Source organism: Amblyraja radiata, chromosome 37 (assembly GCF_010909765.2).
Source record: "Amblyraja radiata isolate CabotCenter1 chromosome 37, sAmbRad1.1.pri, whole genome shotgun sequence".
NCBI classification, from domain to species: Eukaryota; Metazoa; Chordata; class Chondrichthyes; order Rajiformes; family Rajidae; genus Amblyraja; species Amblyraja radiata.
In genome coordinates, this window is record NC_045992.1 from 13,924,699 (window position 1) to 13,996,787 (window position 72,089).

Genomic DNA, 72,089 nt, shown 5'->3' on the forward strand with positions numbered 1-72,089 from the left:
CAGAACAGAGCAGTGTGTCTATATACCATAGACCATATATATATATATATATACACACATAGATAAACAGTTAAAGTGCAATAGAGTTTGTTTGATGTTGTGTTTAATAGCCTGATGTGCTATGGGGAAGAAACTGTTCCTGAACCTGGATGGACCAGATTTCAGGCTCCTGTACCTTCTACCTGATGGCAGCGGAGAGATGAGTGTGTGGCCGGGATGGTGTGGGTCCTTGATGATGTTGGCAGCCTTTTTGAGGCAGCGACTGTGATAGATGACCTGCTCCTACTCCTATTTTCTTGTATCCTTACCCTCTCCCCCTTACCCCCACCCTCCCTTCACCCCCCCCCCCCCCCCCCACCAAAGAACAGTCGTTCTTCAGCCCCTTTCCCAAACGCAGAGTTCCAGCTTCACCTCCTGCCCTGTGATCTCTAGTGAACAATGCTGTTCTCAACCGACACCTTGCCAACCCCTGATGCACCATTCTAACTTCATCACGGATCCAGTTGCGGGTTGCTCCCTGCTCCTACCTCCTAAATATACGGACTCTAAAGTCCATCCTCTTCCAGTCAGTCTCTGGCCAACCTTGTGACCACACACTGAGAGGGGAAGATCAGATGACACGTTTTTGAATGCAAACATTTTGCAAAACCTAGACACTTGCACAACAAATGTTGATAGAGTGGAATAATGACCCAACACTTGCCGCACCACTATTTTTCCACGTGCTTCTATGTAAATGACCTTGCACCAAAGTGCTTGGCAAATCTAAAATAACTTCATCTTTCCTTTCTTCTTATAAGGAACCTTGAACTATTTTTGAGTAGCAACTAAAAATATAATAAATAATTGCAAAAACCATCTGTAAGCTTCACTTATGGTCATAATATTGTACATTTAAGTATGTAAACTGCTTTGCATCAAGTCTGACATTCCAGTGAACAGCAATCATCACAGCCCCTGTTTACTCTTGAGGCAGTTTCAAACGCAGTGTTATGCACAAAAAAATCATCTCGTGGAGTAAAGTTTCTATTTACTTAATAAAAGGGTTGAGCTTGGCAGAACATGGGGTCTGTGCCAAGTAAAGAATGTGCTTTGATTCAAAGTAAAGAAATTAAATTTCTGCATCTGGAAATTCTTTTTTTGTTTGCGATTGTATTTTTGTGATTTTGCCAGGTGCAAGATACGAATAAATTGTTTCCAAAGCTCCAGCACATTTTACTGATAATACTGAAAGGTCTAGAACCACTGACATAAACAAAATCAGTGTTTGGTGAGCCACTGCGCAGTTATCCTATCTCTTCCGCTCATGATTTTGTACACCTCTATAAGATTACCCCTCGTCCTCCTGTACTGCAAGGAATAAAGTCCTAGCCTGCTCAACCTCTCTCCTCGAATTGCTAGCAACATTTTCATACATCATTTCAAAAAGGTCAAAGGTCAAAAACTTTATTTGCCATTTGTGCTTACACACATAGGAACTCTTGTGCGGCTATTCAGAGAGTCAAGTCAAGTCAAATTAAAAATTAAAATTAAAAATTAAAAATTAAAAAGACACACAGAAGACACATAATCCATAAAAAACACATACCACTCCAGAAATAAAAAAAGAAAATGCCTAAAACCCTATACAAAGGGGAAAGTGAGAGCATTGTAACTTGCACAAACCCTATATCAGGACATCAGTTCATTTTGTTTTGTTTTGGCCAAGAGTCTCACTGTTGCAGGGAGGAAGCTCTTAAAAAAGCGTGTTCTATTTGTGGCGATACTGTCCGCTCGTCTGTGCCTGAGGTTGTATTTCTGCTCCCTTTCCAGCTTAACAACACCTTTCCTATGACAGGGTGACCAAAACTGAACACAATATTCTAAATGTGGCCTCACCAATATGTCTTGTGCAAATGTAACCTGACCTCCCAGCTTCTACACTCAATACTTAATGTATGTGGCGCATTGGTAGAGTTGCTGCCTTACGGTGCTTACAGCGTCGGAGACCCGGGTTCGATCCCGACTACGGGTGCTGTCTGTACAGAGTTTGTACGTTCTCCCCGTGACCTGCGTGGGTTTTCTCCGAGATCTTCGGTTTCCTCCCACACTCCAAAGACACACAGGTTTGTAGGTTAATTGACTCGGTATGAATGTAAAATTGTCCCTAGTGTGTGTAGGGTAGTGTTAATGTGCGGGGATCGCTGGTTGGTGCGGTCTTGGTGGGCCGAAGGGCCTGTTTCCGCGCTGCTTCTAAATTAAACTAAAGTAAACTACTCTGATTGATGAAGGCCAATGTGCCATAAGCCTCATTGACCACCCTATCTATTGACCACCACCTTGAAGGAACTATGTGCCTATACTCCCAGATCCCTCTGCTCCACAACGCTCCCAGTGACCTGCCATTTAAGTAAGTAAGTAAGTTAATTGGCCAAGAATTCACATACAAGGAATTTGCCTTGGTGCTCCGCCCACAGTAACAACATGACATACAGTGACAGTTACGAATGACCGAGAAAACACTAAACATTAATAATAATAAAACATTAATGATAAAACACCATTGACCAACAAAATACCAGATCAAAGGGAGGCTACAGATTTTTGGCTGTTGAGTAGAGCAACTACTCGTGGATAAAAACTGTTTTTATGTCTGGCTGTGGCAGCTTTGACAATCCGGAGTCGCCTTCCAGAGGGAAGTGATTCAAAGAGTTTGTGGCCAGGGTGAGAGGGGTCAGAGATGATCTTGCCCGCTCGCTTCCTGGCCCTTGCAGTGTACAGTTCATCAATGGAGGGAAGGTTGCAGCCAATAACCTTTTCAGCTGATCGGACGATTCGCTGCAGCCTCCGGATGTCGTGCTTGGTGACCGAGCCGAATCAGACCATGATGGAGAAGGTGAGGACAGACTCTACGATGGCCGTGTAGAATTGGACCATCATTGTCTGTGGCAGATTGTGCTTCCTCAGCTGCCGCAGGAAGTACATCCTCTGTTGGGCCTTTTTGACTGTGGAGTCGATGGTAGCCCCCCACTTAAGGTCCTTGGAGATGATGGTTCCTAGGAACTTACTCCACAGATGTGACTGTGGCGTTGTTGATGGTGAGTGGGGTGAGGGGGAGCTCTCCTAAAGTCTACAATCAATTCCACTGTGTAGATCTTGCCTGAATTAGACTTTCCAAAATACAACACCTCTCTCTTCTCTGTGTTAAACTCCATCAACCATTCCTCAGCCCAACTGCCCAAGTGACCAAGATCCTGCAGCAGATTTTTGACAACCCTCTTCGCTGTCTACAATACCACCCACTTTAGTGTCATGTGCAAAGTTCTTGTCCAAATCGTTCAAACAGGTGACAAGCAGCAATGGGCCCAGCCCTGAACCCTGAGGCACACCGCTAGTCACAGGTAACACATAATTGTTCACACCAGCCACACCACTGACACGAAACATGCACGGATATACAATCTAACGCCCCACACCCCATGGGAGGAAGTAGTGATTACGGTCAAAGCTGACGTAAGTTTCTCATTCAATGATGTTTCCAGGACGGTTTGGGCATCCTCCAACAAATTGGCTGGATTGTGGAGGTGCCTGCGGTTCCATGGCACATAAAACCACTGCCATCGGTCACAACAACAGAACTCGTGGTCTCAGCACTGCCACTTTTCCTGGTAGCCTCACCAAGTGAAGGAGCAATCCCAAATTGGCCCACGTGATCATCTGTGTTCTCTGTCACTAAAGGTCAGGGACTTTCCATTGTCTCATTTCAGCCACTCTAAAGGCCATTGTATAAAAGCATCCTGACCAGCTAAAGGGAACTGATCCAATTGAATTGAATTGAAATGAATTGAAAATTACAGCTTGGAATCAGGTGCTGTGGCCCACCGAGTCCACGTCAACCATCAATCACCAGTTCTATGTTATCACACAAAGGTAATATGTTGAAATTTAAATTATATATTTGGAAACTTCTTTTATCTTTTACTTTTGCATTTTGTGTGTATTTTTTCAGAAATATACTTTATACATAATATGGATTTTGGGGCGTGACTCTCTCTCTGTTTGTAACATCAATTCAGTGTGTTGGCTTAGAAAGTGTCAATGCTGCTTATGTTTCCTCCTTAAGCCATGCATCTGTGAAGAGCTAGAGAAGCATTTACATGGACCCCCACTCCTCAGTGCCCAGTGGAACGAGATGGAGGGCTTTCCCCACAGATCGCTGGTGGTGGCTGCATTAGGGGTCAGTGTAGGAAGGAACTGCAGATGCCGGTTTAAAGCACCAGGGTAAGTCCAGGGATAAGGAGGTTATCCCACCTGGAGAGACTTCATGATTTGAACGTGTACTTCTTAAGTTTAGAAGAAAGGGGGGGGAGACCTTATTCAAACAGATAATATGCTAAGCAAGAAGATAGACACAAAATGCTGGAGTAACTCAGCGGGACAGGCAGCATCTCTGGAGAGAAGGAATGGGTGAAGTTTTGGGTCGAGACCCTTCTTCAGATTGTCTGGAAACGTCACCCATTCCTTTTCTCCAGAGATGCTGCCTGTCCCGCCGAGTTACTCCAACTTTTTGTGTCTATCTTAAGGCACAGGGCGTTCCTTCACACGGTTACACCTGCACATTCTGGTCAACCACAGTCACTTACAGGCGTCTCTTCCTCCGTTGGAAGAACAATGTGTTTTTATTAATACTTGCAGCTAGTTTCATTGAAAACAAATTAATAGCAAGGATTATGTGCAGCTGAATGTTTCGAAACCCCACCCACTTTTAGGCTCAATTAAAACCTGAAGAATGGTCTCGACCCAAAACGTCACCCATTCCTTCTCTCCAGAGATGCTGCCTGCCTTCAGGCTAAAATCTGTAATCTTACTTAACCGGCTTCTTAATTTCCAACTTGTGTGCATTCAGCAGTAAACCTTGTTGCTCCAGGGTGATATTAAGCACCTTGAGTATTAGAAAGGCGCTATATAAATCCCATCCATTATTATTATTATTATTTATATCCATTCATTTTCTCAATTCATTTAAATTCAAATTTCTGTTCCCGCCAGGACCAATCTAACTCTTCGCTGTTCTGAGTGGCAGGTTTCTGGCTGTTCAGTTCTGGGCGGAGAAGGAAATTAACAACCCAGTCTATTGACTTGAGAAACAACAGAAGGTGTCCCCATGATCTAAGCACCCGAAACAAGGCGGCGCAGCAGTAGAGTTACTGCCTTAAAGAGCCAGAGAACCAGGTTCGATCCTGACTACGGGTGCTTGTCCCGTATGGGGTTTGTACATTCTCCCTACGACCATGTAGGTTTCTCCAGGTGCCCCAGTTTCCTCCCACATTCCAAAGACGTCCAGGTTTGTAGGTTAATTGGCTTCTGTAAATTGTCCCAAGTGTGTGGGATAGTGCTGGTGTATGAGGTGATCGCTCATCGGCGCTGACTCGGTGGGCTGAACGAAGGGCCTGTTTCCATGCATTATCTCTAAAGACTAAGGTCTAAAGGACCATGCATAGAAGTACTATGAACAGGTTACGTGCCACGCATAGTCCTGCCTCTCCTCTTTTCCAACTTTCTTCTCCACCCCCCTGCAATCAGTCTGAAGAAGGTTCTCGATCTGAGATGCTGCCTGGCCTGTTGAGTTACTCCAGCATGTTGTGTCCTTTTGTATATTGACTACCATCTGCATAGAAAAACATAGAAACATAGAAAATAGGTGCAGGAGGAGACCATTTGCCCCCCTTGAGTCTGCATGGTCGTTCTCTGCATTCTTTGTTTCGACACTTTGCAGGAAGAATAATTCCTATGCAGGTTGGCTTGCTTGCTTCTGCCCAGAGGCAAACTACGTAAGTTAAAACACACACTGTTCTGACATAAAGGCAGTCAGGATCTTAGCGTACTTGAAGGTGGCAGCACAGGCAGATAACATGGTTAGGACGGTAGATGGGTTACAGGCCTTCATTGGGTTGGACACTGACTGCAAGAGCAGGGGAATTATGCTTCAATTTTATCATTTCATTTGTACAGACCTCAGCTGGAATATCTCATGCAGTTCTGGTCAGCCTGAAACTTGTTGACCTCCCGGCAGAGCGAGGTATCCATGGGGGAATGTTTCCGACTGGCCTGCTCCAGACTGCAGGAGTACGTGCTGAAGCTCGGTGCAGCCAACGCCAAGGCTCTGTGGGGGAAGACTACAGTCTAGGGTCCTTCTGCTGCTGGACATTGGGGGGGGGGGGGCAAAGCCCAGTGGGGACATCCCTCAAACAAGAGAAGGGATATCACCCCAGGGGGGCCACCAGAGTGTCAAAGATATTTTGTTTAAAGATTGGTGTGAACACTAATTGGTCTGATACTAATGAATGTATCAACGCTGGCAATGCCTGAAGAGTGGTTTTTGCAGCTGTTTTCAATATACATTTTTTATTCGTAATTAAGTTTCTTTTTGGCAAAAAAGGTTCTGGTCAGCACATGAGAGGAAAGATGTGAAGGTATTGGAGAGGGTGCAGAGGTGGTGATGCGCGCCTACCAGGACATTGCTTGGGATAGGGAGTTTCATTATGAAGAGAGAGTGAGAGAGGCTGGGTCTATATTCCCTGGAGCAGTGGAGGTTAAGAGGAGACAGTCTATCTATACCCTCATTACTTTAATTTAGTTTAGTTTAGAGATACAGCACGGAAACAGGACCTTTGGCCCATCGAATCCATGGGAACCACAGTAGTTCTATGTCATCCCACTCACACTAGAGGCAATTTTACAAGAAGCCATTTAACCTTCAAACCCGCACAACTTTGGGATGGAAAGCGGATCACCTGGACGAAACCGACCCGATCACCGGTGAAACGTGCAAACTCCACACACACAGCACCCATTGTCAGGATCGATCCCAGGTCCCTGGTACTTTGAGGCAGCAGCTCTGTGCCACAAACAAGGTACACTCATTGTCGAGGGTATAGATAGACTGCAGGAAATGTTTACCCATATCAGACCAGATAAGATCACTGGGCATAGATTTAGAGCAAGGAGTAAGAGATTTAGAGGGATTTTGAAATGAATCTTTTTCACCCAGAGAGTGCTGAGACCCTGGAATGAACTGCTGGAGAGAGTAGTGGAAGCAGATTCACTGACACCATTAATTTCATAGATTTCAGAGTCAGGGAAACTGACCCTTCGATCCAACACGTCCATGTCGACCAAGATGCCCATCCAAGCTCATCCCAATTGCCCGCATATAGTCCATATCCTTCTAAACCTTTCCTATCCATGTACCTGCCCAGTGTTTCTTTTTAATGTTCTTATTGTACCTATCTAAGCTACCTCCTCTGGCAGCTCATAACTTCATTATTAATGAAATATTCAGATAATAACTTGAATTGCTTGGCTTTTAGCTTTTTAGTTTTAGAGATACGGCTCAGAAACAGGCCCTTCGGTCCACCGAGTCTGCACCGACCAGTGATCCCCGCATATTAACACCTTCCTGCATACACTCGGGACAATTCACACTTATACCAAGCCACTTAACCTTCAAACCTGTACATCTTTGGAGTGTGGGAAGAAACCGAAGATGTCACGGGGAGAACGTACAAGCTCTGTACAGACAGCACCCACAATTGGGATCGAACCAATAGGCATTGAAGGATGTGGGCCAAATGCTGGAAGATGGGATTAACAGGGATAGTTACTCACTGGTCAGCATGGACATGCTGGGATGAATGGCTTGTTTCCATGCTGTATGACACCATGATTCCAATTTTTTTCAATGCTAGAAAATTGGCCCAGCCTATCTGGAAAGAACCAACAACTATTGTAAATGGCGTTGTCTAGCTGAGTTTAATCAAAGGAATCTGGATTTTCATTGACCTTATGGTTCCAAATATTTTCAATCAGCAAAGTGCCTTTGACTCCACTCCCTACAGCCCTGTTCATTTTTAGTGTTGGGGAGAAAACATAAAGCAATATGAATTTGCCAACATTAGCAGGGATTGCAATCTGCATGAAGGTATTAACAAGGCATGCCAGCATCTTGGGAACAAGTGGTGTAGAGGTTCATCTGGTAGGGACAAGAATGAATACATTTGCAATGGGCATGTTTTAATATCCTTTTGGATTATGGAGGAAATTGAGTCAAGTAATGTTCATAAGGTCATAAGGAATTGGAGTAGAATTATGCCAATTCGACCCATCAAGTCTACGCCATTCAATCATGGCTGATCTATTCCTCCCTCCTAACCTCATTCTCCTGCCTTCTCCCCATAACCTCTGATACCTGTACTAATCAAAAATCTATCTATCTCTGCCTAAATATATCCAATGACTTGGCTTCCGCAGCCTTCTGTCGCAAAGAATTCCACAGATTCACCACCCTCTGACTAATAAAATGTCTCCTCATCTCCTTCCTAAAAGAACGTTTTAATTCTGAGGTTGTGACCTCTAGTCCCAGACTCTCCCATTAATGGAAACATCCGCTCCACATCCACTCTAATCAAGCCTTTCATTATTTTGTATGTTTCACTGAGGTCCCAGTGCCGACAAACGCTCATCATAGGTTAACCTACTCATTCCCCGGATCATCCTTGCAACCCTTCTCTGGAGCCTCTCCAGAACCAGCAAGGTTGGACAGCCAGCACAAAGCTACCAGCTTTACTTCCCCACTGAATAGAGATGATTACTTTGCTTTTATGTAGACAAGTTGCCTGAAATGGGCTTTTGTAATCATTGTGGACCCTGCACTTTCTTTGTAATTAACACCATAACACTGTAACACTATATTCTACACTCTGGTACATATATATCTCTTTGCAATTCCTGTTGTAATTGTGTATGGCTTCATAAGTACTTGATTATATGAATTGATTGTAGTCATGTGCACAGTATGATTTGACTCAATATTATGTACACAACTGCACAGCCTGGTACAGGAGACAATAATAAAGCAAGATCAATATCAATTATATGGCACCTTTCATGACTTCAGTTCATTCCCCCTCTCTGATCATAAGCTTATAAGGTTCACCATCCCTTCTCCGACACCTCGCCCCCGCTTCCTCAGAGAAATCACCTTCCGTAATCTAAAATCCATTGATTCCCACCATCTCTCTGACCTGCTCTCCACCACTCTCCCCCTGGACTCAACCCCCATCTCACCTGATGATCTCACAAACCATCTCAACTCCACATTGTCTACCTCCCTCAACACTCTGGCCCCCCTCAAAACAAGAACCGTAACTTTCAACACATCTTCACCCTGGTACACACCTGCACTTCGTAAACTGAAACAGACTGGTCGCCAACTCGAACGACTTATAAAGAAATCATCTCTCACAGTCCACCTTGAAGCTTACAAACTCCACCTCACTGACTACAAAGATGCTGTTACGCTGTTACACTGTTACGCTGATGACACCCAGATTTACCTTGGTACCATATCCCCCCACAACCCCTCCCTCTCCCATATCAACTCCTGTTTGTCAGCTATAAAAACCTGGATGCAACATAATTTCCTCAAACTCAACAGCGATAAGACAGAATTCCTCCTCATAGGCGCCAAAGCCACACTCAGCAAAATCAATAACCCCACTCTCACCATCGACGGCACCACTGTCTCCCCATCTCCCCAGGCCCGCAACCTTGGCGTGATCTTTGATTCCACCCTCTCCCTTGAGCCTCACATCCGCCATGTCATTAAAACCTCCTTCTTTCATCCCCGCAACATCGCCAAAATCAGACCCTCTCTCACACCACCTGCTGCTGAAAGACTCATCCATGCCTTCATCTCCTCCCGACTGGACTATTGCAACTCACTTCTCCTTGGCATCAGCTCCACCTACATCAACCGACTCCAACTGGTCCAGAACGCAGCCGCCCGACTCATCACCCACACCAAATCCTGGCATCACATCACTCCAGTCCTCAAAAAACTTCACTGGCTTCCCATCTCCCACCGGATCACCTACAAAATCCTGGTCCTCACCTACAAAGCCCTCCACCATCTGCCCCCCCCATATCTCACTGACCTCCTCTCCCCCTACCAACCCTCACGGTCCCTCAGATCCACATCAGCCGGTCTCCTCTCCATCCACAAGTCCAACCTCCGCAGTTTTGGGGACAGAGCCTTCTCCAGGGCAGCTCCCAGGCTCTGGAACTCCCTCCCCCAACTGATCCGCAATTCCGTGTCCCTCGCCATCTTCCTGTCCCGCCTCAAGACCCATCTCTTCACCTCTGCCTATCCTTAGCCCCACGTCCCCCTCCCTTTTCATCTGTGCATTAATTGCCTCATACTGTGTTTTGTATTGAATTCTGTCTTTACTTTGTGTACTAGTCATGTCTCTACTATTTATTTCATTCCCCTTACATGTTTTTCCTCTACATGCTCAATTTTTGTAAGGTGTCCTTGAGACTCTTGAAAGGCGCCCATAAAATAAAATAAATAAATTCCAAAACATACAGGCCAATTAAGTACTTTTGAAGCCGGTTATCATGGAAGAAATGCAAAAGACAATTTCACACACAGCAAGGTACTAAAAATGGTAACATTAACAAAAATACAGTAAAATTTAGTTAGTTGTAACTATCTCACCTAACAAGAATGGAGAATTATCCTTTAATACTTTAACTTTTATTCATTGAAATTATGTATTTTAATTTCTAACTGCTTTTATCTGACTGAAATATCGCACATGGCAAGAGCTGCCAGAGAGAGCAGCTGAGACAGGTATAACAACAACTTTTAAAAGATATTTGGACAGGTACATGGATAGGAAAGATTTAGAGGGGTGTGGGCCAAGCGCAGATAAATGAGACTAGCTTAGATGGAGCATCTTGGTCAGCATGGATGAGTTGGGCCAAAGGGCCAGTTTGTGTGTTGCATGATTATAGCACACTTTAACACAACTGCACTTTAATGGGTACTGAATGCATGCTGGCTGCTATAAATGCTAAAACTAAGAGTCAAATTAATTTACATCAAATGCTAATGCAGATAAAAAGAAACTAGCAAATATTTCACCATAAACTTGAAGGAGGATGAAGGGTGATCTTAACTAAAAGTCTGATCTTGACCACTTCCTGTTGTTCTGTATATTGATTTTAGAAAAACACTGCCACTTACGGCTGTAATATCTTACTCAGAGATCTTACTCAGAGTCCCCCTCCGCTGTGCAGGACAAGAGGATTTTTCCCATCGATGAAAAATAAAATAGTTATTAGTGTTTAAACAATGTTGAGATTCTCTCTCCTGAAGGTCACTCCCCTTCCGGAGGGACTATAAAACCCAGAAGTGTTGAGTGCCTCAGTCTCTGCAAGATGGGGGAAGCGAGAGGGCCATGTCTCTCCGTTTGAGCTGTGAATAACACTGAACACGTGTCTACTAAACTGTGAGTGTGGTTTTACTGACCTTGAGTGCCCTTAATGTGGTTTGAAAATGAAAATGTGATTGGTTTGAAATAAAGCACAGCAAATGGTTGGTGGTGGTGGTGGTTGGTTTGAAATGGCAAATGTTGACCCCAATGGGTCCCACTTAGTCTAGTAATGATGTACAAAATCATGAAAGGAATAGATCGGGTAAATGCAGAGTCTTTTGCCCGGAGTAGGGGAATTGAAAGCTGGAATAACTCAGCGGGCCAGACAACATCATTGGAGAAAAGGAATAGGTGATTTTTCAGGTCGAGATCCTGAAACATTTTGTTTCCACTTATAATCAATGCATTCCCTGCTATTATTCCATGCTTCCTCAATGTAACAAAGTCAGTCTGCTCCACCTATCTTCTTCTTTATTTCCAGCATCTCAAGATTGCAATATTTTAAATTCCTTTCTACGTTTGTTTTAAATATGGCAACCATCTGACTGCTGTATTTTGTTTTTTAGTGAAATCTTCTTTTGGTTTTGTTATCAGCCGGAGTTATCAGTGAATCAGAATTACCAATTGTATTGTGTTTTTTTTTTTAATGACCACACAGCCAGGCTGGTGGAATTTTGGGTTGTCAGCAGCGATACAATAATAAAGAACACACAAAATGTAACACAAACATCCACCACAGCATTCATCACTGTGGTGGAAGGCACAAAATTTGGCCAGTCCTCCTCCATTTCCCCCCCCGTGGACAGGACCAGAGTCCAGAGTCAGTCCAGGATCGGCTCTTCCTCACCGGAGACCGCGGCTTTAGATTGTTGTAGGCCGCAGGCCGGCGGTCGAGATTTAAAGTCCCTGCCGCAGCCAGAAGCACCGTAGACTGCAGGGCCGGCGGTCGAAGCTCCCCTCCAGGGGTGATGGTAAGTCCATGCCGGCCCCGCGGTAGAAGTTGGCCGCGGGCCGGCAGTGATGGCTACTTCTTCCCCCGGGTCCCCCACGAGGGATCCCGGGCTGTAGACGCCGCACCAGCTGGAGCTCTGCAGACCGCGGCTTCAGGCTGCGACTTCAGGCTGCCAGCAGCCCCGGGCCAGCGAAACGGAGCGCTCCCCTCCAGCGAGCCCCACCGAGGGCTCACCCGCTCCATGCCGAGGGTCCACGCTGCGCCCGCCGCTGAAGCCCCGGGCGCGTCTCCGGGAAAGGCCGCGCCGATCCTTGATGTTAGGCCACCAGGGAGGCGACCTGGAAAAAGTCGCCTCTCCATGGAGGAGGCGACCGAAGCGGTTTCCCCCTTACCCCCCCACACCACCCCCCACACAAGACACACAAAGAAACATTAAATACACACTTTAAAACATACTAAAAAATAAATAAAAAAGTTGAAAAAACTGACGCACTGCTGACATGGCTGCTGCCAGAGCTACAATCTTCAAGCACTCTATACAAAATTAATCTTACTAATTACCAATCACGGGATAATCTGACCATTCGTCAGTCTTGCGTATTCTCCGTATCTTCTCTCCCACTCTTTATCTCTTACATTATCTGTGTCATTATCTTTCTCATTATGTCAACTATTGCAAAACTAGAGTTAACACCAGGTTAACTATGAACAGCATGAAGAGCCGTGAGGGTTCATAGGGTTTGTTTCTTATCTTCTGGCTGGAACGATTTGTGTTTCCTCCTTAGCCTGGATACTAAGTTTCAAAAGCAACAGTATGGTATGGAAAATTGTAGTCTTTGCTGTTTCTCACCCAACAATTGTACAGTTCTCAGGCCACAGATCAAATCAGATCCGATTAGTTCACTGCCATGTACACTAGAGTGCTTGAAGCTCCTACAGTGAACAGTTTACAGAACATAATACATACATGCAACAATAAACTGTTTAAGAAGGCACTGCAGATGCTGGAAAATCGAAGGTACACAAAAATGCTGGAGAAACTCAGCGGGTGCAGCAGCATCTATGGAGCGAAGGAAATAGGCAATTTCCTTCGCTCCATAGATGCTGCTGCACCCGCTGAGTTTCTCCAGCATTTTTGTGTTCCTTCAACAATAAACTTACTTGATAGACACAAGATGCTGGAGTAACTCAGCGGGACAGGCAGCATCTCTGGAGAGAAGGAATGAGTGATACTTTGATCTGTCCTTTTCACACCTTACATGCTCTTTGTACTCTTCCATTTCTCTAGTCCCCTCTCTCCTGACTCTCAGTCTGAAGAAGGGTCTCGACCCGAAACGTCACCCATTCCTTCTCTCCAGAGACGCTGTCTGTCCCGCTGAGTTACTCCAGCAATTTGTGTCTATCTTCGGTGTAAACCAACATCTGAAGTTCCTTCCTACACAACAAAAAACCCACTTTGACAGGTACGTAAATAGGAAGAGATTAGAGGGATAGGGGCCAAATGTGGGCAAATGGGACATGCTTGTATAGAGTATTAAGACCACTTAAAGAAGACCACTTCTTGGTCGGCCTGGACGAGTTGGGCCATAGGGCCTGTGGCCATCCTGCATGACTATAATAAATAGAATGATGAGAACAAAAGAGCAGAAGGTGCAAGATTGTAATACACATCCAAGTAATGCAAAAAAACCACATTTTTTAGACTACTCGGATATGCATTACAATTTTAAAATATAACAACAGAATAACAGAATGAGGTAACGCTAAGAGTAAGTGTACTTGGCAGGTGATTCGGGATACGCCTCAGTGGAACTTTGTCATCTTAAAGTGAGTGCAAAAGGAATTGAGCTCAACTGGCAGAGATAAGTTGTTGCCAGAGATCTGATTTTGGCTTGGTGCCCATGAAGGTAGCAACAACTAGGAAGCAGTCCTGAACTCCTTTCAACCTCATCGGAGACCCTCGGACTATCTTTGATTGGACTTTACTGGCTTTTCCTTGCACTAAACGTTATTTCCTCATCGTGTATCTGCACACTGTGAATTGCTCAATTGCAATCACCTATTGTCTTTCCGCTGACATGCAACAAAAGGTTTACACTGTACCTCGGTACACGTGTTAATAAACTAAACTAAAAAAAACTCCCACAGTTGTTGATGCTCATTGCTTGATTCTCCCTCATTATGTTATGGAATTCTCTCTTGATATCCCTGATAACCTTGCAGAGATCATATTTAACCACTTGAAGAAGGGTCTCGACCCGAAACATAGAAACATAGAAACATAGAAATTAGGTGCAGGAGTAGGCCATTCGGCCCTTCGAGCCTGCACCGCCATTCAATATGATCATGGCTGATCATCCAACTCAGTATCCCGTACCTGCCTTCTCTCCATACCCTCTGATCCCCTTAGCCACAAGGGCCACATCTAACTCCCTCTTAAATATAGCCAATGAACTGGCCTCGACTACCCTCTGTGGCAGAGAGTTCCAGAGATTCACCACTCTCTGTGTGAAAAAAGTTCTTCTCATCTCGGTTTTAAAGGATTTCCCCCTTATCCTTAAGCTGTGACCCCTTGTCCTGGACTTCCCCAACATCGGGAGCAATCTTCCTGCATCTAGCCTGTCCAACCCCTTAAGAATTTTGTAAGTTTCTATAAGATCCCCTCTCAACCTCCTAAATTCTAGAGAGTATAAACCAAGTCTATCCAGTCTTTCTTCATGAGACAGTCCTGACATCCCCCATCACCCATTCCTTCTCTCCAAAGATGCTGCCTCTCCCGCTGAATTACTCCAGCATTTTGTGTCTGTCTTCGGTTTAAACCAGCACCTCCAGTTCCTTCATACACACCCTGTACATCGCAGGATCATTCTGCTTGAAAGCCTTGGATCTTGGCATTAACAGAGAGTGAATCTCCTTAGTGTTTAAGAAGGAACTGCAGATGCTGGAAAATCGAAGGTACACAAAAATGCCGGAGAAACTCAGCGAGTGCAGCAGCATCACCCGCTGAGTTTCTCCAGCATTTTTGTGTACCGAGCGAATCTCCTTGTTCATCCAAGGATTCGGGTTAGGTTAGACTCTGATTGTCTTTGTAGGAATGCAGTCATCAATGTATTTTTTAGATAGGTTGTAAAGGAGTAAATGAAAGATGGGTGAACTGAGATGTAGGTGAAAGTTCAGTTAAAGTTGCCAAACTAGTCTGCTGATATTCATCAATTGAGCAACAGCTACGTTGACTCACAATTCACAACCGAGAAACAGGCTTTTTCATCCAATGTTTGAGAAATAATTACAAAAAGTGCTAGAGTTACTCAGTACATGTGGCTCGTGTAAAGAGAGAAACACAGTGACCCTTCAGATCTGTAGACTCCGTTGCTCTCTCTCTCGCTCGTTCCGCATTAACTGCCTGATCAGATGAACATTTCCAGCAGTGTCTGTTTCTATTCCAGATTTCCAGCAGCTGCTTGGGGTGGAAGATTGCAACCTTCCCATGGTCCGCTCTGTTTTCGACGAATGCAACCAACCAGGTGTGCACAATCAAATAAGATCAAATAGAACAAGTTGCCCTACAACTTTAGGCTGTGCACGCCATACGCAAGAAGAAGAGAGCAGATGCATTTGATTTGAATCATAGTCATATAGCACAGAATGAGGCCCTTCGGCCCACAGTGTCTGTGCTCTCCATCATACCATCTACACTATTCCCATTCTCCAACCCACAGCCTTCTACAACATTTCAAGTGTTCATCTGAATACTCTGTAAACTGTGTGAATATCAGCCTCCACCACCAACTAGGTACTGTACTCCAGATTGCAATAATTCACTTGGTGGAAATAATTCTTTCACAAATACTATCCACACCTCCTACCCTTATTATATGACTAGACTAGAACCTCCACTTGTATGGATTACTACAGTGGAGATACATCTCTTAGTGTTTACGCTTTCTAAACCTCTCATTACTTTGTATATCTCATTCAGGTCTACCCTCAGCCTTCTCATTTCAAAGGAAAACAAACAATGTAAAAAACAAATTGTCAGATGAACTTCCGCTTAGACCAAGGCAATATCAGTGGAGGGAAATGGCCAGGCGACTTTTCAGGACGGGACCTTTCTTCAGACACGTGATTCTTCAGTCTGAGTCTGAAGAGGAGTTCCAATCTGAAACATCATCTATCCATTTAATAAAATATATACTGCCGTTAGAGACAATCCAAAAGAGATTTATTAGGCTCATTCCTGGCGAGTGTGATGTATCTTACCATAAAATAACCAAAGAAACCCAAAGAAATTGGATCCAAATTAGTTTAGTTTAGTTTAGAGATACAGTACGATACACAATCTGTGGAAGTCCCTGCCACAGAAGGCAGTGGAGGACAATTCACTGGATGTTTTCAAGAGTTTGATTTAGTTCTTAGGACTAAAGAAATCAAGGGGTATGGGGAAAAAGCAGGTACGGGGTACTGATTTGAAGGGCCGAATGGCCTATTCCTGCACCCATTTTTCTGTTTCTAACAAGCCTTTCAGCCCACCGAGTCTACGCTGACCAGCGATCCCCGTACATTAGCATTATCCTACGCACTAAGGACAATTTACTATTTTTACCAAAGCCAATTAACCATTAAGTCCTTGGAATGTGGGAGGAAACTGGATCACCTGGGGAAAACCCTGCTGTCATGGGGAGAACATACAAACTCCATACAGGTTCAAACTCGTTTCTCTGGTGCTGTAAGGCAGCAACTCCACAGCTGCACCACCTAATACTTTGAGCTGGAAGCACTAGGTCATATTGAAATATACAGGAGACTTATCTTGGAGACTTCTTTTATTTGTTTTTAAATCGTTGAATGGGCTCGCCCCGCCTTACCTCTCTGAGCTGCTCCACCTATATGCTCCTGCCCGGTGCCTCAGGTCAGCTGATCAGCTGCTCCTTGAGGTACCAAGGTCTAAGCGGAAGCTCAGAGGGGATAGAGCCTTTTCTGTTGCTGCTCCGGCACTCTGGAACACCTTGCCGCTGCACATCAGACAGGCCCCCTCACTGTCCATCTTCAAATCCTCCCTAAAAACACATTTTTATTCTTTGGCTTTCGACACTGGCTGAGGCATTGCTCCTGTTTTTAGTGCTTTTAATGTCTTTTAATTTTTAGTGTGTTTTTTATAGTCCTTCGTTTTACGGTTTTTAATGGTTTTTAATTGTTTGTAATAGCTTTTTGTTCATGAGTTCTCATGTACAGCACTTTGTGGCAACTGTAGTTGTTTAAAGTGCTTTATAAATAAAGTTATTATTATTATTATTATTATCAGCATAACAGGTCGACATTGCACGAATGAGGGAATGATGGAACATCTTCTCACCGAGGTTGGTGGATCTGTGCAATGCTCCACCTAAAAGCGTCAGAACATTGGAGGGGAAGTAGATATGTTTTGGCAGTTCAGAGAATTGAGGGCTAAAGGAAATGGCAGAGAGGAGCAGAGGCTATGGGGCAGAGCAGGCTTGATCTTAATGTTGGCTTGAGAGGCCAGGTGGCCTACTGCTGCTCCTATTCACTCACATCCTTTCCATAGTGAGTACAGATGAGAAATACTCACTCTCAACCTCAAACTCCATGTGTGAATTCCTACATATTTCAATGTGAATTATCCCCCTACTCCTTCCCTTGTTACCTCATTACCCTTAATATAGCATTAAAATGGTTTGAGATTTTCCTTAATCTTCCCCGCCAGTGCTTTTCCATGCCCCCTTTTCGCCCTCAGTGGCCTGTGTCAGTGTTTATGATCCATTCAAACTTCCTCCCAGTTTATTTCATCCATTCACATCTGTCCTGGTCAACACTTAATTAAACCTGTTCAAAAAGGAACTGCAGATGCTGGAATATCGAAGGTCTGAAGAAGGGTTTCGGCCCGAAACGTCGCCTATTTCCTTCGCTCCATAGTTGCTGCTGCACCCGCTGAGTTTCCCCAGCAATTTTGTGTACCTTAATTAAACCTGGTTTGGTTTAGATTATTGCCATGTGTACAGTGAAAAGCTATTGTTGCGTGCTAACCAGTCAGCGAAAGACAGTACATGATTACAGTCGAACCATTCATGGTGTAGATACATAATCGGATAACGGTTCATGCAAGATAAAGCCAGTAAGGTTCGATCAAATATAGTTTAAGGGTCTCCAATGAGCATGTTTGTCACTGGTTGTGGTAAGATGGTATCAGATCTCTGGTTGTGGTAAAATGGTATCAGATTACATCCACAGTCTCTGATGTGGCACCTTGGACAGTTTTTGTTTTAGTTTGAATCGTTTTTAAATCTTTTAAACCAATTATTTGTATTCCGAGCACAGCATTTACTGGGAATTATATACATTTAAAAGTATTGGTTTCAAACTGCAACTTGCTACGTTACTCCTGTGAGATTAGATTACCAGAAATTTCCAAGTATTGGCGAGAATTATCAATACTGGAGAAAGATTGGGACTGTCATTGATAGGACAGTGCCAGGCTTTATATTGCAAGTTACTGCTAGGGGGTTTTCGTGATAAATCAAAAACATGGTGTATCCAAATTTGCTCTCTCGCTGTTACTCAGAGAGTCCGCCCCATATGATCACATGACGGACGAGGAGGTTACTATCGGATAAAGTGGAGTCAGGCAGCGAGCCAAATAAGAACACGCAGAAATCAGCGACTACAATATGCCTTTGATTGTAAATATCAAAGTGAACAGCAGCATTTTCTTCAGCCCCCTCTGCCTCACCACATGATGTTAACACATGTATTTAAATCCCTGCTTCATGCGATGCAATTAAGGCTTTTGGGGGAAGTGGAAGAAACTTATACAGTAACTACCATGTGTATAAAGTCACAACCCCATTTTGTGCTTGACTTGAACCAAAATATTTCCACATTATTTAGTCTATATCATCAGCACTGATTGATATTTACACTTTGCAACCTATTAAAAGCAACAGTTTATATTCTTCCTCTCCTCACTATGGATACTTCTATGGATACATTTATTTGATACAGAATGCTGTTGCTCTGTTAAAACACTACGAAACACTTTATTTACTGTAATTGTTTAACGGAGAATTATAATGCGTTAGAATATAGCATCCCAACTAAAGATTGTGACTGTGTCAAATTAAAACTTGGGTTTCGAAATTGTTATTTAATGTTATCGCACATGCTCACGCGGTTTGGAAAAGGGGCAAAATACACAACCGTGGATTTTTAAACAGTTTTTTTAAAGACTAATTAAAAAGGCAAAGAGTTTAAAATCACCACGGGTTGAGATATTGAATTGGTGGACACTAGGACCTGCGGGAAATCCTGGCACAATGACCTATATTTTCCTTGGGTTACTATAGGCCGTTGACTCGCCCGCTCAGGTGATATTTACTTGCCGCCAACCAGAAAGGCGCGTTATCTTACGAGAAGCAATTAAAAATAAAGAGGGGCGACGTGAAATTATTTTTTAAACTTTTAATTTAAAATGCATTTGTGGCTGCAAATAGCAGCGCGAATTGAAAAAGGGGATAGATAAGTCACTCCACCCTGGTTGAATTCACGGTGCAAAAGTTGTATTGCGTTGCGCATATATTAGACATGTAATTGTGTGCGAGTGTTGCAAGCATAACATGCCACCAATATATGGCCAATCAGCTCTGGGGTGTGGTGGTACCAAAGCGAGCTGAACCAATGAATGCAATGTGATTCCGTCTTCCGAAAAGTATCAGCCGGCTGCTTTATTGATCATCTTCATCCCCAACAACACCCACTTGTCCATCAGCATCTCGGAGGCTGCACAGAAGAGCACACAGCGCCACAGGCTGGTGTTGCTATCCGGAGTAGCTCTGCACTGCTGCCTTGCACAGTCACTGCCGCCGCCACCACCATGAGCAGCAGCACCACCACGACGACGACGACGGCCCGCAGCCACAGCCTGGCGCCGACCGCCGAGCCCGGCTCCGACGCCCAGCTCGCCCCCTTTCCCGACTACATGGACGACCGTCCGCCGGTCGACGACTCCTTCGACACCACGTACGTGGAGAAGAAAGCCAAGCCGCCCATGAGGATGGTATGGCGGAATATCATCCTGATGGGCGCTCTGCATCTCGCCGCCGTCTACGCCCTCACCCTGGCGCCATCCGCCAAGGCTCTGACCTGGCTCTGGGGTAAAAACAAACTTTTATTTTTTTTTTATCTATCGCATGATGCATCATTTCATTTTTTCTCTCCCCCACCCCCGCAACCCCGTGTTTAAACGGTGCATTAATATTTGCAACAGTTTGAGGCAAAATAGCATGCGTCATGTTGATTAAATCGTTCCTAGTCGATGCAATAATATAAAAAATGAACGTGTTGTTGGATTCCTGTGAATAATCTAAGCGCTGCGATGCTAATGGCGCTCGGTTTCTGTATGAAATGCTCGCTGCGTATTAAAGTATTTTTGCACTACCCTTTGTTCTCTTCCCCTTCTCTCTCTCTCATTGCCCTCAGTGGTGGAAACAAGGTTGCAGTTGTTTTGTCGAGGCTTTCACTGGCTGCTTCAACTGCGTATTTTTCTTTCCCCTGCAGCCGCCTTCTGTTTCCTGCTGAGCGCTCTGGGGGTGACGGCAGGCGCTCACCGGCTCTGGAGTCACCGTTCCTACACCGCCGCCACGCCGCTCAGGGTCTTCCTGGCCATTGCCAATTCCATGGCCTTTCAGGTAAAGTCTTTCCGCTTCAATAACCCGCAGTTGTGAGTTGCAGAGGTGGCGAATATAGATTACGTGCTCTCTTTCTCTCTACCCCCTCCTCCCTCTCACACGAGGGGAAGGACGGTAAACAGACTACAACAGTACATGGAACAGCACAGGAACAGGCCCTTTGGCCCACAACATCAATACTGAACGTAAACACAACACTCAACGGGTTACTGTGAATGCCATGTTAAACTAATTGCTGCCTGCACATGATCCATTTGCCTAGATTAAAAACCCTAAATCCCACTATTTTATCTGTAAAAATAAATAAAACTCTTGCCCTGTTTAGCTCCTTTAAACTTCCACATCATGTTTCTTACCTTTATTTCCATCCTGGGGTGGGGTGGGATGTTCTGACTGTCTACCCTATCTATGCCTCGCATAATTGTATAAACTGTTATCAAACTCAAACACTCCAGAGAAATGAATCCCATTAAGTACTAAAAACACTCAGCATATCAGGCAGCATCTGCAGAAAGAAACAGTTGGCTAACGATGCATGCCTTTCCACAGATACTGCCTAATCTGGGTGTTTGTTTACAGCATTTTCTGTTTTTATTTCAGACTTCCAATAGTTGAAGATATTAAAGTTTCAATAATTGGAATCCTGTTTGACTCTCTCTCGATCATTTGGTTGGTTAATTACTGACTAATTCAATTTAATCTAGCAAATTCAACATTTTTTTTTCAACAGCAGAATCGTAGTGATGAGGGGTTTTATTCAGTGAAGGGGTGTTTCAATAACTCTTAATTCCTGTTGTTGAGCAGAATAATTTATCCAGGTGAAGTGGCATTAAACAGGGGTAAAATGAAATTATGATCATGGAGGGTGATACAGAGACTGCTCACAGCTCGACTCACCCCACTCTTAGTGGGGAATTTGTTAATAGACCCTGTAAATGTGTGGGTTTCCTCCAGGTACTCCAATAGTCGCCCACCTCTCAAGGATGGTCTGGTTGGTAGATTAATTATGTAGTATAGGTGGTTGTTAAAAAGATTGGGGTGGGATAAGTTGATGAGAATGTGGTAAATTTGTATAATTCATTGCCACAGAAAGCTGTAGGGGCCAAGTCAATTGATATTTTTAAGATGGGAATTTCATATTCTTGATTAGTACGGATGTCAGGGGTTATGGGGAGAACACTGGATAATGGGTTTGAGAGGGGAAGATAGATCAGCCATGATTGAATGCAGGAGTAGTCTTGATGGGCCAAATGGCCTAATTCTGCTCCTACAACGGAATTGTATGGGCCAAAATGTGGTAAATTGTTAAGAACTGGAGTAGACATGATGGGTGGAACAGCAGCCTTGTGTGTTATGATGAAGTAAGCAATTAGCAGCTAGAGTTCTGAAGCACTGATCCAGCAATGAGTTCAAACCCCACCATTGGCAGCTGAGGGATTTAAATTCAAGTAATTACATTAGCTATTTTGAGTTGTCTCAGTTATAGTAATCATAAAACTAATGGATTGTGATTTTAAAGCACCATCTGGTTTGCGAAAGTGCTTCAGGGAAATATATCTGATTGCCTGGTTTGTCCTTTTAAGTTTCCAGACCCATGAATGTGGTTGATTCTTTCGGATGCTGGGGGATGGAGGAACCATGTCTCTCGCTAATGATATCTATGTTCAGTGAATGGATTTTAAAATATTGAAGCAGCAATTTTATTTTTACTGTTGTGCTGTTGCATCTATTTGAGCTACATAGAGAAGAGATGAAGTCAGTTTAGTTTGGAAATACCGAGTGAAAATAGGCCCTTCGGCCCACCTAGTCCGCACCAACCTGCATCCCCCACACATTAACACTATCCCACACACACACCAAGGACAATTTACATTTATAGCAAGCCAAGTTACGAACAGACCTGTACGTCTTTGGAGAATGGGAGGAAACGGAAGATCTTGGTGAAAAGCCCACGCAGGTTATGGGGAGAACATACAAAACCATACAGACAGCACCCATAGTCAGAGTCAAACCCGCTCTCGAGCTGTAAGGCAGCAGCTACCTTACAGCTCCACTACTGTGCTGCCCTATGATCCATTATGTTGTCAACCACATGGGTGGGGTGGGGGGGGAGGGGGGGGAGGAGAAAAGGATGAAATTGAGGAGTTTGGAAAGGGTTTAATTAGGAAGACGTTCAGAGGTTGCGATTTCTCAATGACTCCAGTCCCTGTCGATGTGGAAATCGATGGGCAGAAGAGAGAGATGCAGAGGAGAAAGGGCTTCCATTCTTGTGGACTTGGGACATCATGCACTGCCCAGTTGGGTTGTAGCTCAACAGGGTTGTGGCTGGGGTTTGAATGCCATTTAAGAGGGTTTAAACTGGGTTGGCAGGGATGCGAGTCTTATGTTTTGTAATCTGGGGAAAGATTGGTGAGGCATAGTTTAATCAGAGTTTAAAAAGCAGAGGAAACAAAAGTTGTAAATGAACAAGGAAAAATAATTCTAGCCTAAATGCAAGGAGCATAGTAAAATATGGCACTTTAATTGAGGGTGAGGGTGGATAAAGGGAGAGTTTTTTAAGCTGTAGTTCAGTAAAATAAGGATAGGAAGCTTTGCTTTCCTGGTCGGATGCGATGGAGGTGTGGCAATATTGGCTAAAGAAATTATCACTGACATTATAACGCTATTATGAAGATAATTGTGTTGCAGAGCAGGAGAACAATTGTACTGTTGACGTGCACTGCAGAGCCCAAACAGTATGAGGAGAAAAATGTTGACCAGTGCAAACGTGCCAGGGCAGTACTAGTGGGAACATTTCAGTTATCCCAAAATTAACTGGGATGCAGTCAGTGGGAAAGCACAAAATACCTCAATAGCACTTGGAATTTTTTATTTTTTTTTACAGCTAGTGTGTTATGAGCCCAACAAAATGGTGGTCTCTTCTGATTCATTTTTGGGAATGTAGCTGGGCAGAAGGAAAGAGTATTTGTGTGTTGGCTTTTTGTGTAGTAGTGGTCGAAATTCCATTAGATTGAACATGGTCATGGGAGAGGACAAATATAAAATGGGAACAGAGTTTCTGGACTGTAGGAAGGGTAGTTTTGTTGGGCCAAAGTGATTTGGCATGGCTGAACTAGGAACCAACTCGAAAGCAAGAGGATGGTTTTAAGAAGGGGATTTGAGAGATTGTGGGGGAAATTTACATAAGGGAAAGCGTGTAACTGGCAAACCTAGACTCCCGTGCATGACTAAATGCATGAGGATAAGGTTCTGTGTAAAATGAAAGGTTATGTCATTGTGCCATTAAAAAGGAAAATAGGAAAAAACAGAAGTCAAGATCAAAGTAATTTTAATTGTAAAAGTTAAGGTGACGAACAAGAGAGAAGGACTTAAGAACCAAAGATGATCTGTAAGTGAACGCAGGGGATGTGGGTACAGTTCTTTGAGTATCTTGTGGCAAAAGATGACAGTGGTTATCTAGCCATTAAGGCAAAATGATTTCAAAATATTGGATGTACAAACATAAAAGATTAAATATTAAAGAGTTGGCTTTTTACAAGTTGGATAAATCACAGGCTTGACTGAAATGTATCCCAGACTGTTTCTTTAAAAGCACAAGACAATTATGGGGCTTTGCTTTTTTTTTTTCAATCCTCTTTGGCTGCATCTGAGGTGCCAGGGGAGTGTGGGAGTGCTCATAAACTGTGTTTAAAATAGACGCAACGGATAAATAAGAATTGCATGGCAGTTTGGATTAACTTCACCAGTGGGCTGATTATTGGAATCATTGGAAATTATTTAGGAAATGTGTAGGAAGGAACTGCAGATGCTGGTTTACACTGAAGATAGGCACCAAATGCTGGAGTAACTCAGTGGGTCTGGCAGCATCTCTGGGGGAAAAAAGGAATGGATGAATTTTTGGATCGAGATCCTTCTTCAGAAGAAGGGTCGAGACCCGAACCGTCACCTATTCCTTTTCCCCAGAGATGCTGCCCGACCCACAGAGTTGCTCCAGCATTTAGTGCCTATCTTATTTATTTGGGAACTCTCGGTTAAATTGACAATACTCTCTGTGGATTTTTTGGGGGGGGGGGGTTATGTCTGACTGGCTGTCTTTTTGAGCAGATAATGAGAAGGACATTGTGTTCTGTGATTCATGAATGTTATATATTTCTCATTTTTGGCAAGGTTCCATGTGAGACTGGTCAAATAATGTTGATGTCCATGGGATCCTGGAGGAGCAACAAAGCAATGCAGAATAATTGGCACCATGGTGTGGGTGGGGGGAGTGAAAATGGCCTTGGAGGCTACAACCACTCCAAGTTCACTACATTCACACAGAATAAAAGGACATACCTTTAGAAAGGCGATGAGAAGGAATTTATTTAGTCAGAGGTTGGTGAATCCGTGGAATTCATTGCCATAGACGGCTGTGGGGGCCAAGTCGCCCTGCTAAAGGCAGAGGTTGACAGATTCTTGCTTAGAAAAGGTGTTGGTGGTTATGGGGGGAAGGCAGGAGTATAGGTTTGAGAAGGGAAGATAGATCGGCCAAGATTGAATGGCGTAGTCAACTTGATGGGCCGAATGGCCTAGTTCTGCTCCTGGAATATATGAACTAAATTTAAAATGTTTATGGGATGGTTTACTTTTGTTAACTGAGACACAGTATGACAGCAAGGTGATTGTGCTGGAGCTGTGATCCAGACTGACTAGATCCTAGCTTGAATATCTCATATAACTGGTCACCACATTATAGGAAAGGTTTGACTTTAGGAAAGAGTTTAGGAAGGTAGGAAAAGAGAAGGCAGGGGACATTCACCATGATGTCAAGCTTCATTGTTGCCATGGGGACACCGCTGATGGGAACTTGAGGTGGATAAAAACGAGGGGAGGCCTAGTATGTCCCTCCCATTTACCACTCTTTCCTTCAGCAAAAGGGATCAAAAATTAGACAAAGTACATTTTGAAATAATTGATAGGTTTAGAGGAGGCACAAGGACAATTTATTTTCTCTCAAAAGTGTGGTAGACACTCTCGGTAGCTTTATCACATTGTATTGTATTTGGAGAGTTGTGATCTGCAGGACTGGGGGCCTACTGCTGAAAATGAGATCAGGCTATCAACCAGCAGTGTCACGATGGGCCGAATGGCATCCTCCTGTGTCATATAATTCCATTATAATTTTCCTGGTTGCTGTTGGGAATTACACACCAGTAATAGCTACAAAGAAAGCTTGCACATACCGCAATTCATTGTAAACCCTTGTTATTCTCCAAAAATATAATGCTGGCTACTCTGTTTTAAAAATTTGTCTTTAAGACGCAGCTCCTGTTTGTATTCCATCTCCAGATCTGGCTCCATTGTTTATGTCTGGGATTTCTTCCCTCGTCCATTTTCCCTGACTCATTTCTGTTTACGATGATGCATAAAATCTAGCATTGATTGCACTTTTAGTCATCCATCATTCTGGGGCACAGTTTTCTTTTGTATGATGCAGCTTTTTATTTTTTTTGTGTGTGTGTCATGTGCCTTGGGGAATTTGAGTAGGTTAAAGATGTTGCATAATTTCCAGTGGCTGCTTTGTTTCAAGTGAACAGCCAGTTGAGTTCATTGTCATGTGTGCAAGTGCGGTGTGGTGTAAGTACAATGAATATGTTGTGTCGTGGGATTGTAGAGTTTAATTTGGAGATGCAGCGCGGTATCAGGCCCTTCGGTTCACCGAGACCGCTCGGACCAGCAATCCCAGCACATTGACACTCTCCTACACACGCACACACTCGAGGGACAATTTACATTTTTACCAAGCCAATTACCCCCCACAAACCTGTTTGGCATTGGAGTGCAAACCGGAACTCCCGGAGAAAACCAACGCAGTTCACAGAGACAGTGCCCTGGATCGGACCCGAATCTCTGCTACTGTGTCCCCCTGTGCTTTGAGGGAACTGCACAATGCGTTGAGAAAATCCTAAAAGCAGGAAAAATCCACATTTGTTGGAGACCTGAAATAACAGGCAACGTTGCAATACCTATCGGGTCAGGAAGCAACTGTGGGGAGAGAGAGGGAAGGAGAGTTAGTTATGGGTCGTTCTTTCATCCAAGGTTATTCCTGTGATCAGGTGCCGACCCAGATTCTCCTGCTTTCAGAGCAGCCACATTAATGAGCAAATAATTTGATGCTTGGATGGAGTGTCGAAATCAGAAACCAGAAAATGGTGCCTGAGTAATTGGGCACACCAGGCTGCATCTCTGAAAGATATGGTTAGGTGATGTTTCAAGTCGGGACTCTTCAGGGTGGAGGAAAAGAGTCCTAACCTGAAACATTATCTATTTCACTCCACATTTACCGCCTGACTTGCTGAGTTCCTCCAGCACTTTTATTTTGCTCAAGATATCTGCATCTGCAGTCTCTCATGTCTCCAACCCAGTTTATTTTATTATTGTACTGAGATACAATGAAATGGCTTTTATCTGCATTCTATCCGGTCAAATAAGATACTATACGCAATTACAGTAAAGCCGTCCAAAGTTCACGGATAAAATATAACGGGTACAGCATTTAGTGCAAGATAAGTTCCAATTGAAGATGGATTAAAGGTCGCCACGTTGAATGAGAGGTCAGGGCTGCACTCCAGCTGGTGAGAGAACTGTTCAGTTGCCTGGTAACAGCTGGAATGAAACTGTCCTACATTTACTAACGTTTTGTGACTATTCCTTCTTTAGAACCATATTTATGAATGGGCGAGGGACCACCGTGTTCACCATAAGTTCTCCGAGACGGATGCCGACCCTCACAATGCCTCCCGTGGCTTTTTCTTTTCGCATGTGGGTTGGCTCATGGTTCGCAAGCATCCAGATGTGATTGAGAAGGGGAAGAAGCTGGACCTGACCGACCTGAAGGCAGACCCTGTTGTCATGTTTCAAAAAAAGTTAGTAGCATATCCTCTTTCTCCACCTAGCTATAAACATTAGATGCTTAGAAACCAACCCATGTGTTCCCCACCGGATCCTGCCTGTGGAATAACAATCCCTTCTGCTTGAGTCTCAACCCAGCTTCGAGTGGTCATAAGGTCCTGGATCAAAGCTTCCGTGAGTTTTGAAAGGTGTGGGAATGGGTTTTGGATGAAGACGCAATGACTTGGAGCTTAGACCATGTTGGAGCCAGATAATGGAAGCTTTCTGCTTGTCATAAGTTCACAAGTTATAGGAATAGAATTAGGCCATTCGGCCCATTGAGTCTACGCCATTCAATCCAGGCTAATCTCAGTCTCCCAATCCCATTTTCGTACCTTCTCCCCATAACCCTTGACACCCGTTCTAATCAAGTCTATCTCTGCCTTAAATATATCCACTGACTTGGCCTCCACAGCCCATTGTGGCAATGAGTTCCACATATGAGCTGCCCTCTGACTAAAGAAGTTCCTCCTAGCCTTTCTAAAAGAGCGCTCTTTAATTCTGAGGCTAAGACCTCTGGTCCTAGATGCTCCCACCAGTGGAAACATCCTTTCCACATCCACTCTATCTATGCCTTTCATTATTCTGCAAGTTTCAATGTGGTCTCCCTTAACCATCTAAACTCCAGCGAGTAGAGGCCCAGTGCTGTCAAGCACTCATCGTATGCTAACCCACTCTTTCCTGGAACCATTCTTGTAAACCTCCTCTGGACCCTCTCCAGAGCCAGCACCTCCTTCCTCAGATACAGTCATGGTCTGGGATGCCAGGATCTGCCACAGTATTACTGGAATCCCAGTTCTGTGACAACATGAATTAAATATAGTGCCCTCCATAATGTTTGGGACAAAGACCCATCGTTTATTTATTTGCCTCTGTATTCCACAATTTGAGATTTGTAATAGAAAAACTCATGTGGTTAAAGTGCACATTTTCAGATTTTATTAAAAGCCATTTTTATCCATTTTGGTTTCACCCTGTAGAAATTACAGCTGTATTTATACAAAGTCCCCCCATTTCAGGGCACCATAATGTTTTGGACACATGGCTTCACAGGTGTTTATAATTGCTCAGGTGTGTTTAATTGCCTCAATGCAGATATAAGAGAGCTCTCAGCACCTAGTCTTCCCCCCAGTCTTTCCATTACCTTTGGAAACTTGTATTGCTGTTTATCAACATGAGGACCAAAGTTGTGCTAATGAAAGTCAAAGAAGCCTTTATGAGACTGAGAAACAAGAATAAACTGTTAGAGACATCAACCAAACCTTAGGCTTACCAAAATCAACTGTTTGGAACATCATTGAGAAGAAAGAGCACTGGTGAGCTTACTAATCACAAAGGGACTGGCAAGCCAAGGCAGACCTCCACAGCTGATGACAGAAGAATTCTTTCTATAATGAAGGAAAATCCCCAAAAACCTGTCCGACAGATCAGAATCACTGTGCAGGAGTTGGGTGTGGATTTGTCAATGACTACTGTCTGCGGAAGACTTCCTGAATAGAAACAAGATGCAAACCACTGGTTAGCTGCAAAAATAGGATGGCCAGGTTACAGTTTGCCAAGAAATACTTAAAAGGGCAACCATAGTTCTGGAAAAAGGTCTTGTGTACAAGTGAGACGAGGATTAACATATCAGAGTGATGGCAAGAGCAAAGTATGGAGGAGAGAAGGAACTGCCCAAGATCCAAAGCATACCACCTCATCTGTGAAACATGGTGGTGGGGGTGTTATGGCTTGGGCATGTATGGCTACAGAAGTTACTGGCTCACTTATCTTCATTGATGATACAACTGTTGATGGTAGTAGCATAATTAATTCTGAAGTGTATAGACACATCCTATCTGCTCAAGTTCAAACAAATGCCTCAAAACTCATTGGCCGGCGGTTCATTCCACAGCAAGACAATGATCCCAAACATACTGCTAAAGCAACAAAGGAGTTTTTCAAAGCTAAAAAATGGTCAATTCTTGTGTGGCCGTCAATCACCTGATCTGGACCCCAATGAGCATGCCTTTTATATGCTGAAGAGAAAACTGAAGGGGACTGGCCCCCAAAACAAGCATAAGCTAAAGATGGCTGCAATACAGGCCTGGCAGAGCATCACCAGAGAAGACACCCAGCAACTGGTGATGTCCATGAATCGCAGACTTCAAGCATTCATTGCATGCAACAAAATACTAAATATGACCACTTTCATTTACATGACATTGCTGTGTCCCAAACATTATGGTGCCCTGAAATGGGGGACTAGGTGCAAACACAGTTGTAATTTCTACATGGTGTAACCAAAATGTATAAAAATGGCCTTTATTACAAATCTCAAATTTTGGAGTGCAGAGCAAATAATTAAATGGATCTTTGTTCCAAACATTATGGAGGGCACTGTACGACACAGTTGGCTAATGTCTAATAACTCAGTCTGATGAGATGTGAATTGAATGCAAAATATGCCTGAAAAGATGCTGCCTGTCCTGAGTGACTCCAGCATTTTGCATCTGCCTGGCTCAGAGCTGCATTGTTAACCATTCCCATCTCGTGTAGCAGGTGGATGATTCTGTTTGGGCCTGCAGAACAGAGTAATTTTAGACTGCTTTTTAAAAATGTCTTCTTTTCATACAAGGTGAAAAATGGCATTGCAGAACAAAACCAAATGCTATCTTGAACAAAAGAAACACAAAATGCAACAGCCACTTCAGGGTTGAATTTAGGCCATTAACAGACATAGAACACCTATTAAAATGATCAAGTGCTGGAGTAATTCGGCAGGTCAGGCAGGCAGCATCACTGAAGAACATGGATAGATGTCGTTTTGGGTTAGGACTCTTCTCCTTTCTTAAACAAAATAGTTTCAACGTTCCTAGTGAGAGCTGCAGTAGACGAGTTGAGTTGGATTTTAAACTATATTGTCGAATTGTGAAAGAGAAATTTACTAAACCATTCCAGAAAAGGCAGAAAATCTGGAATTATTGCCCATTTAACTGTCCTGCTTTGGAATTATCACCCATAATCAGTGGCAGACTGGGTCTAAACATATTGGCTGCCAGGAGACAAAGGGGGCCCACCCACAACTACAATGCTATCATTTAACAGGGCCCCACTTGCCATCACTTGTTATCACTTCATCAGGCAAGCTGACACCCTGGTCAGTCCGCCACTGCCCATAATGCACCATGGAACGGTGAGCAAGAGGAAGCCCGAAATATGTGCGACCCAGTGTAAACTATATGGTGGCTCGGAGGAGCCAGAGCACTCCTTAGCTCCACTGTACTGAGCCTCTTACTGCACCAACTTGTTTTTCTGTTTTGCTACCTTAGAATGCAGTGAGCTGGGAAACTCCTTGATTATGAGACCCAGCCCAAAAAAAAGCATAGGCCCTTTGTTAGAATTTTATGTACCTTGGCAAGCCAGTTTTTCGAACTTAGCAGCTGTCTGTGCAAGAATGCTGAGATAATTTGAAGCTGTTTAAATTTTGACAATTACAGCCATCTTCGGTATATACAGCAGGGGAGCAGGCCCTTCGGCCCACAATGTCTGTGCAGAGCAAGAAGCCAAGATAAACTAATCTCATCTGCCTGCATGTGATGCATATTCCTCCATTCTCTGTATATCCATAAAAACACTCTTAAATGTCACTATTGTATCTTCAATGTGCCATAAGCACAATTCAGTTTGTTTTTATGGGTTAATTCTTAACTTGAGTCGGCGGGGGAAGTATTTACAGTGCCACCCTAGTTGATCGTCGAAGATGCTGGCAGCTATCTTGTAGCTGCCAGTAAAAAAGGTTCATTTGCATGCAATTCCATTCGGTGTTTCCCAGAGCATACAGCTTGTGTCGCGACCAATTTATGCATGGCAAGATAGTACATGTAGCAAAGTGGATCAAATTATTAGTACCTACTATTGGGTTTACTCCATAACCTATCACCAGAGATGAACCCTGTGTTTTTTGGATCCTTGCGTCTAGTGCAGAGATACAGTGCGGAAACCGGCCCATCGGTCCACGGAGTCTGCACCAACCAGCGATCTCCGCACACTAGCGCTATCCTACACACACTGGGGGCAATTTATAATTATACCAGTCCAATTAAGCTACAAACCTGTATGTATTTGGAGTGTGGGTGGAAACTGGAGAACCTGGAGAAAACCCACGCAGGTCAAGGGAAGAACGTACAAACTCCATACAGACAGCACCCGTAGTCAGGATCAAACTTGGATGCCCGGCTACAACTCTACTGCTGCGCCACTGAGCCGTGCTTTGTTGAAAGGGTTTGAGTTATAATATTTTGTCCAAATATCAACCTTCAACAATGTAGTGCTCTGTTAAACTGTTGCCTAGGATTGGACCTTGGACCATTTTGAGTGGGGTTTGAACAACTTTCTCAAACTAGCTTCTAACTGAGCCAGAAACATTGAGTTAACCTGGAGTCTGTGACAGGAAGTGATTGTATACCACGACTAAATGTGTCTTTGAAACAATCTAACAGCTCTTCTCTTTTGCTTGTGCATAAGCTGAGTTTTTAGTTTCAAGCTCAGTTTAGTGAGGCCCTTTGGCCCACTGAGTCCATGCTGACCTGCTCACATTGGTTCAGTTGCCCCTCTGTTGCATCCGTTCCATACACAGCAGGGGCACTTTAGGTGCCAATTAACCCAAGCCCCACATGTCTTTGGGATGTGGGAGAAAACTCACATGGGCACATAGAGGATGTGGAAACTCCACACAGACAGATCCCGACGTCGGGATCGAACCTGGGTCCCTAGCGCTAAGAAGCAGAGGTCTATCAGCTGGCCACTGTGGTGGCCCTAATGAAATAAAAAACTTAGCTTGCTCTTATAACTGCTACATTTTATCAGCTTTCAACTCAATGGGTGTAAAGTGGAACGACTTGCAAGCAGTTGATACAATTGAGGATTCCAAGCAATTAATTAAATATCAGATTTAGTTTGGCACATGTGAAATGTCTTCATACATAGGGGTGTGAGACTGATATGCCAGAGGCCCGGGATTGATCCTGACTACGGGTGCAGTCTGTACAGAGTTTGCACGTTCTCCCCGTGACTGCCTGGGTTTTCTCTGGGTGCTCTGGTTTCCTCCCACAGCCAAAGACACATATGTTTGTGGGTTAATTGGCTTCTGTAAAATTGTACCTAGTGTGTAGGATAGAACTAGTGTGTGGGTGATTGCTGGTTGGTGAGGGATCAGAGGGCCGAAGGGCCTGGTTCTGCACTGTCTTAAAACTAAAATTTGCAAACAGCCCCGAGCCCAAGGTTTAATAAAAATGCTTCCTGGAACTGTAACTTAAACACTGGTAATGTGTTTTTCTAATGTGTAACAAACGCCTGCCTCTTTTCCAGGTACTATAAACCCTCTGTGGTGCTTTTGTGTTTCGTGCTCCCGACATTTGTTCCCTGGTATTTCTGGGAGGAGACCTTTTGGACTTCCTACTTCCTGGCCGCCATCCTGAGATACACGTTGGTGCTGAATGCCACCTGGCTGGTGAACAGCGCAGCCCACATGTTCGGTAACAAGCCCTACGACATTACAATTAACCCCCGGGAGAACAGATTTGTCGCATTTGGAGCAATAGGTAAGAATGCCCCGCTGTATATTCATCGGGCAACTATGCCTCCCGTTTAATCCGACTTATCTTTTAGATGTTTGCAAATTTGGTTGCTGCTGCTAATCATGTGCCCAAATCTGCTTGGCTTGGAATTTACTGTTAACCACAGAGTGTTTATTTAGCATCTTTAATACTTGACAATCTAATGGACTGGTGCATTAAGATCCGGCATGATTTTTGACTTTGCAACCCAGGCATCTGTCTTTTTGCATAGCTTTCGTTAATTTGTTCTATGTATCTTTTCATTATCCCTTGCTTCCCTCTCCCCTGACTCTGTCTGAAGAAGAGTCTCGACCCGAAACGTCACCTATTTCTTTTCTCCAGAGATGCTGCCTGACCCGCTGAGTTACTCCAGCATTTTGTGTCTTATCTTTGGTGTAAATGGGCATCCACAGTTCCTTTCCTTCACATGTGTTGGTAGATAGATTTGACCAGAGGCTTGGTCAGAGGTGGGTTTGAAGATGAAGGATGGAGGGGGGGCAGGGGGGTGAGAGATGGAGGGGGATGGTAGGAATGATGGGGGGGTGGAGGGAGGGGGGGTGTAAAGCAGAAATTGTGCTGGGCTGACACATTCAAAGTTGGAACCAATAAAAGGGGATTGTTGGCCAAATAGGAATACATGAGCTGCCAGAAATGGAGGTCTGGGCATTGGAGGTGCCAGGAAATTGTATTGGTGAGGACGTGGAGGAACAATTTTGAAATGTGAAATCATCTGAGAACAGAGCCCTGTTGAGAAGGGTTGATGGGTGAACAGGGCTTTTGTGTGTCAGTTTGAGCTGCAGTGTTTTGGATCAGCTCCAGTTTGGAGATGTTTGTATTGCAGACTGGGAGTGTGTGTTGGAATAATCGCAGTGCAAGGCCATTGTGCAATGAACCTGGACCTCTGCGGTCAGGTTGCCAATAGGACAGTGAGTCTCCTTGAGAATCAAACCTTGTGCATTCCTTTATCACAATGTAGCCAGATTCAAAACCTTTGCCTTGAGTTATTGGGTGAAAGGTGAATATGCCTGTAGCTGTGGGGGAACCAAAGTAATGAAATGTCACTATGTATCCTGTCTGAAGGTTGTTTGAACGATACAATGGAGCACTGAACAGTTATTTTGTTGTTCATGTTCTTTCCACAATTTGTTTTCCCTACTGCATTTTACTCAAAACTCTGAGGGAAGATCTGCATAAATATTCCCACAGCCCCTAAAGTAACCCAGCAAATCTCTGGAGGATTCAGCTCTTTACATCTGAAATTGTTTGTTTGACTTTGGTCTCTTAATCAATTTAACAGGCACATGTTTCTCCTCGAGGGAACTGTACCTACGGCCAGAAACAATAGAAATCTATTGTTTTGGGTTAATATGGATTTTTTTTTTTCTTTTAAATTTAGGCTCAATTGAACTCTGCTACTTGGGAAACTGTTAATAACAGTCCCCCTTGCCCTGACCCCAACCTAACACTGAAAAACCACCACAATTTGTTGAATATCTTTCCCTTGGTATAATACTTCATAAGGCCCTTCACACAGGAGCAATTGGACAAGATTTAATGCTACCCACGTTAGAAAGCATCAAGTTACAGAAAGCTTAAAACTTGGCAGAGCTAGATTTTTGAAGACTTATAGCCCTGTCCCACTGTACAAGTTCATTCAAGTGCTCTCCCGAGTTTAAAAAAAATATCTCCAACTCGTGGTAAGCACGTAGAATGAACGTAGCGGGTACGTCGGAGCTCGGGGACGTCTCTTAGCGGCTCGTAATGCTAACGGCAGGTACTTGGGAAACGCGGTGAACTCGGGAAGACTCGTGAAGATTTTTCAACATGTTGGAAAATGACCACGAGAGCCCCGAATACCATTACCGTAAATCTCCGAGTTCGTATCAGGGCAAACTCGGGAGAGCTCTTTGAATGAACTCGTACAGTGGGACAGGGCTTTTAAAGTTTTGGTGATTAATTCCAAGTTTAGGGGTAATTGTAGTGCTACCAATAACGACAACCCAATAATTGTTGTAGTGCCAGATTTATTTGCAATGAGGGAATGAAAGGTAGCATTGGTTGATGGGGCTTGACAACAGAAAAGCACTATCCACCCATCTTGTGGATCAGTCTCAATATTTGAGCTGTGAAATTATTAACCTTCAGCCATTTAACTGTCTCTGAACTGAATACATACCCGAGGAGCCCCAAGGCCATTTGGTTATCAGCTGCATTGTTATTGCAGACCAGGCTTTGATTTAAGCATGCAGTCAAAATCAACTCGATTTCATACAGCAGCAAAGAGCTTTACATAATAAAGGCATACAATGCTGGAGTAACTTGGCAGGTCAGGAAGCATCTCTGGAGAACTGGGATTGGTGATATTTTGATATCGGGACCCTGTGTTTCTTTCATAATGTGTGTTGTAAAGCATGTGGGCAGTTTCAATTTGTGTTTCAAATACAGATTATTTCTCTTCCCCCCCCCCCCCCCCCCCCCCCCCCCCGAAAAGGAAACCACCTAGTTTGTGTGCTTTAGTCTATGCTGTGAGAGATACATCTTGTTAGGCATTGCAGGGAATACATTGAGGGTAGGCAGTTGACAAAGCATTGTCCTCTGGTCAATGGTGGGTTAGGTCATGGTCGCGTGTTAACTGTTGAACATGGAAAAGTAATGGATGCCAGGCAGGTACCAGTGGTTTCACTAGTCTTAACCCACAATGTTACATGGGGTATGAGAGCGGACCTGTTATAAGCAATAATAAAATCCAAAATGCTGGAAATAGCTCCAGAGAGATGGAACAGAATTAGGCCATTCGACCCATCAAGTCTACTCTGCCATTCAATCGTGGCTGATCTATCTCTCCCTCCAAACCCCATTCTCCTGCCTTCTCCTCATAACCTCTGACAGCCATACTAATCAAGAATCTATCTATCTGCCTTGAATATATCCACTGACTTTGCCTCCACAGCTTTCTGTGGCCAAGAATTCCACAGATTCACCACCCTTACAAATACTAGCATCTGTGAAGTGAAATTGAGCTTAGATGGTGGTGTCATGACCAGTTGGGCTTGTGTTGGTGAAGGGATGTTTGGTTCATAATTCTGATGTCTGAAACATTAGCTGATTCTCTCTCCACAAATGCAACTTGATATGTCAAGTATTTTTAGCTTCCGCAATATTTTGTTTTAAAAGCAACATTTATCAATTTGAAAGACGCACAGTGCTGGAGCAGCTAACTCAGTGGCTCGGGCAATATCCCTGGGGAACATGGTTAGCTGACGTTTTGAGTAGGAACCTTTATTCAGACTAAAATAACTCAACAAGTGCCCTGACCAGAAATGTCACTTATTCATGTTCTCCAAGGTAGCTGCCTGACTCGCTGAGTTACTCCAACCTTTTTTTCTCATCTTGATAAACCAGCATCTACAGTTCCTTGCTTCTACATTCTTAATTGAAATTGAAAATTCTACTTTTGTAGGAGTATTGTAACTATACAGCACAGTAACTGAGGCCCTTCGGCCTGCCACGACCATTTTGATCCCCCTATAAAAGTCCAATTATCCTTCAGTAGGACTGTATCCTTTTGTGGCTTGCCTATAACGAATGCCTCTTAAACATAGGGGTTTGTAACTAATTCCACCACCTCCAGCAGCAAGTTCCAGACAGTTTGGGATAAATAAAAGGACTTGCCCCTTCTACTGTCTTTTGAAATCTCCCTTCTCGCCGTAAACCTATGCTCTTGTGTTTTATACCACTACCATGCGAAAAGGCTATAATTCTCTGTCCTATCTCAACCTGTTTTATAATTTTATGCACCTCTATTGGGCCTCCCTTTGGCCTCCATCTCCCCAAGGGAAACAAACCCAGCCTGTCCACTCTCTCACTAAATCTCACTAAAGCCGGCAACATTCCAGTGATCTGCATAAATCAGCAACTTTTTAAAAATCGGTTACTTGCATCTTATTTGACCACAGAACTGCCTTTTGTTGGCCAGTGCCCGACTCAAAATGGGTTTTATGGCCCATCTTACAGGAAGGAGGAGAGGGTGTTTGGGTGATAGTGGAACCGGAAGCCAACTTTGGAGCCAAATTGTGGATGAAACAGTGTGCGATATCCCACAAATTCTGTTGAAAGTGGAGTGATTGTGAGGAAGTTGGGTCTTTAAATGGTCCATGGAGGTTGTTTTAATTGAGGTTTAGTCTCGAGGTGGCACCTGCATCAATCAACAAAGAAGAAATAGTGTATGCTTCAGGGGAGGTTCAACTTCATGCAGACATTAATGCTGGAATTAAGTCTGAACTGCCTCCATGAGATCAAGGAGCAGTGCTTACAGCCACAATTGGCACTTCAGGCATTGTATCTATCTGCAAACTTCAGTTTACTTTAGAGATACAGCAAGGAAATGGGCCCTTTTGCCCAGCAAGTCCATGCTGACCAGCAATCCCCATGCACTGGCACTTATTTGATGAAATCCCAACATCCTACACACACACACGCACACGCAGACGCACACACACAGACGCACACACACACGACAATTGACAATTTGTTTTAACCAAAGCCAAAATTACCTACAACTCTGCACTGTATTTGGAGTTTGGGAGGAAACCGGAGCTCCCGGGGAAAACCCACACGGGTCACTGGGAGAACGTGCAAACTCCCTACAGACAGCACCCGTAGTCAGGATTGAACCCGGGTCTCTGGCACTGTAAGGCAGCAACTCTACCGCTGCACCACTGTGCCTCCCTTTACTTTGCATTCAGAAAGGAGCTGGCTGGCGTTCAGATCCGGGGTTATGTTGGTGAATTTGCTTTTCTGATGGCGCTGTGCCCAGTGCTGGGGTGAGGAACATAAGATTGCCAGCTCTGGAGCTGAAAAGTGGTAATTTCTCTACTTGGTAAAAACTGGAGACGGTGACGATATTAAATAGCAGTTTAGCGAGGTTACACAAGATTGTTTTTTTCCTATAGTATTTCAATTAATTGATTTTATTTATACATTGTTTTGGATCTGTTACACTGTTGTAAGTAAGAATGTAATTGTTCTATTGGTACATATGACAAATAAACATTTGACTGGAGGTGTAGAAACAAAGAACAGCAGATGCTGGTTTATACCAAAGATAGACACAAAATGCTGGAGTAATACAGTCTCTGAACCTCTGGAGAAAAAGGATGGGTGCCTTTTCGGGTCTGAAGAAGGGTCATAAGGAATAGGAGTGGAATTAGCCCATCAAATCCACTGCTGATTTATCTCTCCCTCCCATTCTCCTGCCTTCTCCCCATAACTTCTGACACCTTTACTAATCAAGAATCTATCTCTGCCTTAAAAATATCCACTGGCTTTGCCTCAACGGCCTTCTGTGGCACAGATTCACCACCTCCTCACTAAAGATCTCGATCCGAAACGTCACCCCTCCTTTTTTTTTCTTTTTTTTGTTCCTCCAGAGATGCTGCCTGACCTGCTGAGTTACTCCAGTACTTTGTGTCTGCTCTTGCCTGTAGGGCTGGATATTGGTCGGTTGGGTATTCTGGTGATGACGGGGTTGCTATTGTTTTGGTTACATTTCTGTGTTCGCCCTTATCGTTGGCAAATTGATGCTGAGAATTTCTCCCCCTCGTGCTTTTTGCAGGTGAAGGATTCCACAACTACCATCACACGTTCCCGTACGACTACTCGACCAGCGAGTACGGCTGGCGAGGAAACATCACCACCTGTTTCATCAACATATCGCGTTGGCTCGGGCTGGCCAGTAAATGTAAGGTGGCCTCCAATGAGCTGATCTTGGCCCGCAGGAGGAGAACTGGAGATGGCAGCACCAGAAGTGGCTGAGGGCGCTCGAGTGAGCAGACTCAACGTACACTGTTGCTCCCCAAAATGCCAAAGACTCCACCAAGTCACGAAGGCAGTTTTGTCAGCAGTTATGATTTTTAAGGTGGAATCCTTTTTAAGAAGTCTCCTCTCTCCACGTTACCAGTAAACTGATGAAAGATTTGAGAATAGCAGGCGGCTGTAAATATAACAATTGTGCTTCATTGTTGATAGTAGACAGTAGGTTCTTGCTCAATTTTGGAATTGACACCTTACTGAATGGTAATCTTTGGGGCATCTGGTTTGTTGCTTGATTCTCCAGAACTGTTTAGTAACAGTGTTAGCTCCCAACACCCATCCATTCTTACCTCTGCTTCAAAGTCTCCTTGCACAGGTAAAGATTTTGCATTAAAGGATTCCATCTTAACTCTCAGCGCAGCCAGGTGCAAGAGATACAAATTTAAGGAAAAAAAAAAAAAATACTGGATCAGAGGGAATTGCTTTTTGTAAATATTTGGCAGAGTCTGCCAACGTCAATGATATGGAAATGATTTGGATTGGGATGACCATGCTTCTCAAATGCTGGCTACTCCCAGAGCTTGCAACGGTGGATGGCATGCCATTCATTGCCATCTATTACACATTTCAAGTATATTGTCTCACTCCATGCAGTATATCATTTTTGCCCATTGCCTTTTGTAATAAGTTGGATTTTAAGTTTGTGTTTGTTAACAGTGTGCCGTAGATCACTAGCCGCACTCCTATTTATTTTGTCTGCATTTGAGTTGCGTATTGGCCTTAAGACCACTCAACAGTTCCAGCACCTCACACGCCAACCCTGATCCATCCCAAGCTCGCCAGTACTTTTTTTTTTTTTCGCCCGATGAAAGCAAATGCTGAGCGACTAACCATTGACCATCAAGCATTTGACACTATTGCATTTTCCCCATTCCCCTCTCCACTTTAATTTCTTGTTAACCCATGTAACAGTTCTAACTTAAACTGAAATCCATGATCTAGCCTCCATTAAGGGGGAGGGGAAGAAATGAGCTTTGGCACACGTTGTGCTCTGTACACTATTGGACATTGACTGATGGACAGTTTGCACCAAATGTTTGTAAGCACCAAACACAATCTTTCTTTCTAATACTCAGTGTATCAATATACAGGTTCGCCTGTGGTCTTTTCTGGAGTTGGAACTTTAGATGGTCAGGGATGTACTGTATATGAAGTTTCCTTTGGAAGATGCTGTGTTCTGAGATTTTTTTTTCCAGTCTTTGAATTTCCTTTTGGTGTAAGGTGTGATGCCATTGTCTTTTGTGTGACTGAATGTTGTGCTTCAATAATCATGCCGAAAGTTAATAGTAATATAATTAAACACTATATTAAAAACAAAAATCTCTCGCTGTTGAAGTTGTCCCAGGTTGCCAGGACTGATTCAAGTTTCCCAAAGCCATTGGGAACTTCAGGAGTCTGGGAGAAGGCTCCCAACCCAAAACGTCATGCATCCCTTGTTTGCCAGAGATGCTGCCTGGCCCGCTGAGTTACTCCAGCACTTTGTGTCCTTTGCTCCTGGAACCAGCTTGTTGCACAGCCTTGCTCCAGAAACAGCAGCTCCTGCATCCTCCCACAGTACAACTTGATCTCCAGAGAATACAAACCAGGTTGGGTATGGCTTTTTTTTTTTTTTCCTCCTCTCTCCATGTTCTTGGGTGTCTCATAAATTGGCAATTGAGATGTCCGTTTGCCCTCCATGTCAAGCAGCAGCAGCATTTGGGTGATTCGATTCTAACCTCTGCTCCAGTACCTCCCTGTGTGGTGGTTCCTGTTCATTGTGGTGCCTCTGGAGTGACTCCTCTCAGCTGGACCAGCAGTGCAGATCTAAGCGCCAAGGAATGATCTTTAATTGCTTGGTCATGAGTTGACTCCAAATGGGTTCAATTGATGGCTCGGACATTTAAAGCAAATTGAACTCCTGCTGAAAGGGACCTGACTCAACAATGGACAATGCCACAGATATTCCATTATGGGTTTGAAATTGATTACAAATTGAGCTTTTATTTCAAACTGACCTCGCCTGCCCGGGGTGTGACCTCTGCCCTTTATCCACCTGCCCCTCGTACGGCTGCGGACATGCTTAGTTTTACGCAGATCAGATAACTTGCCCGAGTCGGGAGCTGCATTGTACCACTGATGTATGCTGTTATCCCCCTCCCCCCCTAATGTGAATGCCACTGACCCGATCATATAACAATCAAAACATTCCTTTCACCTGCAACCTTAATGATTCAGCTGGGGAGGAATGAGGTGAGAAGGTTTGACACCAAGTCACGGATGAATGGGATGTGCCAGTCTAATTTATTTGATGAAATCCCTGCATCCCACCAGAATATTGGCGGTGGGTCTGCAGGTGCCCAAGTCTATTAAACCATGGGACAGAACCCCAACTTGCCTTTTGCTTGATGTGTGTACTTAACAAGAGCTTGAAGAACAACTAACCATCTCGCTGATCAGCAAGTCTGAGCAGACTAGTCTCTGCTTTATTAAAGTCAATGTCCCTATAGTGTGGCAATCTCCTGTTCACCAACACTGTAGTCTGGAACCTGCTGTGAATCATGTTATTGTGTAGATCTTGATGCACTTGTATCAGTGCCACCTGTTCCTATTTTAACAGAGGCAATATTTAAAATAAACAATTTAACTTCCTTTCTTTGTTTTATATTTTCATTCATACTTTTAGTAAGGGGGTCCGAGGATTAGCTGTACTCGTGACAAAGCATTGTGTCGAAGCAGTGCAATAGCTCACTTCTCAAATGGCAGCACAGTGGTACGATCGGTAGAGCTGCTGCCGCACTGTGCTAGAGACCTGGGTTCAGTTCTGTGTGGAGCTTGCATGTTCTGTGTGGAGTTTGCACGTTCTGCCTGTGACCAGGTGGGTTTCCTCTGGGTGCTCTGGTTTCCTCGCACTCCTTTTTGGATGTGGGTGTTTGTAGGTTAATTGGCCTCTGTAAATTACCCCATGTGTCAGCAGTGGATTGGAAAGTGGGTTAAGATAGAACTAGTGAGATTGATGGTGAGCATGGATTTGGTGGGCCAACGGGCCAGTTTCCATGTTGTATCTCTAAACTTAAGTGTATCAATCTGAATGATGTTTCAATGTGACCCCTGCTCCAGCGTAACAAATCTCCATTATTTCTTGCAGAAATGCTGCAATTATTCAGCAGCTTTGTATGCTTTCTCAACTGCACTGAACCTGTGCTGTCATTTTAAGAGTACACCTACCATTCTAACCAAAAACACCGATTCTGCGTTCTCCCCGTGACATTCTGGGTTTTCTCCGAGATCTTTTTTCTCCCACACTCCAGACGTGCAGGTATGTACGCAAATTAGATTGGTGTATGTGTAAATTGCCCCTAGTGTGTGTAGGATAGTGTTAGTGTGCTAGTCGGCACGAACCCAGAGGGCCGAAGGGCCTGTTTCCGTGCTGCATCTTTAAACTAAACTTTGTTCTTCCTATTCTCTTTTTCCTCTGGTACTCTCCCAGTTATTGTTCTCGCTACTGCTACCTTGCCAGGAGATGGGTCCCAGCCCTGTTGAGCAGCACCATGCCTGGCTACAGGTGCCACCTTCCCCGGACATGGTCCCAGTGCGCTAAGAATTTAAGGCTCAATCTCTTTGGCTTTGTGCAAACTTACATGTGATCTCAATGTCCTGAAACAGCTACCTCTGTGGTCCTGCACTTGAGATTCTGTTTTCATGTGTCCGAAGAAGGGTCTTGACCCGAAACGTCATCCATTCCTTCTCTCCAGGGATGCTGCCTAACCCGCTGAGTTCCTCCAGCATTTTGTCTATCCAAGATTCCCACATCATGCCTGTTGGTCTGTCCTTCTACCAAGTGGACCATTCATTGCCCCTCAAAACATCCTGCACCTGCTCAATTATATCCCAGATCTCGGAATTGGATCCATTTCAGACATACAACCACAGGAAATGCAGGCTTTTGATGTGAAATAATGTTTCCCGATTTCACTATGTTAGGCCAACTCTAATTTTAACTTGGTGATAAACTTTTTTCCTGAATGCCCCCATTGGGGAAAAATCAATTTGCTGTGAAGGCTGTTCCTTGGTTACAAATATCTGTCTTGCAGGGAGGCCGACATGCAAACAACCTCCCATATTATTAATTTAAAACTTATGTAAAACCTAGCGTGATATCCATTACCTACAAAGGGGTGCACACCTCATTCAACCGTTCCTTCTCTTCAGAGGTGCTGCCTGTCCAGCTGAGTTACTCCAGCATTTTGTGTCCCTCTTTGGTGAAACCAGCATCTGCAGTTCCTTCTTATGCACACATCTCAAGCCTGTCATGATGTTGAGTTATGTCACCTCTCTGAAGTTTTGCAAGGTTTCCAGTTCTTCATTTGCAGGGGTCAGATATGTGGATAGTTTCGCCATATTGTAACTCATAAGCACCCCCCAGTTAGTTAGTAGACTAATGAGAGATGGAAGCCAATGGAGTGTGTAACTCAATTATAGTGTGTGTGACAGGGTATGTGAGCCATTGTTGTTGATGCTTTGAAAACAACAGGTTATTCTAGCGTTTCCACATCTTGTGTTGGTACACCACTCGCATGAAATTCTGCATGTCAAGATGTACAGTGGTTACCTCTTATTCAATGACACCACTGTATACCAGCCCCCAGCTCAAATTAATTGCCATTATATATCAGAGGGGCTCTGAAAAAAATCCCAAAATAAGTTGTTACAACAAACCTAATAAGTAACTCTTAATAAGCTCCAGAATATTAAATTGCAGCCAATTTACTTCAAAGCTGAGCACTGTGTTGCAAATAAATGAGGAAATAAGTTGGAAATAATGAGGAAACCCATGCAGTCGCAGGGAAAACGTGCAAACTCCACTCAAACCGCGCCTGTAGTCGGGATCGAACCTGCGACACTGCCTTGTAAGGCAGCCAATCTACCACTGCACCACTGTGCACATGGTGGATTTACCTGGAATAAAGCATGGGAGTTTAAGTTGAGTTTATTATCACATGCACAGGTTCGGAGTGGTAAAGGTACAATGAAAATCTTCCTTTGAACATCATCACACACACAACTGGTAGACTCGGACAACACACACAATCGTGAATTGCCCAAATTCTGCAAAATGATAAAAGAAAAAAACTTCAGAAGAAGACAAGTTTGTGCAAAAGACAATTGGGGAAAACGACTCCACAGTAGTTGGCATAGTGGTGTAGCGGTAGAGTTTCTGCTTTGCAGCGCCGGAGACCTGGGTTCGATCCCGACTCCGGGTGCTGTTTGAATGTTCTCCCAGTGACCTGCGTGGGTTGTCTCCGAGATCTTCGGTTTCCTCCCACGCTCTGAAGACATACAGGTATGTAGGTAAATTGGCATGGTAAAATGTAAAAAAATTGTCCCTAGTGTCTAGGATCGTGTTAATATGCGGGGATCGCTGGTCGGCGTGGACTCGGTGGGCCGAAGGGCCAGTTTCCACTCTGAATCTCTAAAACTAAAACTAATGCAAGAAATGGTCCATAGAGTTCTGTTGCCAAGGTCAGATTAGGATTGTGCCGGTTGGTTCAACATGCTGATAGTTTGTAGGAAAGCAGCTGTTTTTAAACCTGGTTCTATGTGCAGCTTCAGGCATTTCCCTCTCCAGGTGTGAAGAAGCTCTCTGGCTCCTGCACCGTATGTGTGTGTGTGTGTGAACACAAAAAACAAACTTCCTTGCAGCTGTTTGCCGCAGTTGTGCTGACTGGAGGTGATCTGCTGCTGGAGGTGCTCTGGAGTCCGCATCTCCCACCAGCTGGGTTGTAGCTGGCATTACTAAAGACATTTCCGCTTGTCGTCTCCTGGTAAGTACGGACTTGGTGGGTAGGCGAGTGGTGAAGGTGAACCTTTGCCTCGGCAAGGTAGAGTTGCTGCCTTACTTGTTAAATTCTGACCACAGGTGCTGTCTGTACGGAGTTTGTACGTTCTCCGCGTGGGGTTTCTCCAGGTGATCCGATTTCCTCCCACACTCCAAAGAAGTACAGGTTTGTAGATTAATTGGCTTCGGTAAAATTGTAAATTGTCCCTAGTGTTTGGAGAATAGCGTTAGTGTGCGGGGATCGCTGGTCGGTGCGGACCCGATGGCTCGAAAGGCCCGTTTCCACACTGTCTCTAAAATAAAACCACAAAAATTCTCAGATTAAAAAATACTTATTTTTGTGCTGAACATGTAGTCTGCTCCAAGTTTCTGAAGAAGGGTTTCGGCCCGAAACGTTGCCTTTTTCCTTCGCTCCATAGATGCTGCTGCACCCACTGAGTTTCTCCAGCATTTTTTGTACCTGGGATTTTCCAGCATCTGCAGTCCCTTCTTAAACACCATCTTAAATATGTTGTTTAAAGGCAAAAAAATTGAAGGAAAAAAATCAAATCCTCTGATTTAATTGCTTCACAGAGACTTTCTATTTAATTTTAGCAAGAAGTGCGTTTTTGGACACTGTGAATTCCCGGAATGGTGATTGTGGCCACAGCAAACACTCAAAAATTCCATAGATACACAAATGATGCACTCGTGTCGAATGTCCAAAGTCTACGTTCAAAAGCAAGTTAATAGAGTCACGGCATACAGTGATAGGTGGCCCACCAACATCTCCAGGAGTTGCCCATTTATACCCACTTCCACATTGCCCTGCAGATATTTATGTTTCAATAACAAAGAACCAAATCTCTTTCAAAAGTTTCTCATGAATGCTTCATCTATGCTTCTAGCTCCTGAGATCAGGCCATGAGCAGAAAACCATGAGGAAGGGATAAGAGTTTTAGTTTAGAAATACAGCATGGAGACAGGCTCTTCAGCCCACCAAGTCCATCGATTACCCATTCACACTAGTTCTATGTTATCCCATTTTCACATCCACCCCCTGCACATTACGGGCAATTTAAAATGCCAATTAAAGTGGGGGAAGGTGGGTGAGAAGGAAGAGGGGCCAACGGGACTAAAGAAGGGACTTGAACCGAAACGTCACCCATTCCTTCTCTCCAGAGGTGCTGCCCGTCCCGCTGAGTTACTCCAGCATTTTATGTCTATCTTCGTTTTAGAGATGCAGCGTGCAACCAGGCTCTTCGGCCCACCGAGTCCGCACCGACTAGCGATCCACGCACATTAGCACTATCTCTCACACACACAATTGGGACACTTTATGGCTATACCAAGCCAATTAACCTTCAGACCTGTACGTCTTTGGTTTGTGGGAGGAAACCGAAGATCTCTGAGAAAACCCACACGGTCACAGGGAGAATGTACAAACGGCACCCGTAGTCAGGATCGAACCCGGGACTCGGCCACTGTAAAGCAGCAACTCTACCGCCGTGCCAGGTGTTCGGTGTGTAATGTATGCAAAACAAAGAATTTCACTGAAGCATGTACACGTGACAATAATGAATCAATCAATATTTGGAATTAGCACGAAGAGGCAGAATTCCTAATCAATGGGCTTATTTGAGCAGGTTGGGTGAAGCATGGGTGTAAAGCACATCCAGGAGAGAGTGAGAGGCAGTGTTGCTCAGCATGAAATCCTGCTTCTCTGTGAATAAATCCCTTAAGTTAAAGCACTAAGCGATTAGAGATTGGTTGCTATGCTACTGAGTCCAGAGGTGATGCTAGATTGTCTCTCGGGCAAGCTTGTGTTATTCCTGCTACTTGTGTAATGCAGCAGCTGAGCTCAGCGAATGTAAAAACCTTTCCATTCTAGGGTGGCCCAACTCAGTAAAACACATTGAAGAGTACCCTGGTCTCCAGCTATGAAGGAAATGACCCTGGCTACAGATCAGTCCAGTGGTCCACCATCCCATCGCTGTGGCCAAACCTTGGACTGGAATGCTGACTGCCAACTGATCGTGAAGGTACCATCCAGACCTCACCCAACACTGGAAACGCGCTTCCCTGTGGAGCTCATGTGAGCGGAGCTAGAACTCCCGAGACTATTAATAATGTATTTGGATATGATAACAGTGTTCTTCAAAGCATGTGATGGTGCCTGCTTGATCCATCATAGGCTGTCAAGAACGACTGAAAGAACGATCTCTGCATTTGGAACAGACTGGATGTGGGTGGCTCAGTGGTGCAGCTGGTAGAATCACTGCCTCACAGCACCAGAGACCAGGGTTCTATCCTGACCTCTGTTTGTGTGGAGTTTGGATGTTCTCCCTGTGAGATCGTAGTTTTTTTTCCCTTGGTGCTCTGATTTCCTCCCACATGCCAAAAACGTCCAGATTGAGATGTTTGGCCCTGACTACAGATCAGCCAGTGGGCTTGCATCCCATCCCGGTCTGAAGAAGGGTCCCAACCCAAAATATCACCTCTTCCTTTTCTCCCGAGATGCTGCCTGACCCGTTGAGTTATTCTGGTATTTTGAGTCTATCTAGGTTGGGAAGTTAGTTGGCTTTTGTAAATAGTCCGCTATATGTATGTGAATGATTGAAATTGGGTGGGTGGGGGTTAAAAATTGAGGTTAGAGTATGGTAAGTATGAATCCTTTGGTTGGTGGTCAGGGAGGCCTTGGTGGACTGTATGGCCTGTTTCCCTGCTTCTTCTTTCGTGTGGCATGCACAGCCTAATGTTGGTGGACAACGTGTTCTATTTGAGTTAGAGAGCTAGTCACAGGCTAGAGTTGCTACTTACAAAGACAAATAACGGAGATAGATTCACCCACAGAGCTGCCTTTGCTGAACCTGGCGAACTCTCCTAAACAGCAACAGAGAACAAAGTATTAAAGTCATCCCACACAATAATACGCCGATAAATATCTCCTTGCACCACTCTGCATCCTCTTTAAAAAGGCAAAAGGAAACCGGTGGAAACAACTTACACATGTGACTTTTGACAAGCATATGCAGCAACAACTCGACGGGCGGCAAGGTGGTGCAGCAGTAGGGCTGTTGCCTTACAGCGCCCAAGACCCGGGTTCAACCCTGACTACGGGGGCTGTCTGTGTGAGGTTTGTACCTTCTGCCCGTGACTGCATGGGTTTTCTCTGGGTGTTCAGGTTTCCTCCCACACTTCAAAGACATACAGGTTTGTAGGTTAGTTGGCTTTGGTAAAGACTAAATTGTCCCTAGTGTGTTAATGTACGGGGTGATCACTGGTTGCTGCAGACTCGCTAGGCCGAAGGGCCTGTTTCTGTGCTGTATCGCTAAACTAAATCTAAACTATAACTTTAATCAATATATTTCCTCTCAGATCTCCTCAATTTAATGATGCATTTGTTATACCCGAGATGTCCACTTCACTTGCCCTCTATTCCTACTGCCCACATCCTCTCAATGAGCCCTGTCCAGTGATGGCTACAACATATATCATTCGGTCAGTCATATCCTGGCTCATCTTGCACATCACACTCAAGTCAATGGATATTATCACAGTGGCGATTGATAGATTCGTGATTAGTACAGGCGTCAGGGGTTATGGGGAGAAGGCAGGAAAATGGGGTTGAGAGAGGGAGATACCCATTCTGACCCCTCTCCTGCTCCTCCTGCTTCCCGTCCAAGTAAAGCTATACCCCGGTTGCTAAAGACTTTAATTCTCCTTCCCATTCCCACAAAGACCTTTCTGTCATAGTTCTCCTCCGTTGTCAGAGTGAGGCAAAATGCAAATTGGAGGAACAGCATCTCACATTTTGCTTGGGCAACTTACAGCCCAGTGGTATGAATATTGATTTCTCTAACTTCCAGTAACCCCAGCATTCCCTCTCTCTGTATCCCACCGCCACCAAAGTTGCACCAGCTTCACGTTTTCACCCAACAACAGCTAACAGCTTCCTTCTCCCCCCCCCCCCCCCATCAGTCTGAAGAAGGGTTTTGGCCCGAAACGTCGCCTATTTCCTTCGCTCCACAGATGCTGCTGCACCCGCTGAGTTTCTCCAGCATTTTTGTGTACCTAACAGCTAACAATGGCCTGTTTACTTGTTACTTTTTTGCATTTCTTTCATTCATTCTTTATCTCTCATTTCCCTTATCCCTAACTATCTAAAGAAGGGTCTATATCTGAAACGTCCCACATTCCTTCTTTCCAGAGATGCTGCCTGTCCCGCTGAGTTACTATCTGAATTTATACCTAGCTGTGCCCATAGACATTAACCCATCAGCATGCCACCAGGGACTGCTTCTGGAGTAAGCAGAAATAGTGCCTCAAGAACCATTATTTTTTCAGTATTTACTTTATTGTTATTTCACAGAGTACTTGCATACACAGAAGAAACAAAAAATTGTTTCATCAGTTTTTGTCAGTGCAATTAATAAAAACAGAAATACATACAACTTAAAAATTATCATATCTAAAATAGACCTAAAATTGAACTAAAAAACAGACATTCTAACCGAACAGTGACTTTACCTTGACAGGTGTCTAGATGTCAAGGTTTGGGCGAGGTTAGATGTGGGGGTGTTGACTGGTAGCCGTTTCATTTGCACTGTAAATGGCTCGATCGTAATCATGTATTGTCTTGCTGCTGACTGGATAGCAAGCAACAAGAGCTTCTATACTTCACCAATAGTTCAGCCTCCCCATTTGACGCTGAATGTTATGTAGATGTTAGATCTGCTCTACTGGGTGTAGACATCCAACCCTTGTGCATGTGAATAGCCAGGTAACGGACAACCATGCCAAGCATGGAACAGGTCCACCTTGCCAAACAATTGTCAATTCCATGCAGGGCAGTCGGGCATGCACTGTCAATATTTACCTCTCACTGTATTTAACAGTATTTGAATATAAACCAGCATCTGCAGTTCCCACCTACACATTATTTGTTCCCCATTGTATTCGGATTGCGCTGCTATCTTGCTGGGCCAAGCATGGCTTCTCCTTTTCCAAGGGTTACTACAGTGAGTCAAATTCAGCATCACTTAATTGACTGTAAACAAATGTGGAGTTGGACGCTCAGCTGCCTACAAGTGCAAGTCTGCCCTTCTTTACGCTGGTATTTCTAAAACAAGGAAGAAGCAGCAGCCATGATCTTTCGGAAAGGCCTCTGTTCCCTCTGCTTTTCCAAGTGGGCATTGAATCCACAAGCAGCCAGGTTTGTGACTGTTTGTACACCCGCTTGTACAGTACATCAATCCTCTCCTCTTTTCCCCTTCCTTTACTCCTGCATAGACATGTCCCAGCCTCCCACAACCGTCCCTGTGTCAGTGCAATGGCTTTCAGTAACCTCTGGAGGAAGCAGAGCTTTGCAAAGTGTGAATGGATTATACCAACCAGCGGTAGAGTTGCTGCCACAACGAATGCAGCACCGGAGTCCCGGGTCCGATCCTGACTACGGGTGCTGTCTGTACGGAGTTTGTACGTTCTCCCCGTGACCTGTGTGTGTTTTCTCCGGGATCTTCAGTTTCCTTGCACATCTCGTAAGATGTACAGGTTTGCAAGGTTAATTGGCTTGGTAAATGTGAAGGCCCTGTCCCACTGTATGAGGTAATTCAAGAGCTCGCCCGAGTATAAAAAAAATCAAACTCGTGGTAATAATAATAATAATGGATGGGATTTATATAGCGCCTTTCTAATACTCAAGGCGCTTTACATCGCATTATTCATTCACTCCTCAGTCACACTCGGTGGTGGTAAGCTACTTCTGTAGCCACAGCTGCCCTGGGGCAGACTGACGGAAGCGTGGCTGCCAATCTGCGCCTACGGCCCCTCCGACCACCACCAATCACTCACACACATTCACAAAAGTACATAGAATGTATGTAGCGGCTACGTCAGAGCTCGTGGACATCTCGTAGCGGCTCGAAACGCTAACGGCAGGTACTCGGGAAACGCGGAAACTCGTGAAGTTTTTTCAGCACTGTGAAAAATGTCCACGAAAGCCCCCGAGCACCTACGAACAGCTACCACCGTAATTCTCCGAGTTCGAATCAGGGGAAACTCAGGAGAACTCTTGAATTACCTCGTACAGTGGGACAGGCCCTTAAAAAAAATTTGCCCCTAGTGGGTATAGGATAGTGTTAATGTGCAGGGATCGCTGGTTGGCGCGGAGCCAGTGGGCCGAATGGCCTGTTTCCGCGCTGTATCTCTAAACTAAACTAAACGGTGTGATAAAGGTTTCAGATATAGACTGGGTGAACACACAGAGGCACGTGAAGCAGGGATGAGAGACGGCTGCAGTCTCCACTTGGCTCCACCCACTCACATTGGGCAGTGAAACATAAATTTAGAAATAAAGGCACATAGAGTAGAAGTAAGGAACCGCAGATGCTGGTTTACAAAAAAAGATACAAAGCGCTGGAGTTATTCAGCGGGTCAGGCAGCATCTCTGGAGAACAGAGATAGGTGAAGATTCAAGTTTCAAGAGTGTTTATTGTCATGTGTCATAGATAGGACAATGAAATTCTTGCTTTGCTTCAGCACAACAGAATATAGTAGGCATACATACAGATCAGTGTGTCCATATACCAATGAATATATATATATACACACACATAAATAAGCAGATAAAGTGCAATGGGCTATTAATGTTCAGTTTTGTTTGAGGCGTTTAATAGCCTGATGGCTGTGGGGAAGTAGCTATTCCTGAACCTGGATGTTGCAGATTTCAGGCTCCTGTACCTTCTACCTGAAGGTAGCGGGGAGATGAGTGAGTGGCCAGGATGGTGTTGATCCTTGATGATGCTGCCAGCCTTTTTCAGGCAGCGACTGCGATAGATCAACTCGATGGTAGGGAGGTCAGAGCCGATGATGGACTGGGCAGTGTTTACAACTTTTTGTAGTCTTTTCCGCTCCTGGGCGCTCAAGTTGCCGAACCAAGCCACGATGCAACCGGTCAGCATGCTCTCTACTGTGCACCTGTAGAAGTTCGAGAGAGTCCTCCTTGACATACCGACTCTCCGTAATGCTGCCTGGCCCGCTGCGCTACTCCAGAGGATAGACAGAAAATGCTGGAGTAACTCAGTGGGACAGGCAGCATCTCTGGATGGAAGGAATGTGTGACATTTTGGGTCGAGACCCTTCTTCAGACTGAGAGTGGGGGGGGAGAGATTTACCCCCGCACTTTGTGTCTTTTTTTTCTCTCCAGGAAATGAGGATTTCTTTGGCCACAATTCAACTTTCCAAAGAAGGGTCTTGACCCAAAACTGTACTTGGTCATGTTCCCCAGAGATGCTGCCTGACCCGCTGAGTTACTCCAGCATTCGGTGTCCTTTTGTGTACAACTGCAAAGGTCAAGTGGAAGAAACCCGCTGAGTTCCCGACACTGAGTGGGACTAAAGTACAAGCAGAGCCATATCAGGCCAAGACCAGGGGCATAAGCGTTTATTTGTCTAATTCCCCGCAAGCCTTGTGGTTGGGATTAATGCAAGTCACTCAGTGCCAATTAGTGGCGTGATTTATTCAGTCTCAGTGTCTCACCCTGTACTCTGACACTGGCCGGCTTCAGTGTGAGTAACCGGAGCCCATGCTGAAGCCTCCCGCAGAGGAGGAACGCATTTCACTCTCTTACTGCCGTCTGGCTTCTCCCAAGGGTTACTAAAAGTCATTGCAATCGCACAGTGGTGGAGGCAGAGCTGCCGGCTGAAGCGTGTCAGGGCAGGCGTTGGGGGAGGGAGAGAGGAGAGGATTAGCGAGCAAACCGGGTGAGTCAGAAGTGAGTGATGTTGCATCGCAACAGCCGAGTGACCCATTGTAATTAGTAATGCGCAAATTCCAGGCCTGTCTCTGCTGCCACTGCAAGCAGGAAAGCTTGGGAGGTGGAGAAAGGAGCTCCAGGGAGGTGTGCAGCACCACGACAAGCGGGAGGCCAGGAGCCTGAGCTGCAAAATGGACAACGGCAACTGCAACACACACTCCATTCCAACGACAAGTTCACCGGTTGAAGCTGTTGGAGGGTCGACCTGTCGAGGTCAGGCCTAGTCACCCACAGCAGGAAATACAACCACAGATGAACACATTCCGTTGTGTTTAAGAAGGAACTGCAGATGCTGGAAAATCGAAGGTAGACAAAAATGCTGGAGAAACTCAGCGGGTGCAGCAGCATCTATGGAGCGAAGGAAATGGGCAACGTTTCGGGCTGAAACCCTTCTTCAGACATTCCCTTCTGCAAACAGGACAACGTCAAAGCCACACCATCATCTCCCACAGATGGACAGATGCCAACTATAACTCTCCTGTATCTACAGTCATTACCATCCTCCTCAGTATTCACAGCACAGAAACAGGCCATTCAGCCCAGCAGCTCCATGCTAGTATTTATGCTGGCCAAGTTTCCTCCCATCTCACCATAACCCTCCCTCTCTTGCACATCGAGCTTTATCTCTATCACGTCATACTTTGTGCTTCTTATTTATCTACTGATTGCATTTATTGCCAATCCTAACTTTATGCTTCCTGGCTCCGGACTCTGGCCAAAGTGTTTACATAATTGTATTCAATCCGTGATAGTTACCATGGAGACACAGAGAAGCTGGGAAGGCTGAAGATGTGAGCTTGGGGATTTATCGCAGTCGCTGCCTCAAAAAGGCTGGCAGTATCATCAAAGACCCACACCATCCTGGCCACACACTCATCTCCCTGCTACCTTCAGGTAGAAGGTACAGGAGCCTGAAGACTGCAACAACCAGGTTCAGGAATAGCTACTTCCCCACAGCCATCAGGCTATTAAACCTGGCTCGGACAAAACTCTGATTATTAATGACCACTTTCTGCTATTTGCACTTTACCAGTTTATTTATTCATGTGTGTGTATATTTATATCATGGTATATGGACACATTTATCTGTTTTGTAGTAAATGCCTACTATTTTCTGTGTGCTTAAGCAAAGCAAGAATTCCATTGTCCTATACAGGGACACATGACAATAAACTCACTTGACTTGACTTGACTTGAGGATGGTCAGATGGTATGGAATTATATTCCCAGTGCTTTTAAGCAGCCGGGATGTTTCGTTTAGAATTTAGAGATACAGCATGGAAACAGGCGCTTCAGCCGACCAATTCCACCCTAACTATTGATCACCCATTCCCACGAGCACCGACCAGCGATCCCCGCACAATCCACTATCCTACACACTAGGGACAATGTACATTTATACCAAGCCAATTAACCTACAAACCTGTACATCTTTGTCCTGTGGGAGGAAACCGAATAACTCTTGAGAAAACTCACGGGGAGAACGTACAAACTCCGTACAGACAGCACCCGTAGTCGGGGTCGAAGCCGGGACTCCGGCGCTGTAAGACAGCAATTCTACCACCGTGCCGCCCTAGTTCTATGCTATCCTACTTTCTCATCCACTCCCTACACACTCGGGACAGTTTACAGAGGCCAATTAACCTTTGGGATGTGGGAGGACACCTGAGCACGTGGTGGAAAGCCACACAATCACAGGGAGAACGTGCAAACTCCACACAGACAGTACCCGAGCTCCGGGTCTATGGTGCCGTGAGGAAGTTCTAGGATAATATATGGGCGGCACAGAGATACACCATTAGAGTTGCTGCTTCACAACTGCAGCGGCCCAGGTTCAGTCCTGATCTTGGGTGCTCCGATATACTCCGATACACTATATTCCAAAGACATGTGGTTGGGAGATTGTAGAAACAAGGAACTGCAGATGCTGTTTTAGTAAAAAAAAGACCCAAACTGCTTGGGGAACTCAACGAGTCAGGCAGCATCCCTGGAAAACATTGGCACTTTGTGTCTATTTTGGTTGGCAGGTTAGTTGACCACTGCAGATTGACTGTAATGAGTGTTGGGAACTGATAGAACTGATGGGGAGAATAAAACAAGATGAGCGTAGGATTAATGACAGTAGGATGTGCGGTTAATGCTCAGCACAGACTTGATGGGCTGAAGGGCCTGTTCCTGTACTGCATGATCTATGACATAATATAAATGGGCAATGACTGTGTTGAATTTACTGGAAGCCCTGTAATATCTATGTGAGGCCAGCAGCCTCCCCATTTTAATTCCCCTTCCCATTCCCACACTGGCCTTTCCGTCCTGGGCCACCTCCATTGCTAGAGAGAGGATACATGCAAATTGGAAGAACAGCACCTCAGATTCCACTTAGACAACTAACAACCCAATGGTAAAAACATTGAAGTCATCAATTTTAGCTAACCTCTCACCCTTCAACACAACTGCATCCTACAACTCCTCCCCCTTCTGTCATGGGGGTAGACTGAGACTGATTCCCCCCCCCCACTCAATCTTTGCACATCCCCCAAGCCTACCCTCTGGTCCCTTTAATATCATGTTAAACTCTGAACATTAATAGCCCATTATCTGTTTATTTGCACTTTATCTGTTTATTTATTCATGTATGTATATATTTATATAATGGTATATGGACACACTGATCTGTTCTGTATTCATGCCTACCATATTCTGTTGTGCTGAAGCAAAGCAAGAATTTCATTGTCCTATCTGGGACACATGACAATAAACTCTCTTGAATCTTGTATGTTTCATGTATTTTGTGTTTTTTATGGCATGTTGGCAGATCAATTTCCCTCCTAGGATAAATAAAGTTCTATTGTATCGTACCCCCCCCTCTGATTTTGCTCTAGTACTGGGATTTTTTCACAACGTCAGCAAATTACACGAAGCAGAGCATGAAGACAACCTAATTAGAGGAAGCCATGGATTTGTAGATCAGGTTTTACGTATAACAGGGATTATCTGAATCATTCTCCAGTATCCCCACCCTCTGACAGCCACAAATGAGGACAACCAGATAACACACCATGCTGGAGTAGCTCAGCGGGTCACTTCACTTCACTTTATTGTCATGTGTACCGAGGTACAGTGGAAAGCTTTTGTTGCGTGCTAACCAGTCAGTGGAAAGACAATGCATGATTACAGTCGAGCCATCTCTGGAGAAAAGAAATAGGGAATTCAGGCGGTGTCTGAAGAAGGGTCTCGACCCGAAACGTCACCTATTTATTGTCCCCAGTGATGCTGTCTGTCTCGCTGAGTTACTCCAGCATTTTGTGTCTATCATCGGTGTAAACCAGCATCTGCAGTTCCTTCCTACACATGTGGACAGGCAGATTGGCCTATTAACAAGGGACCCATATACTGCAAGCACAAACCCACACATGGACCCAGTAATTCATTCGACCGGGGTCTACTTGAAGTTCAGTCCCAGTAACAGACAATAACCAAACCCCAGTATGGAAGCTAATTGCATAACATGGATAGGTGACGTCTCAGGTTGGGACACTTCTTCAGACAGTCTGAAGAATCCAAACCGAAGCATCACATCCGAAACGTTGCCTATCCATGTTCTCCAGAGATGCTGCTTGACCCACTGAGTTACTCCAGCACTTTGTGACTTTTTTTTTTTCTGACCCAAAGTATCACCTGTCCATTCCCTCCCCTGATGCTGCCTGGCATGCTGAGTTCCTCCAGTCCTTGAGTAAAACCCATGTGCTGGAGTAACTCAGCAGGTCAGGCAGCATTTGTGGGGCGAATGGACAGGTAGAAACGCAAGTGGCCGCAGTGGCAAATCTGGGTCAGAACAGGGTGGGAGAGCAGCCGGAATCACGGAGGGAGGGCAGTGACAGAGAGAGACTGGCTGAGTTACTCCAGCACTTTGTGCTTTACTGACGACCCCAGCATCTGCAGTTCCTTGTGTGTCCTCCTGCGCCTTGTGTTTTGTTGAAGTTAATTTTGTAACTTTTCCTCTGAGTGAGATCCGCCCTGAAAGTAGAAAACGGTGGTGCGATTTTTAATAGGCAATTATTTAAATGACTGCGGCCAGGATGACACATTCCTCACCTCACCAGCTTGTGCCTGGTGATGTTATTTCCCCACATGATGTGTGTGTGCGCTGTACGTGCACTGTAGCTAGCCGGGCCGGCTCAGTCACAGTGTTGCATCAGCCTCCCTGGCCGGGTTACTACGGGTCACCACGCTCTGCCCCCTCCCCCCTCTCTCTCTCCCTCTGTCTCTCTCACACTCACTCTCTCCATTCACTGCGGTCGGGGGAAGGCGCCACAGCTCCTGATGGATGCGCGGCCAATCGCAAGCAGGCAGCGGCTTGTCTGATACGGCTCAGCAAATAGGAACGGACTGGCACAAGCCGACGGGAAGTTATTCATTTCTTCTTGGAACGGAGGCGGTCAGGTGTTGCTGGCGTGATGTGGCTAGTGGCTGCTGGGGTGATGTGTCCGGTGTGTGGCTAGTGGCTGCTGGGGTGATGTGTCTGGTGTGTGGCTAGTGAAGTGACCAGAGACTGCTGGTGTAAAGTGACTAGTGACTGCTAGTGTGAACTCATTAGTGACTGCTAGTGTGAACTCATTAGTGACTGCTAGTGTGAACTGACTAGTGACTGCTGGTGTGAACTCATTAGTGACTGCTAGTGTTCACTCACTAGTGACTGCTAGTGTGAACTGACCTGTGACTGCTAGTGTGAACTCATTAGTGACTGCTAGTGTGAACTGACCAGTGACTGCTAGTGTGAACTCATTAGTGACTGCTAGTGTGAACTCATTAGTGACTGCTAGTGTGAACTCATTAGTGACTGCAAGTGTGAACTCATTAGTGACTGCTAGTGTGAACTGACCAGTGACTGCTAGTGTGAACTCATTAGTGACTGCTAGTGTGAACTGACTAGTGACTGCTAGGGTGAACTCACTAGTGACTGCTGGTGTGAACTCATTAGTGATTGCTGGTGTGAACTGACTAGTGACTGCTGGTGTGAACTGACTAGTGACTGCTGGTGTCAACTACCTTGTGACTGCTGGTGTGATGTGGCCACTGATGTGACTAGTGACTGCTGATGTATTGTGACTAGTGATTGCTGGTGTGAAATGATTTGTTCAGTGTAGTTTATAGATCCAGTATGGAAACAGGCCCTTCTGCCCATCGAGTCCATGCCAACCAACAATCACCCATACTCTAGTTCTATTCTATGCAGCAGGGACACTTTACAGAAGCCAATTAACCTACAAACCCGCTGTGTAGCAGGTTCTTTAGTAACTTGTCAGTTTCTTTGTTGAACTAAATTAAGGCGCATGTCTTTGGAATGTGGGAGGAAACCAGAGCATCCGGAAAAACCCCACACAGTCACGGGGAGAACGTGCAAACTCTGTACAGACAGTACCCATAGTCAGGATGTGTGGCGCTGTAAGGCAGCAACTTGCTGTGCCGCGCCCACTCATGATGTTCACAAGTTATAGGAGTAGAATGAGGCCATTCGGCCCATCGAGTCTACTCTGCCATTCAATCATGGCTGATCTCTGCCTCCTAATCCCATTTTCCTGCCTTCTTCCCGTAACCCTTGACACTTGTTCTAATCTAGAACTTCCTTTGACAGCCTCCACAGCCCTCTGTGGCAATGTTCCACAGATTAACTACCCTCTGACTAAAGAAGTTCCTCCTTTCTAAAAGAGCGTCCTTTAATTCTGAGACTATGACCTCTGGTCCTAGACTCTCCCACCAATGGAAACATCCTTTCCACATCCACACTATCTATGCCTTTCTATGTTGCTAGTGACGTTACCAGTGTCTGCTGGTACAAAGGAGGAGGGATTGCTGGTGCGATGTGTCTAGTGTCTGGCACAGTGGGGCAGCTGGTAGAGCTGCTGCCTCACAGCATCAGAGACCCGGGTTCAATCCCAGCCTTGGGTTCTGTCGGTAGTTTGCACGTTCTCCCTATGACCACGTGGATTTCCTCCCCGTGCTCTGGTTTCTTCCCACATCTCAAAGACGTGCAGGTTTGTAGGTTAAATGGCCTCTGTAAATTGGGTAGGGAGTGGATGAGGAAGTGTGTGGGCCGATGGTCCTGTGACCATGCAGCATCTTTAAAACTATAACGAAACTAAAACTGCTGATGTGATGTGGCTAGTAATGTCTGGATGATAACACATCCATGCATTTGAAATAATTAGATTTCTCGCTGAGCTAAATGTATTCCTCAGCCTCTGTGATCAGACTGATTGCAATTTCCCTTAAACTCGTCAATACAATTTAGAAGTCTGATGGAGTTTTTAGGAGTCTGAAGAAGAGCCCCGACCTAAAACGCCACCCATCCTTTTCCTCCAGAGATGCTACCTGACCCACTGAGTTACACCAGCACTTGGTATAATGGTATATAGCATGGTATATAATGGCCTATGGTATAAACACAGAGAGTGGTGAATCTCTGGAATTCTCTGCCACAGAAGGTAGTTGAGGCCAGTTCATTGGCTATATTTAAGGGGGAGTTAGATGTGGCCCTTGTGGCTAAAGGGATCTGGAGAGAAGGCAGGTACAGGATACTGAGTTGGATGATCAGCCATGATCATATTGAATGGCGGTGCAGGCTCGAAGGGCCGAATGGCCTACTCCTGCACCTATTTTCTATGTTTCTAAACTAGCATCTGCAGTTCCTTTCTACAGAATTTAATTTAGAACTTTGCATAATGCTTCAGTCCAAGACTTCACGTATAATTGCATTGAATGAATCCTACACAACTGCTGTCTGCTGTTTCAACATATTTTGTCATTTGACGACAGTTCTTTTTGTGTATGGACGACTCCTGTTCCTGCCAAGTCTCATCGCTCGTGTATATCAACACACCTCCTTTATCATTCATAATCCTTCCCCGAGCACCAACATTGCCTCAGACACTGATGTCTATCGACACTTCCCTGAAACACATCTCCCTGCTCCTAATATATAGGGCACACTTCCTTAATCCAGGGAGCAGAAAAGAAAATCACAGATAACAAATTAACCCAGGCACAGGGGATGCCAAAACAATTAAACATCGCAGACAAAATACAGCACAAGCACAAAATGGGGCCTAGAGACAAAGGCCAGAGAAAACGGTGCCAGAACAGAAAGGTCCCCACACCAGAGTCCAGAGAGCCAAAGATCACAGGCAAAGTTTCAGCCAAAGGATTGCTTCATTCTGACAGTAGTTTCAGATAGGAAAAAGTTCCAGTTAATGAAGTGGCCCATACAGAGTGCAGAACTGCAGATGCTGGTTAATACACAAAAGGACACAAATTGCTGGTATAACTCAGTCTGAAGAAGGGTGTCGACCCGAAACATCACCCATTCCTTCTCTCCAGGGATACTGCCTGTCCCGCTGAGTTACTCCAGCTTTTTGTGTCTATCTTTGATTATTGCAATCATTTTAAATTATGTCAAAGCTCCAAGGCAGGCAGAATACAACCAGTCAACTTCCTATTTACAGGCTGTCCCTGTATTAAAAATGCTCAAATTATGGACACCCACTGAGTGAGCTCCCATGATAATATTATATTCAGAAGACTGACATCTGTATGTATTTAAGAAGGAACTGCAGATGCTGGAAAATCGAAGGTACACAAAAATGCTGGAGAAACTCAGCGGGTGCAGCAGCATCTATGGAGCAAAGGAAATAGGCAACGTTTTGGCCCGAAACGTTACCTATTTCCTTTGCTCCATAGATGCTGCTGCACCCGCTGACATCTGTATGTATTTTGATTCCTACAAACAGCACAGCAATGAGTCTTGATCGGTCTTTCAGCTGACTTGTGTAAGTTATTTGGGCAAATCCTCCAAAATTATGGAAGAAATTGAATAAGCACATGGATATCTTAAAAGACAAATTTGCTGGCTGCAACGGAAACCCCCCCCCCCAATCCACATCAAGAATCAAACCCGTCTGGCCTGTGGACTTGGACATCACACAACGGTGTGAACAGGAAAGGCTGAGACGGAGATAACGAGATTCTCTTGGATACACAAAGGGAGGAACCAAGCCTCAGCAGACGGTGGTAAACAGGCCAGCACAAGCACAATCACCATCGGGGATGATAACGATCAGGCTGAGGGATCATGACATCAGCAAACCCCTTATCATCGGAAGCCTATTGTTCATGCCAGATCGAAACTGGGAAACATCAAAAGAACCCCTTTTATCCAGAGGACCACCTGGGGGTTTCAAAGGAAGCTCAGGTATAAAAGTCGAAGTCAAGCCAGAACTCTCTCTCTCTTCCTGCTCTTCCTGCTCTGCTGGACGGCTCGTGGGCCTGCATCGACTTCGCTGTGAGTATCCTGGTGACCTGGTGAACTTCCCGAAATAGGTGGTTGAGGGGAGAAAGGTCAAGGGGGAGTACGCTTGCAAGTAACTTGTGTTAAAGTAAGTTTTACGACGTGCCTGATAGTTTTCGTCCATAGTTTTAGTTTAAAGCATAAGTTTAGCCACGCATTGTGTAGTGTTGGTGAGATTCGATTTCTCATTGTTTAATAAAGCCTGTAAATTTTAGACTTGCTTTGAGTCCATCTTGGTTTCTGTTTTCTCTCATCAGCACACTCTGGTCAATTCAACCTTTGTATCATATCCCACCATAATTCCGAGGTCTAGAACCTAGGGGAATCCTTTTGTGGAGTAAAGGGAAACGCAAAACCCCTACACTTGTATATTTTCTTCACATGCCAAACCTTTAAGGGCCATTTCTGGGAAGTTTTACTAAAACTCTAATCTTCCTCACTGCAGCTGTGTTGTCCAGTCATTCAAATTTGCCTTCTAGACCTTGAGTCAACCTGTGAACAGGAAGCCTAACTTTTGTCACATGTCACTAATTACTTTGTATGTAAATGAATCACTACTGACGGCAACCAAAGATCCTGTAGCGAGCAAGATAGATCGCTGGACAACAAAGACGTAGTACGGTCATGGGCAGATTCATGGGTAATTTTCGGCCCCATTTCTGTAACCAGCCTCCGTCTCCACACCAAAGATCCCATAGCGGAGCTAGTGCGGAGACGGAAGCCGGTTACGGAAACATCCTCATAAAAATCAAAGTTCTTTGGTAAAAATCTTCTCCTCATTTTCAGAATTATAATTTATTAACACAAACTGTTCCCCCGCAACGTTGATTACACTGCGTATCGGGTCGGGTTACTGAAATGGATGAAAAAAAGGCCCACGTTCCGTTCCGTTGCGTACTACACGTCAGCCCATTGCATTTAGGAGTGATCTATCTTGCTCCGCTATAGGATCTTTGACGGCAACAGCAACGTGTCTGCCTTTGACCTCAGTCACATGAGTTTGCTTCAATGTCATCTCTGCAACATCTTCACTTTCAAATGCAGTGTACACAGTGCCTCCGTTTTTCACAGCATCGCTGGTATTGTATTCAATGCCATGTATTCAAGGGAGAGTTAAGGGCCCGTCCCACTTGTGCGTCATTTGCGCATCACGCAGGTGGCGCACGAAGATTTTGTGAATCCCAAAATCCTGGGGCGCCACGCGTCACTGCCTACGTCACCACGCCTCACCGCACGCCATGCACGCATAATGCACGCCATGCACGCATCACGTGTGCGTCACGACACACGCGTAAATTATATCGCGTAAATGACGCGCAAATGACGCCCAAGTGGGACAGGCCCTTTAGATTTATCTCTCAGGCTTAACGGAATCAAGGGATATGGGGAGAAAGCAGGAACTGATTTTGGATGATCAGCCATTATCATATTGCTGGCTTGAGGGGCCGAATGGCCTACTCCTGAACCTATTTTCTATGTTTCTATGTTCATACCATTGGGTTGTAAGCTACCCAAACTAAATATATGGTGCTGTTCCTCTAGTTTGCGTCGGGGTCACTGGCTAGAGTGAGACTTCACGCAAACTAGAGGAACAGCGCCCCATATTCTGTTTGGGTCGCTCACAACGGTGTGAACATGGAATTCTCCAATTTTAAGTAATAGTTCCCTTCCCCTTCTCTCTTTCCTGTACCCCCACCCATTCTTCCCACTATCTTGTTCCTTCTCCCCCCCCCCCCCCCCCCCCCCCAATCCTCTTCCACTAATATCCCTCCCTCTGCCTTTACACTTCACTCCGCTTCTCAGTTTATCTAAAGCCTTCTTGTCATCTTTCCGCCTCCAGCCATCGTCCACCCATCTGCCGGTCACAACCTCCTTCACCTTTACCCACCTATCATGTGTGTGAGTGATTGGTGGTGGTCGGAGGGGCCGTAGGCGCAGATTGGCAGCCACGCTTCCGTCAGTCTGCCCCAGGGCAGCTGTGGCTACAGAAGTAGCTCACCACCACCGAGTGTGACTGAGGAGTGAATGAATAATGCGATGTAAAGCGCCTTGAGTATTAGAAAGGCGCTATATAAATCCCATCCATTATTATTATTATTATTATCACTTGCCAGACTTTGTCTATCTTGAATGTATCAACAGTTCGTTTTATTCCCTTAAATGTTCCTTTTCTGGTCACTGGCTGACTGTCACCCATGTGACTGACCCGCCACAACAGCCAGCGGGGAGAGCTATAGAGACCAATCTCCATCTAGTGGACGCAAAAATAAATTCCTTGCCCTCAAAACCAAAGAGTTGGAGCGTACAGAGGGAAACAGCACCGCCATGTGGAGACATCTGGGATTTATGTGCAACCTGGGCTCATTGGTGAACTGTAGCTAGTAAAAAGCAAAGATCCAGGGAGGATAGCATGCCGGCAAGGAGGAGAGAGGTCCATGAAGTTGGTGATGGGAGATGGGGCCGTCACTGGACTGCAATGAGTCTTCACCAGCAAAAAATGGCCATAGACAGCGGCTCCATGTCATGGTGTGCCCAGAACTCATTGAGGTATAAGCTAGTGGATACAATGGTAAGGTGTCTGCTGAAATAAGGCCTCAGTCTGAAGAAGGGCCTAACCTGACCCATCACCTGTCCATGTTCTCCTGAGATGCTGCTTGACCCGCTGAGCTACTCCAGCATCTTGTACCTTTGCGTAAAGTATGTTTGCGATCGTCCCAACTCACGGGATGTGTACTCAATGGGACTCGCTCCCCCTCACTGTCCTTGTTGCCTGATCTCTATTTCAGGTACTGCCCCATTCATGGAGAGGCTGGGAAGGAAGAAACTCTAATGCAATCGTTGAGCAAGAAGAGAACCATGGTGCCCATGTAGACTCCCCAGATTAATCTGAGATGTAACTGTATTTTTTTCATCCTTATACTTCGCAAGTGTTTATGCTGCCATTGCCACATACATTGTGTGACCACTCTACAGATCAACTCCTTACTCTTCCCAAGCCTGACTCCACGTGTTTGTGTTGTTATTTACATTGTCAGACCTACCCCAACAGACTTCCCTGCCCACAGCTCGTGCCAGATAGCACATGACATGTGTATGAAGGAACTGCAGATGCTGGTGTAGATACAGATGCAGATAGCACACAGCAGCCTTCCAAAGTCAACTGATTTAAAAATAGAGATATCCTACACAGGCCCTTCAGCCCACTGAGTCTGCAAAAACCATCAAGCACCATTTGTATGAAGTCTGAAGAAGGGTCTCGACCCAAAACGTCACCCATTCCTTCTCTCCACAGATGCTGCCTGTCCCTCTGAGTCACTCCGGCTTTTTGTGTCCATCTTCAGTTTAAACCAACATCTGCAGTTCCTTCCTACACCAGCACCATTTATACCGACCACACATATTTAATAAATTATCACATATTCTCCTCAAATTCCACCACTCGTCTACACTACACCCTGCGAACAATTTGTAGGGGCCAAACAGCCTACCGATCCGCAGGTCTTTGGGAAATTAGAACATCTAATAAAACCTCATGTACAAATTCCACACAGACATCAGCGGCTGCTCTACCAGCTGTGCCACTGTAACATGAGATGGAGGATGGAGTTAAAGGGAAAGGGTTTCTTAAATGTGTGAGCGTAGAGACAGAGGGGTGTAAAATGAGGGTAGAAGCAATAGGTAGCAAGGTGAAAAATAAAAGTGGCAGGCAGACAAAACCAGGGCAAAAATCAAAAAGGGCCACTTTTCAACATAATTGTATAAGGGGTAAGAGTGTTGTAAAAACAAGCCTGAAGGCTTTGTGTCTCAATGCAAGGAGCATTCGTAATAAGGTGGATGAGTTGAATGTGCAGATAGCTATTAATGACTATGATATAGTTGGGATCACGGAGACATGGCTCCAGGGTGACCAAGGCTGGGAGCTGAACATCCAGGGATATTCAATATTCAGGAGGGATAGAGAGAAAGGAAAAGGAGGTGGGGTAGCGTTGCTGATTAGAGAGGAGATTAACGCAATGGAAAGGAAGGACATTAGTTTGGAGGATGTGGAATCGGTATGGGTAGAGCTGCGAAACACTAAGGGGCAGAAAACGCTGGTGGGTGTTGTGTACAGGCCACCTAACAGTAGTAGTGAAGTTGGAGATGGTATCAAACAGGAAATTAGAAATGCGTGCGACAAAGGCAAAACAGTTATAATGGGTGACTTCAATCTACATACAGATTGGGTGAATCAAATTGGCAGGGGTGCTGAGGAAGAGGATTTCTTGGAATGTATGCGGGATAGTTATCTAAATCAACATGTAGAGGAACCAACGAGAGAGCAGGCTATTTTAGACTGGGTATTGAGTAATGAGGAAGGGTTAGTTAGAAGTCTTGTTGTACGTGCCCCCTTGGGCAAGAGTGACCATAATATGGTTGAGTTCTTCATTAGGATGGAGAGTGACATTGTTAATTCAGAAACAATGGTTCTGAACTTAAAGAAAGGTAACTTTGAGGGTATGAGACGTGAATTGGCCAAGATTGACTGGCAATTAATTCTAAAAGGGTTGACGGTGAATATGCAATGGAAGACATTTAAAGACTGCATGGATGAACTACAAAAATTGTTCATCCCAATTTGGCAAAAGAATAAATCAGGGAAGGTAGTGCATCCGTGGATAACAAGGGAAATCAGGGATAGTATTAAAGCGAAGGATGATGCGTACAAATTAGCCAGAAAAAGCAGCATACCGGAGGACTGGGAGAAATTCAGAGACCAGCAGAGGAGGACAAAGGGCTTAATTAGGAAAGGAAAAATAGATTATGAAAGAAAATGGCAGGGAACATAAAAACTGACTGCAAAAGTTTTTATAGATATGTGAAAAGAAAGAGATTAGTTAAAACAAATGTAGGTCCCTTGCAGTCAGAAACAGGTGAGTTGATCATGGGGAACAAGGATATGGCGGACCAATTGAATAACTATTTTGGTTCCGTCTTCACTAAGGAAGACATAAATAATCTGCCGGAAATAGCAGGGGACCGCGGGTCAAAGGAGTTGGAGGAATTGAGTGAAATCCAGGTTAGCCGGGAAGTGGTGTTGGGTAAATTGAATGGATTAAAGGCCGATAAATCCCCAGGGCCAGATAGGCTGCATCCCAGAGTACTTAAGGAAGTAGCTCCAGAAATAGTGGATGCATTAGTAATAATCTTTCAAAACTCTCTAGATTCTGGAGTAGTTCCTGAGGATTGGCGAGTAGCAAACGTAACCCCACTTTTTAAGAAGGGAGGGAGAGAGAAAACGGGGAATTACAGACCAGTTAGTCTAACATCGGTAGTGGGGAAACTGCTAGAGTCAGTTATTAAAGATGGGATAGCAGCACATTTGGAAAGTGGTGAAATCATTGGACAAAGTCAGCATGGATTTACAAAAGGTAAATCATGTCTGACGAATCTTATAGAATTTTTTGAGGATGTAACTAGTAGCGTGGATAGGGGAGAACCAGTGGATGTGGTGTATCTGGACTTCCAGAAGGCTTTCGACAAGGTCCCACATAAGAGATTAGTATACAAACTTAAAGCACACAGCATTGGGGGTTCAGTATTGATGTGGATAGAGAACTGGCTGGCAAACAGGAAGCAAAGAGTAGGAGTAGGTCCTTTTCACAATGGCAGGCAGTGACTAGTGGGGTACCGCAAGGCTCAGTGCTGGGACCCCAGCTATTTACAATATATATTAATGATCTGGATGAGGGAATTGAAGGCAATATCTCCAAGTTTGCGGATGACACTAAGCTGGGGGGCAGTGTTAGCTGTGAGGAGGATGTTAAGAGACTGCAAGGTGACTTGGATAGGCTGGGTGAGTGGGCAAATGTTTGGCAGATGCTGTATAATGTGGATAAATGTGAGGTTATTTTGGTGGCAAAAACAGGAAAGCAGACTATTATCTAAATGGTGGCCGACTAGGAAAAGGGGAGATGCAGCGAGACCTGGGTGTCATGGTACACCAGTCATTGAAAGTAGGCATGCAGGTGCAGCAGGCAGTGAAGAAAGCGAATGGTATGTTAACTTTCATAGCAAAAGGATTTGAATATAGGAGCAGGGAGGTTCTGCTTCAGTTGTACAGGGTCTTGGTGAGACCACACCTGGAGTATTGCGTACAGTTTTGGTCTCCAAATCTGAGGAAGGACATTATTGCCCTAGAGGGAGTGCAGAGAAGGTTCACCAGACTGATTCCTGGGATGTCAGGACTGTCTTATGAAGAAAGACTGGATAGACTTGGTTTATACTCTCTAGAATTTAGGAGATTGAGAGGGGATCTTATAGAAATTTATAAAATTCTTAAGGGGTTGGACAGGCTAGATGCAGGAAGATTGCTCCCGATGTTGGGGAAGTCCAGTACAAGGGGTCACAGCTTAAGGATAAGGGGGAAATCCTTTAAAACCGAGATGAGAAGAACTTTTTTCACACAGAGAGTGGTGAATCTCTGGAACTCTCTGCCACAGAGGGTAGTCGAGGCCAGTTCATTGGCTATATTTAAGAGGGAGTTAGATGTGGCCCTTGTGGCTAAGGGGATCAGAGAGTATGGAGAGAAGGCAGGTACGGGATACTGAGTTGGATGATCAGCCATGATCATATTGAATGGCGGTGCAGGCTCGAAGGGCTGAATGGCCTACTCCTGCACCTAATTTCTATGTTTCTATGTTTCTACCTTTGTTTTTATTAATCGATGCTTGCTGCCTGCTGAGTACTTCCAGCATTTCCTATCTTCATTCGAAGTTTCCAGTGCCCATTGTGTAGGGTGCATGGAACATGCTGACAGAGGAGGTAGTTGAGGCAGGTACGATAACAGCATTAAAAAAGACAATTGTATAGGTACAATGGCAGCAAATGGGACCAGCTTAGATGGGGTTGTTGATCTGCATAGACGTTGGGCCAAAGGGCCTGTTCCCATACTATATGACTATGAGTTTATATATGAACGCAGTTGTCGCAGTGTTTTTGCTGGCCTCGCATTCTGTTTCTCTCTCCACAGCGCAACTTCCCACCACTTTCCACCTTTGTTTAAAACTTGTTGCAACAGGAATATTTTCGCCAAGGACTGCTCTCACCCCAACCATAGACTGTTTACCCTCCTACCATCCGGGAGGCGCTACAGGTCTCTCCGTTGCCGGACCAGCAGGTCCAGGAACAGCTTCTTCCCTGCGGCTGTCACACTACTCAACAATGTACCTCGGTGACTGCCAATCACTACCCCCCCCCCCCCCCCCCCCCCCCGGACACTCCTCCCACAGGGAAAACACTATGTCTGTATGCATGTAAATAGATGTATTTATTGCTCATATTCGCTCATGTCGTTCTTCCAGGGAGATGCTAACTGCATTTCGTTGTCTCTGTACTGTACACTGACAATGACAATTAAAGTTGAATCTGAATCTGAATCTGAATCTGAATATTTTGCAATTCTGATGAAAGCTTCTGGCAGGAAAACTCTGTTGAGCAATTACTGATTTTTAGGCAGAACATAGAACATAGAACAATATCGCACATGAACAAGTCTTTCACAAGAGAACACTAATGCAATTATCAAGAAAGCTCATCAGCGCCTCTACTTCCTGAGAAGATTACGGAGAGTCGGTTTGTCAAGGAAGACTCTCTCTAACTTCTACAGGTGCACAGTAGAGAGCATGCTGACCGGTTGCATCGTGGCTTGGTTCGGCAACTTGAGCGCCCTGGAGAGGAAAAGACTACAAAAAGTAGTAAACACTGCCCAGTCCATCATTGGCTCTGACCTTCCTTCCATCGAGGGGATTTATCGCAGTCGCTGCCTCAAAAAGGCTGGCAGTATCATCAAAGACCCACACCATCCGGGCCACACACTCATCTCCCTGCTACCTTCAGGTAGAAGGTACAGGATCCTGAAGACTGCAACAACCAGGTTCAGGAATAGCTACTTCCCCACAGCCATCAGGCTATTAAACCTGGCTCGGACAAAACTCTGATTATTAATAACCCATTTTCTGTTATTTACACTTTATCAGTTTATTTATTCATGTGTGTATATATTTATATTATGGTATATGGACACACTGATCTGTTTTGTAGTAAATGCCTACTATATTCTGTTGTGCTGAAGCAAAGCAAGAATTTCATTGTCCTATCGGGGACACATGACATTAAACTCACTTGAACTTGAACTTTCAGCCCACAAAGTCTGTGCTGAACATAATGCCAAGATAAACTAATCTCATCTACTGGCACACAATCCATTCCCTGCATATCCATGTACCTATTTAAAAGCCTCATAAATGTCACTCTTGTGTCTGCCTCCACCACAGCCCCTGGCAATGCTCCAGGCATCCACGACTCTCTGTGTAGAAAATACTGCTCCACACATCTTTAAACTCTACCTCTCTCACTTTAACGTTATGCCTTCAAATCTTTTGATACGATGCGATAGAACTTTATTCATCTCTGGAGGGAAATTGGTCTGTCACCAGTCCTAACCCACAACAAGATACACGAAAACTTGAAATTAAAATAAAATTAAATGTGAATAAAGAAGAAAAAGCCACGTGACTGTTGGCAGGCTGTCGTGCGCATAGCGCCTGAAGGGCCTGCCTCACTTGGGCGTCATTGGCGCGTCACGCAGGTGGCGCACGAAGATTTTGTCTATCCCAAAATCCTGCCTACGTCATCATGCCTTATCACGGGCCATGCGTGCGTAATGCACGCCATGCGCACATCACGTGTGCGTCACGACGCGCGCATCGTGCGTAAATGACGCGCATATGATGCCCAAGTGGGACAGGCCCTTTAACCGGATCGAACGAACAAATGAACGCAGGCTTATTCCTTGAGCAGATGATTCTAAAACTAGAGTCCCCTCCCCCACCCCCCCTCCCCCACACCGGATCCTCCATTGTTCTTCATAGTCGAGGAAATGTTCTGATGGTCTACACTATCTTTTCTGATTTTATTTCACACCTCCTGCAGCTGCGGTATTTTCTTTCAGGTGGATTCTAGTGTCCTTCTGCCGGCCAATAGGGTGATTTCACCATAGGTCACTGGAGCGTAGATCCGCACTCACGTGACCGAAATTTTTAACTGGGGGACAAGCGTCACTTCCGGTACATGTTAGTGAATGGGAAAACACGCACTTTCACACCCGTTAAAAACATCGAAAACGGCCAGGTTTTGAGCTGCAATTTACTGTACCAGTCGGGGTGACCGTGAGGCACAGCTACCTAAATTTACAGTCCAAAAAAAAGATAGAAACTAAGGTAAATACAAGAGGGAGCTGAAGGGGCAAAATAAGCGGAAGTTGATAGCAGACATTTTTCGTGGAGATTTAAAGATCCAAAATATCGGGAATTATCGCGTTTGCTCGCTGCATTTCATCAAAAGTAAGGCATTATTGGCTTTGTTATCTTTATTCATTTGTTAGATGAAAAGTATTAAAAGTTAGAAATCCTTCAGTAAAATTGCAAAATCGCCCATTGTTCTCAGGTGGGTTTTAACATGCAAAATGAACACGCTTCTGAAGCTCCATTTACCATTTAAATATCCGTGAATCATAAATGCGTCTTGAAATAAATTTTACTCAGATGCAAGCTAAGGAATGGGATAATTGTCAGCTGTTCATTTGACAAAATCAGGACATTTTTTGGCTAATAATAAAATGTCCTGATTTTGTCAAATTAACAGCTGACAATTATCCCATTCCTTAGCTTGCATCTGAGTAAAATTTATTTCAAGACGCATTTATGATTCACAGATATTTAAATGGTAAATGGAGCTTCAGAAGCGTGTTCATTTTGCATGTTAAAACCCACCTGAGAACAATGGGCGATTTTGCAATTTTACTGAAGGATTTCTAACTTTTAATACTTTTCATCTAACAAATGAATAAAGATAACAAAGCCAATAATGCCACTTTTGATGAAATGCAGCGAGCAAACGCGATAATTCCCGATATTTTGGATCTTTAAATCTCCACGAAAAATGTCCGCTATCAACTTCCGCTTATTTTGCCCATTCAGCTCCCTCTTGTATTTACCTTAGTTTCTATCTTTTTTTTGGACTGTAAATTTAGGTAGCTGTTCCTCACGGTCACCCCGACCGGCTCAGTAAATTACAGCTCAAAACCTGGCCGTTTTCGATGTTTTTAACGGGTGTGAAAGTGCGTGTTTTCCCATTCACTAACATGTACCGGAAGTGACGCTTGTCCCCCAGTTAAAAATTTCGGTCACGTGGGTGCGGATCTACGCTCCAGTGACCTTTCGTGAAATCACCCTATACACTTCAACCGATATAATAAAGCCTTTGTCCTACCCTCCATACATTCCAATTCCTGCTCCCTAAAAAACCTTTGTCCTACCCTCCATACATTCCAATTCCTGCTCCCTAAATGAAATGTACCAAATAAACTTCTAGGAATGCTATGAATTTGTTCATCTCCCCTGAGAAAAGTTAACCATGATTCACGTGGACATTGACTGGGAAAAAACGGGGTGGGAGATTGCAACCTTCACGTGGTCCACCCTGTTTCGACTAATGCAATCGACCCGACGTGCACAAACAAATAGACCAAGTTGACCGACAACTTTAGGCTGTTCACGCCATACGCAAGAAGAAGAAGACTGGAAAAACAACTTGCCAAGCAGTTTGGGGAGGAAAGAGATGTTTGAGAATAAACTATAACCTAGAGGGCAGAAGAGGCCAGTTTAGGACGCGAGGAGGGTGGAAGGTTCAAGGTCATACTGAAGAGATTTGAAGTGGTAAAAAACTGCAGGGAGCAACACCAGTTTCAACTGCAGGGGAAAGGCTAGTTAAGCTTAGGGCTACAGCATGG

The 72,089-nt window shown here is 44.7% G+C and overlaps 1 protein-coding gene across 1 annotated transcript; it reads left to right on the forward strand.

The window, feature by feature from the left end:
• The first annotated feature begins 19,906 nt into the window (after nucleotides 1-19,906).
• Nucleotides 19,907-41,935, forward strand: scd (stearoyl-CoA desaturase). The gene is made up of 5 exons (XM_033012786.1): nucleotides 19,907-20,375; nucleotides 20,779-20,909; nucleotides 27,609-27,814; nucleotides 33,189-33,421; nucleotides 39,051-41,935. Exons 1-5 carry the CDS (start codon nucleotides 20,096-20,098, stop codon nucleotides 39,248-39,250), a joined length of 1,050 nt encoding a protein of 349 aa, XP_032868677.1. The 5' UTR covers nucleotides 19,907-20,095; the 3' UTR covers nucleotides 39,251-41,935.
• The last annotated feature ends 30,154 nt before the right edge of the window (nucleotides 41,936-72,089 follow it).

What these genes read in the sequence shown, in the direction of transcription:
- scd (XM_033012786.1), top strand. Translation starts at nt 20,096, where the DNA reads ATGAGCAGCAGCACCACCACGACGACGACGACGGCCCGCAGCCACAGC. An exon ending in CCAATTCCATGGCCTTTCAG is followed by an intron (nt 20,910 to 27,608) that starts GTAAAGTCTTTC and finishes TTCCTTCTTTAG; the next exon opens with AACCATATTTATGAATGGGC. An exon ending in GTTGTCATGTTTCAAAAAAA is followed by an intron (nt 27,815 to 33,188) that starts GTTAGTAGCATA and finishes CCTCTTTTCCAG; the next exon opens with GTACTATAAACCCTCTGTGG.